This window comes from Myotis nattereri (genome assembly GCF_964212035.1).
Source record: "Myotis nattereri genome assembly, chromosome: 3".
Classification (NCBI taxonomy): Eukaryota; Metazoa; Chordata; class Mammalia; order Chiroptera; family Vespertilionidae; genus Myotis; species Myotis nattereri.
The window spans coordinates 196,947,271-197,018,366 of NC_138077.1; the positions used below are offsets into that span (position 1 = coordinate 196,947,271).

The 71,096-nt window shown below is 51.0% G+C and overlaps 1 protein-coding gene across 1 annotated transcript; it reads left to right on the top strand.

Moving 5' to 3' along the window:
* Positions 1-11,193: 11,193 nt before the first annotated feature.
* Positions 11,194-50,038, top strand: NKAIN1 (sodium/potassium transporting ATPase interacting 1; the record flags this gene model as incomplete). Its single annotated transcript, XM_081086099.1, has 7 exons — positions 11,194-11,247; positions 44,077-44,214; positions 45,833-45,913; positions 47,545-47,742; positions 48,149-48,209; positions 48,642-48,745; positions 49,913-50,038. 7 exons carry the CDS (start codon positions 11,194-11,196, stop codon positions 50,036-50,038), a joined length of 762 nt encoding a protein of 253 aa, XP_080942225.1.
* Between the last annotated feature and the right edge of the window lie 21,058 nt (positions 50,039-71,096).

Genomic DNA, 71,096 nt, shown 5'->3' on the forward strand with positions numbered 1-71,096 from the left:
CAGTGATTCTCAAGGTGTGGTCTCTGGAACAGCAGCATCAGCATCACCTGGGAACTTGATAGAAATGCAAATTTTAGAGGCCCAGCTGAGACCTGCTGAATCAGAAACTTTGGGGAAAGGAAGTATTCAGCCATCTTTTAACAAGTCCCGCAGGTGATTTTGATGCAAGTTTGAGAACCACTGCTCTTAAAACTCAAATTTTTTTTTTTAAATATTTGTTTATTGATTTCAGAGAGGAAGGGAGAAGGAGAGAGGGATAGAAACATCAATGATAAGAGAGAATCATTGATTGGCTGCCTCCTGCACGCCCCCCACTGGGGAACAAGCCCTCAACCCAGGCATGTGCCCTTGGCCAGAATCGAACCCGGGACCCTTCAGTCCGCTGGCCGACGCTCTATCCACTAAGCCAAGCCGGCTAGGGCTCAAAATTTTTTTATCTTTCCTAGGAGAGCCACAGAGGCTTCTCATGTTTACTCATTAATAGTTGTCCTTGCCCAACCAGCATGGGTCAGGGGTTGAGTGTCGACCTATGAACCAAGAGGTCACTGTTCGATTCCCGTCAGGGCACATGCCCACGTTGTAAGCTTGATCCCCAGTGGGGGCATGCAAGAGGCAGCCGTTCAATGATTCTCTCTCATCATTGATGTTTCTATCTCTCCCTCCCTCTCTCTTCCTCTCTGAAATCAATAAAAATACATATTTTTTTAAATAGTTGTCCTTAACTATTTAGCTGTTCTTTCTGGCTCCATGTTTTATGCATTATCTCACTTGATTGTCACATACGGGTCAACAGGTTCAAAGAGAAGTGACACCCCAACCAACTTGGAAATGGCAAAGCCAGGAAGTAAATCCAACTAGAGCTCTTACCCCATCATCATGATGTTGGCCTTAAAATGCACATAGAATCACCTATGTAGCCTTTAAAAATCCAGATGCTTAGATCATTCCCCAGGCCCATTAAATCAGAGTCCCTGGGGTGAAAATCAGTATATTTTATTTTATTTTTTTAAATATATTTTATTGATTTTTTTACAGAGAGGAAGGGAGAGGGATAGAGAGTTAGAAACATCCATGAGAGGGAAACATCGATCAGCTGCCTCTTGCACACCCCCTACTGGGGATGTGCCCACAACCAAGATACATCCCCTTGACCAGAATCGAACCTGGGACCTTTCAGTCCGCAGGCCGACACTCTATCCACTAAGCCAAACCGGTCAGGGCGAAAATCAGTATATTTTAAAGCTTCCTTAAGTGATTGCAATGTGTAGTCAAGGTTGAGGACACTGGTGTTAGCCAATGCTATGACTACAGCCAAGAGGGCAGCATAAAGCTCAGTTAACTTCCCCTGCCACCCTCTGGCTCTCAGGGAAAACACTATCACATGTCCTATGGATTTTAAGAACATTTCTCTCAAAGCCCACGGCTCAGCTGAAACGTAGGAGCTTGACCAGAGAGCAGAGGCCAGTTCACTGTGATCCTCTCTGCCTGGTGAGACTGGGGGGTTTTGTGTAGAAAAGGCCACTGACCTGCCTTCGAAGCCCCGAGTATAGCATCCAAGGTGCCGGGCTGGGAAGGACCTTAGGTCGTCCAGTCCAACCTCTTTTATGGAAGGGGAGCCTGAGCATACATACAGTTTCCCAAGGTTAGTGGTTTTGCCTATTCAGGGAGCATTTATTCAACATTCCTCTGCCTGGCTTTGAGAATACAGAAATGACAGTCCTCCCCTCTTTGGGGCAGAATGGGGCAGAACGGTGGGAGAAAAGCAAAAATTGGGGCTTCTCAAGCTTCTCCATGAAGTGTTCTTACTGACCAGAGAGAATGAACTGGAGCAGAAAGAGGGACTCCTGAAATTATTTTTGAAATTGTAGCATGAGTTTGTAAAATGTATGATTTACTCCAACTTTTTATTTTGAAAATTTTCAAACGTAACTATACAGTTGTAGACAGTGCCTGGGAAGGCACATGAGCATTTCTTTAATTATTATCAGCTGAATCCAGTGGCATTGGCAGAGCCACATCCTGGAAACACGCCTTGCCAGAGGCAGGAGTGTTGTCGGCTTGACCTTCAGCCCAGGTGCCAGGGGGTGGATTTCGTTACCTAAATCCAGCCAAGCATCAGGAATGAATACAACTCGGGCCCACCCAATAATGCACATAATCTCCTTTGTCTTGACCTTTAGTAAAACTTCCTGGTTTTTGTTGTATAAAATAAAAATGCTGTATTGGCTCTGGGTCTCTGTCTCCATCAGAGGACAGTGGTCCCACCCGGTCCCAGCTTTTTCCTTCCATCTCTGTGTCTGTCTCTTCCTTCCATTTTCTCAATCCCCAGCAGCCCCTACTCAAGAACGGGGCCGCTCTCTAGCCGTGCTGGACGCTGAAAAGAGAGAAATATTTACAGACAGTCCCTGACATATAATGGTTTGACCTAACATTTTCCACTTTACAAGGGTACAAAAGCAATACACATTCAATAGAAACTATGCTTCAGATTTTGAATTCTGATCTTTTCCTGGGCTAGCGATATGCAGAAGGATACTGTCTGGTGACGCTGGGCAGTGGCAGCGAGCCGCAGCTCCCAGATAGCCGAGAGATCACGAAGGTAAACAACTGATGTTCCACAGTGCCGTTATTAAATGCATTTTTACTTATGATATTTTCCTCTTACAATGGGCTGTCACCCCATCAAAGGTTGAGCATCTGTACGTTCCACCTAGATTCAACAATCTCTTGTCTCACATGCATATATATACATCATTTTTAATGATTGTTGAAGGTAAGATGGTGACATAATTCTTTATTCCCAAATATTTCTAAATACTCCAGCAGGTATCTCCTAAGGACATTCTCTTTTATAACCACAATACCATTACCACACCTAGCAAATTAACAGCGATTCCATTGTACCATCTAACGATCATATTAAAATGTCCTCAGTATCAAAAATGTCCTCATAGCTTTCCATCTGGAATCAACCAAGTCATGCATTTGGCTATTCTATCTCTCCAGTGTCTCTTAATCTGAAGTAGTCCCCCCTACCTTTTTTTCCCAGTGAAACAGACTATTTAAATGTATGTGGTTTCATGTGCTGCTTCATAAAAATAGTTGTGCTTGTTTTACATTAATAAATGTTTTAAATCACGGAGCACCAAGTAGAATGACACTCCAGAAAAATGTTGCCACATTTATTTGTGCTTTGTGTCTTGTCATGTACATGCGTTAGTAACAAATAAATAAGCAACTCAAATGCAATCTAATACAAACTGTCGGAGATCCCTACAAAGTAGGAGGCAGTGCCTAAGGAGCAATTAGAGAAAACTTTACTAAGGAAATGACACTTAAAGTGAATCCCACAGGAAGATCGGATATTGGGGAGAAGGGAGGGAACTGAGAGGGGACAAGTACAGTCTCAGAGTGGAAAAAGCATGGATGAGAAACATGGACGAGCACAGATGAAATCTGGTGTATTCAAACCTGACCCAGCATGCAGTGCTGACCGCATGTTGGAAGCGACAGGTGAGCAGGAACCTTGAAAAGTTAAAAGGAGCCTGAGTACAAAGTGTCTTGAAAGCCAGGTTGGCAGCCGCGGGTTTTGTCTTATGGAAAGGGAGCCAGCAGAGTTCCTTGGTTGTGGTCGGAGGGCCACACCTGAGCACACTTTGGTTCCGGGTGCTCAGTGAAAAGGTCATGGCGGGGAGCAGTTGTGGGAACTAGGGACGATCAATGAGATCACGGTCTTCAAACATCAAAAGGCTACATTGGAAAAGCAAACACTCATTCTGGGAGGCCTCAGAGTGCAGAGCCGGGACAGAGTGTGAGAAGGCAGATGTACACTCAGCAGAGAAAGCCACTCAACCGGCGCCGTCCACACAGAACGGCCCGCGTCCCTCCGCGCGGGTGTGCAGGCAGAGCTGGGTGCCCACTGACAGGAAAGCTTGAGCTGTATTGAGTGAGGGCTGGAGCTGCTCATCATATCCCTGAGGAGTATATTTTTTAAAATCCCCATAATCAGGTCCCACCTCTAGAGACTTTGCTGGAGTCGGGCTGGTGTGGGGCCCTGATGCAGAGGCAGGTCTGTACACTAACATTTGGGAGCCACGCAACTAGAGGGCCTCTGTGGCCTTTTCCAGACCCTAAGATGGTAATTTTAGGATTCGGTGAATTGTTTGGCTGTGAGGGGACGCCTGGGTGAGGACTTAGGGAACACGATAAGGGGTGGGGAGCCAGCAGGGAGCTGAGAATCCCGTGAGGGCATTTGGAACCTGCTGGAGGGACCGGGCCTGAGCTGCCTTCCTATCCCCAGCTGGCCCTTGGCCACGCCCAGCGCTGCCTAATAAAGGCCCAGCGGAGTGTGGGGCCAGTTGGAGAGGACCGCTTGCCGTCTCTCAATATCCCCAGCTCAGCTGGCCTGGGGGCAGACTTTATTTGAAAGCCAAGAACTAGTGCAAAGGGAGATTTGTTTTGGTGTCAGAAGGTTCTGTGCTAGGGATTCTGGACTCCACAAGCCCAGAGAAGGGGAGTCAACATTCTACAAGCTTTACTGCCATCAAAGCTGTTCTGATCTGCCCGGCTGGGTGGCTCAGTGGTTGAGCATTGACCTATGAACCAGGAGGTCACAGTTCGATTCCAGGTAGAGGCACATGTCTGGGTGGTGGGCTCCATCCCAGTGTGGAGTGGGCAGAAGGCGGCCGATCAATGATTTTCTCTCATCATTGATGTTCCTGTCTCTCTCCCTCTCTCTTCCTCTCTGAAATCAATTAAAAAAAATTAAATAAAAAAATAAAAAAGCTGTTCTGATCTGGACCCTGCCCTTTCATATACACCCTGTTCTGTCTTCCTTTATTTCTCCACCATCCATTCTTATCAGAGATTTGTTTTTTCTTTTAAGATTTGCTCTGGAACTGAGATTTTAAAGAAAGTTGATTGAAGAGGGGCGTTGGCGACAAGGAGGCAATAGGAAGGAAAAAGTATGTACAGAAGTTAAACTAAAGGGGTCCCAGTCCCTGAAATGCACCTTGCGGTTAGGTATTTTTTGTGTCTGCACTTGTTTTTCTGTCTGGCAACCTGTATATCAGGCATCACCTTTTCCCTAAAGTTTTCCATCACTACCTATTCCCAAGCAAAGCTATCCATTCTGGTTCTGTACCTCAGAGAAGCTATGCCATTCTCAGTATTGCTTGTAACTGTCTGTTTATCTATTCTTCCTCTCCCACAGACTCAAGAGTCACAAACTCTGATGCCATCAGGGGTGAGAGGAAAGGCAAATGCGTGAAACTGCCGTGTTTAAGAATAGAAGCAGTGGACAATGTCACGCTGGTGGCCAGGGCATAGCCCCCAGGCCTTTATCCCAAGGATTCTCAGGGGAGCTTATTCGATTCATCTCTGCTTGCAAAGCTCCTAGCTCAGTGCCAGGCAGTCCTGGAACTCACCTGGAGAACTTGGGATCCAGCTCTGCCCTGAACGTGCTGTGTGACTTTACAGAACCCACCGAACCTCTCTGCCCTCCGTTTGCCCTCTCTTTGTCTCTCCCCTCTTCCAAACAGGGGGCTTGGAGAGCATGGAGGCCAGGGGTTTTCCCACTTTTTCCCTAGAGACCTTGGATTGCGGTGCCGACTTGGGGGCCTTCACAGGTGAGTGCAGACTGAGAGCAGGGTGCCAGTCCCTCCCCACACAACCTCAGCATTCTACTAATTTCTTTTTTTTTGGGGGGGGGGGTGTTGTTTGTTTGTTTGTTTGTTTGTTTGCTTTTTGATTTCAGAGAGGAAGGGGGAGGGAGAGAGAGATAGAAACATCAATGATGAGAGGGAATCATTGATCGGCTGCCTCCTGCCTGCCCCCCACTGGGGACCGAGCCGCAAGCCAGGCATGTGTCCTTGTTCCGAATTGAACCCGGGACCGTCAGTCTGCAGGCCAATGCTCTATCCACTGAGCCAAACTGGCTAGGGCTCATTCTACTATTAGCAGTTTTAGAAATTATTATTTCTTTTGAAGAAAGGGGTCTGATGCTAAGAAAAAGTTTGGACTCTGTAAAGAATGGAATAGGAGTTGTAAAAAACTGTCGTTTGCCTAGGTTCAAATCCTGATCCTGCCACTTCCTTCTGGTGTGACCGTGGACAAGGGAGCTAGCCTCTCCCAGCCTCAGTTTCCTCATCTAGAAAATGGGGGTGGGGATAATACCTTCCTCAAAGGGTTGCTGTGAGGGTTAATGAATTAATGCGTTGAAATTGCTCAGAACAGTGCCTGGCACAGAATGCTTAATAGGTGTTTGTGATTGTGACATAATACAAAAGGCAAAGGATTTATGCCATCCGGGGAGAAACCAGAATATGTGTGATATAATACAAAAATATATTTGGTCTTTATCTCCGTTCCTGGCCCAGAGTTCCTAAAACTCTTGGCGTGTCCTCAGTGATAGGAGTGTCCCTTGTCCCTCGGGAGTCCCTTTTGATAATCCCTTCCTCAAAGGGTTGCCGTGAGGGGACCCCCAGGATAGACTCAGGATGCTGCTGATCACCGGGAAGACCAAGTGATTGGAGAGTGGAAACTGTCAGCCTGGAGACCGAGCTCTATGAAAACTCCTGAACAGTGAGAGCCAGAGCAGCTTCTGGGTTGGTGAGCCCTCTAGGAGGGTGGCGCGTCCCAACTCCACAGGGACAGAAGCACCCAGGACCCTTTCAGACATTGCCCTATGTATCTCTTCATCTGGCCGCTAATTTGTAGCTTTAAATATATATATATATATATATATATATATATATATATATATATATATATACATATATATATTATTGATTTCAGAGAGGAAGGGAGAGGGAGAGAGAAACATTAATGCTGAGAGAGATCGTTGATCAGCTGTCTCCTGCACGCCCCACACTAGGAATGGAGCCTGCAACCAGGGCATATGGCCTGACCAGGAATGGAACGTGACCTCCTGGTTCATAGATCCACGCTCAGCCACTGAGCCACGCCAGCTGGCCCATTTGTAGCTTTTATAATAAACAGTAAAGGTAAGTAAAATAACTTCCTGAGTTCTGCGAATTTGTGTACAAGCAAATTATGGAACCTGAGGAGGTGGTGGTGGGAACCCTCGGTTTCTGGCTGGCTGATCAGAAGTAGGGGTGGCCAGGGCCCAGCATGGGAAGAGGAGGCAGTCTGTGGCACTGAACCCTGACGCTGCGGCCCTATCCTAACTCCAGGCAGTTAGTGCCAGAACTGAATTAAATTGTTGGACAACCAGCTGGTGTTGGAGAATTCGTTGATAGCAGAAAACACCCCCAGAAACTATACTTAGTGAGCACGTTCAGTCCTCTTACCTGGACGAAGGAGATATAGGTTTGACATTTTGGCTATCTGATGAGGGAACTTTCTCAGAAGCTTTCAGTGTTTTAAGCCCCGGAGGGACTAAGATTCAACCACTGCCTCGCCCTAGCTTAAGCCAAGGGAGGCACTTTTACCTCCCCAGGAATCTCAGCGCTTCAGCAGCTCCTACTGGGCCTCTTCCTGTATGACTAAATTCTTCATTTTCCCCACAAACTTTCCCTAGTTGAGGGGTTAGTCATCCTCTGTGTCGACTACTCCAAGCACCTCCTGACGTTATCCCCAGCTCTGAACCCCCTCCAACTTCTTGCCTGAGACAATTCCATCTGTTCCCATAATGAGATCACCCTCCCCCTTAGAACCCTGCACTCTCCAGTGGTAAAGAGGGCACAAGTTACACTAGGGCCTGAGGCTGGGAAGACCATCCGTTCTCCACATATTTGCTGACTGCTGATATCATCAGAGCCCTATGGGATACAGAGGTAATTTATAACAGTCACTGTCCTCGTACAGCTCACAGTCTATTGGGGAACGAAACAAAATCAGGCAAGTACAGAAAATCTCAGTAAAAGCTGTAAGAAAGGTATCACAGACTACCTGTGAGCCCAAAGGAAGGGCCCTTCCCCCAAATCGCAGCGTTAAGGAAGGCCTCCAGGAGGAAGTTGAGATTTGAAATTTAAATATAAATTCTTCAGGCAAGAATTTGTATGGGAGATGCAGTCTGGACAGAAAGAACATAATGCAGAGCCCGGAAGTGAGAGATGGCATGGTGTGTGCGTGGTTCACCCGGATAAGACTTGTAATAGGTGGGAATAACCCGGAGGCGGAGGCTAGCTCTGCTGAGCTTGGTCAGGCCATCCCTGTTCCCACAAGACAGGCTTAAGAGTGAGTCAGCTAGCCTGGCTGATGCGGCTCAGCGGTTGAGTATTGACCTATGAACCAGGAGGTCACGGTTCGATTTCCGGTCAGGGCACATGCCCAGGTTGTGGGCTCTGTCCCCAGTAGGGGCTATGCAGGAGGCAGCGGATCAATGATTCTCTTTCATCATTGATGTTTCTACCTCTCTCCCTTCCTCTCTGAAATCAGTAAAAATAAAACATAAAAAAAGAGGGAGTCAGCCAGGCCTTGGAACAGGTGTCACAGGCAGGATAGAGCCAAAAACTTTGCAAGGGCTGGTCACAGCCCCAGTGGAGTCTATAAGGATTAAATGAGATAATCTATGTCAAGTGCCTGGCTTAGAGAGAGGACCCAATAAATGGCAGCTATTATTGTTATTATTATTGAATTGCATTGATAGCATCACAGAAGCAACTGGCAGAGACTGGGGTCTGGAAGGGACCTCAAAGAGGACCTGGTAGAGAACTGTTACAGCTGAGCTGATCCTTCGCGGGCTGATTTGTTATTCTTTTGTGGGAAATGAACTCTTTGGGGAATCTGATGAAAGCTGTGGACCCTGTTCCCAGAGAAAAAGCACATCTGCTCATGCGAGGCTTTGCATATTGTTTCAGGGACTTCACAGACTCCGGGAAGGCTGTCTAGTCATGGAACCTGGCGGGACCCAGCTGTTACTCCCCCGAGCAGGGCTGAGAAAAGTTCCCACTATTATCTCAGCTTGTTATGCCAAGTGAAAACCTCAGCACATGTTGTTGCAATTCTACGAGTATCCTGTGTACTTTAAAATACCAGGTGGCACGCGAAGGAATGAGTGGAGGAGGGAGACCAGTGAAGAGACCCTTTCAATTGTCCAGGGGGAAGAGGGCTGGCTTTAGTCATGCAAGGCCCTCCCTGGGCTTGGTTTCATGCTCTGCTGTGTCATCATTCTTAATTCGTTAACAAGGAGCCTTGCATTTGCATTTTGCACTGGACCCACAAACCACGTAGCCAGTCCTAGGAGTAGATAAGTGTGCATTTGAGTGCTCACTATGTAAGCAGCTTCCAAGTGGCAGTGCTGGGCCTGGAGCCCAGGCTGTTCAGGTCCAAACCATGGTCTGAATCTATGTCATACTGCCTTCTGAGTCAAGAGGGCTGGTGAGAGAGGAGAGGAAGGGCAAGAATAAGGAACGTTCTGCCAGAGCTTCTTGTTTTAATGACATTTCCTCACTAGACTGTTCTCGCAGTGAGTGCGGAGGCTGGTGCACCGCCTTCTCCCCAGTGGAGAGCCTGGCACATAGTAGGTATTTCATAGATACTAGCTGGAAGGTACAGTGCACAGGCCAGAAGGGATAGAGAAGCCTGGAGGGAGGATGAGGGATCCTACCTGAGTGATGCTAATCATCAAGATGACTATGAGAAGTTAGGTGTGGCCCTGGCCTTCCATACTCCAAAAGGTTGTGGGTTCGATTCCTGGTCAGGGGACATACCTAGGTTGCAGGATTGGGGTGCATAAATAGGCAACCAATTGATGTCTCTCCCTCTATCTCTAAAATTAAATATATATATATATCTCCTCAGGTGAGGATTTAAAAAACAAACAAACTTAGCTGTGGGGCAGGGATGGTTAAATGGATTTGGGATGTGTTTCGGAGTTGAGAGCTTTTGGGGGGTGTCTTGGAGAAGGCAGTCTCCTAGGGCAAGCCCTTTCCCATTCCTTTCCCCACTGCCCCCTAGGCCAGCCCTGGGCAAACTATGGCCCGCGGGCTGGATCCGGCCCGTTTGAAATGAATAAAACTAAAAAAAAAAAAGACCATACCCTTTTATGTAATGATGTTTACTTTGAATTTATATTAGTTCACACAAACACTCCATCCATGCTTTTGTTCCGGCCCTCTGGTCCAGTTTAAGAACCCATTGTGGCCCTTGAGTTAAAAAGTTTGCCCACCCCTGCCCTAGGCACAGCTGCCCCTGAGAGCCTGACTGGGATACCCGATCAGTGGGTTCTGGAACAGCAGGGCTCATTTCTGGATCCCAGGGCTGCCGGGGATGTGTATGCAGTCAGGGCTCAATAAATGCCAGTAGAAAAAAAGAGGGAAGGAAGGAAATGTGACGAGGCATTCAGGAGGAAAGCTGGGATGAGGAGCAGATCTGGGAACTGGAGTGAAAGATGGAGGGCCAAAGTTTGAACCCCAAGACCCTAAAAACAGGCTGGACAGAGGGGTGTCCAGGCCCTCGGGAGGCCAGGCACAGGGCTAAGAGCTTTGTTCACATAAATACATTTCATCTTCATGGCAACACTGAAGCGACATTATTATTCCTACTTTGTTTAAGAAAACTGAGACCCAGGGAGGTGATGTGATTTGCCCAAGGTCACACAGAGAGTGAGCAAGCCCTGAAGTCCGGGTCTGACCGAGGGCTGTCAGCCCCCAAGCCTGCGCTTTTCCCACTTCACTCCCCGCCTCTCTCCCCCAACTCTCCACTGCCCTACCCCTTCCCACCTCCTCTCGCCTCCCGCGGCCGCCCCGCCCCACCTCTCTCCTTCCTCCCTCCCTCCCTCCCACCCTCTCGGTGGTGGCGGCGGCAACGGCGGAGCCACGTGGTGGGGCCGGGAAGCCGTGGCCGCGGAGCGCCCGGGCGGCTGCCCCAGCTGGGCAGTGCTGCTCCGCGCCGCGCCGCGCCGCCTTCGGTGTCTGCGCTCCCCGCTCCGCGCTCCCCGCTCCCCGCCGGCCGCCCCGGGGCAGGAGGCGCGCCGGGCGCCCGGCCGGTCAGACAAAGGAGGCGCGGCGCGGCGGAGCCAGCGCGCGGGTGGACGGACCATGGACTCCGAGCGCAGGCGGCCCGCCCCGGCCCTGAGGACCCCGCGCTCCTGGCCCCGGCCCTAAGCGCCCGGCCCCGCCGCCCGGGGCGCCCAGCGGCAAGAACGCGGAGACGGCCCGGGGCGGAGGAAGCGACGGCCGCCGAGCTAGAGGGGCGCCGCGGCGGACGGCCTGCGCGGCCCCTGGAGCCATGGGCAAGTGCAGCGGGCGCTGCACGCTCGTCGCCTTCTGCTGCCTGCAGCTGGTGAGCGCCTCGCTCCCGGGCGGCCGGAGCAGGGTGGGGCGCGGCGGGGCGGGGTCCCTGGGCGTGCGGGTGGGTGCTGTGGCTGTGTGTGTGTCTGCTGAGAGTGCCCGGGTGGGGGGTGGTCTGGAGTCACGGAGCGGACGGGCGGAGCCAGCTCCCGCTGGCCGTGCTGTCTCTTTGTGTGCGCTTCTCGCCCGGCGCTCCCCAGTCCGGGAGTGCGCCCTGCGCGCGAGTCCCCGGCCCGCCCCGCGCCTGGGGCTCCACGCGTCGGGCCTCCTGTTGCGGGGTGCGCTGTGGGACTGTGGCTGGCGAGGTGACCCGGGCTGGTTTGTGGATCCGTTGTTATCCCTGCCGTGTGTTTTCCTAGATCGCTCGTTTGTTTGCATGGGTCTCCCTGCCTCTGGGCTTCTGCCTCTGGTCTCCGCCCCGTGAATGTTTCTCACAAAGTCTCAGCTCCTGTGCGTGTCTCTCTGGGTTTCTCTTTGGCAGATCTCTAGATCTGTGACCATTCTGGTCCATGTTCATCCGTGTGAGTGACGATCCTGTTGGGATCTTAGACTCCAAGACCCGCTCGCTCCTTTGTGTTGTTTCTGCCTCCCTTCACCCCCCTGACTGAGCAGGCCTGGGAATGGAGAACCACCTCCCTGGAAAGGGTCACACGGAGGTGCCAGGTACTGGCCAGTCTGACTAACCAGGTGCTGAACCGCCCTCCCTGCTTTGACTGTGGCCACTGTGGCATGGGTGTCCACCAGCCATCAGCTCCACCGGGGCATCAGGGGTGAGGACAGGCAGAGCAGTTCTCTCTCAGGGCTGGCACTGATGGAGTTGGGCATTCGGGGGTGCTCTGGGAGGATGGGAGCATTGAGGACACTGCCCAACCCCAGCTTAGGGAACTCGGGTTCTTGTCTCTGGGAGGCTAGTGGAGTGAATGCAGGAGCTGAAGGGAACTGACTGCCCTTCAGTTCAGGCTCTGGCAGGTGGATTTGGGAAGGTGCTTAATTAAGGAGAGGCCAGGGTCTTCTGCCTACCCTAGAGCTGAGGCCCCACAACAAGGGATTGTTGAAACTGTGCTGCTCCTCTGGGTAGAGACGCATGGGAACCTCCATGGACAAAACTCAAGTCTGAATGTGAGTTATGCCTGCCTCCGTCACCTGGTCTCCACTTTGGCCTGTGCTATGGCCCCTTCTGCACCATAGGTGTGCACAGTAATACAGAGTGAAGCTTTGAGCCTGGATGGGCAGACCTCATTCATCTTGTTTCTCACCTCTTGGGGGCACCAGCCCCAAACTTGCCATCCATGGACCTGCCCTCTTGGGCAGTGGTAGAAACAGCCTAGCTAGAAGACTGTAGCCCTGCTCCCAGCTGTGGGACGCAGGCAAGTGACTTCCCCTCACTCGGCCGTCTTGGTCTGCCGATCTGTAATTGCTCATCCTTGAGGGTTGCAGAGGAGATTAATTAAGATCAGGTAGAATGGAAACTCCAGAAGGGCAGACGCGATTGGTGTTGTTTCCTGCTAAATCCCCAGCAGCTGCAACAGTGCGTGGCATTCCATTAATATTCGTTAAACAAATGAATGAATCCGTTATTTTGGCAACTCCTGGCGCACAGTAGAAACACCCTTCTTTATCTGCTCTGAGGAACATAAAATGCCAACAAGTGCTAAAACTTTTCAGAAGATTCTTTTCTCTGTACTTGTTCGTGTTTAAATTTTAAACTAGAGCTTTTAGCAAGGTAATACACACATATTGTAAAAATGAATAAATCAATAAGTAATCAAACAGAGTAGAAGATAAAGGTAAGTTTCCTTGTATGTCCAGTTTCACACCCCAAAGATAAGTACTATTAATAGTTTGTCCCAGGCTCATTCTGTTGATGATAATAACAATAGTTAGCTTTGCCCTAGCCAGTTTGGCCCAGCGGGCGGATAGAGCATCGGCATGCGGACCAAAGGGTCCCAGGTTCGATTCCAGTCAAGGGCACACACCTTGGCTGCAGCCTCCTCCCAGGCCCAGGCCCTAGTTGGAGCACGTGCAGGATCTAACCAATAGATTGATGTTTCTGTCTTTCCCTCTCTCTTCTACTCTCTCCAAAAGATCAACGGAAAAATATCCTTAGGTGAGGATTAACAAAAATAAATAAATACAAAATAAAAGATGAGGGTTGCAATGATAAATTATTTTTAAAAAATAACAATAGTTAGCTTTAGGGAGCGCTTACTAGGTGTTTGTAAGCACTTTCCCACCCCTTAACTCATTAAATCCTCATAATGACCCTATAAAGTAACTTGCCCAAAGTTCTATAGGTAGGAGCCAGGCTTTGCAGCCAGGCAGCTGACCAGCATCCGCTGTTGCCTTCTTACTTATAAAATACTAGTAAGTAGTTCTGGCCCTGATTAAGTCGGGGGTCCCTTGGGAAGTGCTTACTACTCTCTAGAGCAGTGGTTCTCAACCTGTGGGTCGCGACCCTTTTGGCGGTCAAACGACCCTTTCACAGGGGTCGCCTAAGACCATCCTGCATATCAGATATTTGCATTACAATTCATAACAGTAGCAACATTACAGTTATGAAGTAGCAACGAAAATAATTTTATGGTTGGGTCACAACATGAGGAACTGTATTTAAAGGGCCAGAAGGTTGAGAACCACTGCTCTAGAGAGATGAGGTGGTGAAGGAAGGTAATCTCCCTGCCTCCCACTCACCTGCTTCCATAGCTCTCTCGAGCTAAGCTAAGTCCCACTCTTCCACATAGAGGGCTCACCAGCTCGAGGTGGATCTGGAGTTAGACAGGACTTGGCTGGGATTCTGAATCTCCTGTGTCTTGGCTGGGCAGCCTGTGAGGGTTACATGAGATAATTTGGGGAGGTGCTCAGAAGAGGGACTTGAAAATTGGTCTCTTGGCTCTGTTGCTCTGTCTGAGCGGATTGCAGAGTGAGTCCCTTCAGTTGTCACCCCCAGGAGCCTCTGCTCCCTGGCAGCTTCCGTAAAATGCTCCCAGATGCTGGCATTCACCAGCCTGACATTATCCTAGGACCCAGGGAGAAGGGAGTCTGTTTTCTCACCCAATGGAAAGGGTCAAAGAAGGAAGAGGCTGTTTGTTTCTCAGCTGAAAACTTTACAAGATGAACTGTAGGAGAAGCAGGTAGGGGCTATAACATTCAGGTGGACTCTATAGAGGCAAGGCCTTGGAGTTTGATAGGTCAGACCTGGGTTTGAGTCCTGACTGTCTCTTTCTAGCTGTGATCTCAGGCAAGTTGCTTACCCTCGCTGAGCCACAGTTTTGTCATCTGTTAAGTAGGGTTGTTGCCAGGATTAAGTGCTCATAATGAATTTAGCACTGTGCCAAGCACAGAACGAACCTTAGCTTTTTATTGCTATTATCTTAATGATGTATATACCATGGAATGCTCTCCTGGAGTTGTGGCCCAAGCATCCAGGTGCCCCCCTGCACTCTTCCTTTGTGAGAATCAGCAGGTTTTGGGCTTTGAGCTGAGAGGTAGGAGGCCTGATTCAAGCCCAACTCTGTCACTGACATCCTGTGAACTTGGGCAAGTCTTTTCCCCACTGCAAGCCTCGGTTTTTCCATTTGTAAAAGGGGAAGAACCATTAGCCCCTGTCTCTAGGGTCCCACCAGTTCTGCCCATCAGGGACTCTGGGATGAGGTCTGGGCTGGCCTGGAGGTTTCGATGCATCACAATCTGGTTCCATTCTGTAGAATATCTTTTTTTTAAAAAAATATTGTTATTGATTTCTGAGAAGAAGGGAGAGGAAGAGAGAGATAGAAACATTAATGATGAGAGGGAATCATTGATTGGCTGCCTCCTGCACGTTGGACCGAGCCCGCAACCCAGGCATTTGCCCTTGACTGGAATCGAACCTGGGACCCTTTGGTCCGCAGGCCGACGCTCTATTCACTGAGCCAAACCAGCGAGGGCTAGCATATCTTTTTTAAAAAAACATTATTTTATTGATTTTAGAGAGGAAGGAAAAGGAAGAGAGAGATAGAAACATCCATGATGAGAATCATTGATCGGCCGCCTCCTGCACACCCCATACTAGGGGTCGAGCCCACAGACTGGGCATGTGCCCTGACTGGGAATCGAACCATGACCTCCTGGTTCATAGTTCAATGCTCAACCACTGAGCCACACCAGCCAGACATCTGTAGAATATCTTGGGTCCCTTGGTTTCCTGGCTCCTACTTGATGTATCATCTTGACATTATTAATGCCATTCACTCCCTAATTTTAACGTCTATCCCTTTTCCTTCCCCATCCAGACCCTGCCTTTCTTTCCACCCCCTTCCTGAAACCTTACAGGCCACTGTTCTTCCCGTAAGAGGATGAACCGAGGGGATTTGCCCAAGGGAGTCATCATCAATTTCTTCATCATCGCCATTATTACTCCCATTTCTGGAATCCTGTGCTAAGCACTTTATACGCATTACCTCATTTAACCAAATGAGCTTACATATGTAAAGTGCTTGGCAAAATGCCTGGTACATGTTAGATGGCTGATAAAAGTTAGCTATTTTACTGTTTTTATCCTTCTTACTGTTATTACATGATGGGAGAGATGTTCTTATCCCCTTTTTCAGAGGAGGGAATTGAGGCTCAGAGAGGCGATGAGGTGTGCCTGCGATCACTACGCTAGTCAGTGACGGAACCAGGATCGAGCACTCTTCTGCCTGAGCAGAGAGCCACCCTCTCCGCCCTGTGCCCCGCTGCGGCTCACGTTTAAGCAGTGTGCGACCTCAGACAGGTCTGTTCACTGCTTCAAGCCTCCGCTTCCTCATCTGAAAAGTGAAAACGATAGTATCTCAATAGGATCGCGCGCATGCCTGGCAGCGTGAGCCTGTGAGTGCTCAGTCATCCATCACTGCGGTGGCTGCTCTTGTCCCAGCTCTGTGTGACCTTGGACACATGCATTCACTCCTCTGGAGCCATTTTCTTCCTGTCACGGAGAGTCGTCGCTACCTCTCAGAGCTGTAAAAAGGGCTTAGCCAGTGCCGTATACATAATAGGTACTCAGAAAAGTGGCAGTTTCATTCTCTTCCCTTCTGGAATGTACTTTGCTTTCTGGAAGGTGGTGGGTGAGGGGGGAAATGTGTAGCTTCCTGCTGAGCTGCGAGTAATGGTGTGAAACGTGGTCAACCTGATTGATGTGGTTATTAGGAGAGTGATGGGGAAGACTGGAGGGAGATGGCTCCTGCGGGGGGCCTGCACCCTGAAGCAGCTGCTACGGCAAGCTCATGGCTTCCTGGGGAGCCTCTGGCTCTGCTCTGGGTGCTTCAGGTCCTTGAGCCACGCCTGGGAGTCAGGAGCATGAAACTGTCCAGGCCACTGACCCCTTTAGACAGCTGGGGGCTGGGGGATCAGCTCCCTTTTGCAGATGAACTGAGGACAGACAGTTCTCCAGACCCTTATGATGTCGGCAGAGCAGGGTGGAATGGAGAAGGGGGCCTCTGTGGGACTGGGGGTGGCCCTGGTTCTGTTCCTTTGCAGGGGTGGGTGGGTGATTATTTCAGATAAGCCCCCCATAAATGGCAGCCACTCCAAAATCTGGCACAGAGCCCAGCTGGTGTGGCTCAGTGGTTGAGCGTCAACCTATGAACCAGGAGATCACGGTTCAATTCCCAGTCATGTGCCCGGTTGTGGGCTCGACCCCCCAGCAGGGGGCGTGCAGGAGGCAACAACCGATCCATGATTCTCTCTCATCATTGATGTTTCTACCTCTCCCTTCCTCTCTGAAATCAATAAAAATGAAATAGAATCTGGCCCAGAGCTTGTCAGTCTGCTGCCTTGCTTTGTGACTTCCAGAAAGCCTCTCTTACCCTCTCTGAGCCTTGGCCTCTCTCCTAGAAAGTAGTCAGAACAGCAGCTCCTACCCCATGGCAGTTTGGGGCATTCCATGAGACAGTGCCCGAATAGCACAGTGCCTGGCCGAGGGGATGTGCTCCCGGTGGCTAGCTCTTATTTGCCTTGAGGCTTGGACTAGTCACTTCCGCCCCCCTCTCTGCCTGCATTAGAGATTTAGGGGTCAGAGTCATGCCCATAAACTCTTCAAGTCTTAATTTCTTTATATGGAAAGTGTATGGTTCAGCAGAAATAACAGTAACAATAATAACTACCTTTTTGTTTGGTGTCTGCTATGAGCCAGGCACGGGCTCCTTGTATACCTATCCCTTGTTACTCTCTGGCTTATTCATGGCCACATAGACAGTAGGGACAGAGTGAGGATTCAAACCCAGGCCTAGGACTCCTAGCTTCTACCTTGCATGCCCATTGCTCCCCCTGTGAGATTGTGGGATGCTGGATGTGGAAGGCGATGGGGAAATCTAAATCCTTCCTCGATACACAATATTACTAGATACGCGATATTCTGAGCTACTTATTCAAATGCTCCACAAACCCCGATCCCCATCCCTATTTCTATTCATCCCAATGCTGGTGTTGGGTTTAAGGATACTATGATGCAGGTTGAGAAAAAGTTACCCAGGGAAGAAATTGACCTGTTTTGAAAACTTATCAGCCTTCATAACAACTCTATAAGGTAGATATTGTTTTTATACCCATTTACTGATGAGTATACTGAGGCTCAAAAGAAAGAAGTGACTCGTTGCCAAGGAAACAAGATACAGTCTAGGCTTCAGATGAGTGATCAAGGGAAAGGATGTGAAGACAGTTGTAACATCTGAACCAAACTCTAATCATTGAAGTCTCCTTTCAGGGAGGGGTGGGTGCTAGCAGAGCAGGCTTAGACCAGAGATGTGTTTTTTCAAAGCCAGTTCCAGGCCACAGGGAGTGGAGCTGCCTTTGGTCCTGGGAATCCCAGTCCCAGTGCCCTTGGCCTCCCTCCTTGATCAGGAAGGAGAGGGATGGTGATTCGGAGACAGGGAGAGTCTCAGGCAGCAAAGCAAGTCTCCCTGAGACATACTTCTGCCAGCAAGCACCAGGGTGTTAGAAGAGCTGTATCTGCAGTTGCAGGTGTTAATGGGTTTTCCTGGCCTCCTGACCCCTGCCTCTCAAAGCAGCTGGAGAATCCGGGGGCAGGGAGGTTGGGAAGAGCTTGGGCTTTGGGGTCAGGCTGGGGTTTGAGTTTTACCTCTGCTTCTTTGTAGCTGGGTGACCTTGGGTAAGACACTTAACCGCTCTGAGCTTCCTCCTGCATTTCTCTAAATCAGGATAGTAATCATCTTTTTTTAATTGTTATTGATTTGAGAGAGAGAGAAACATTGATTTGTTGTTCCACTTGTTTATGCATTCGTTGGTTGCTTCTTGTATGTGTCCTGATCGGAGATCAAACCCGCAACCTTGGCGTATCAGGACATCGCTCTAACCAACTGAGCCACCTGCCAGGCAGGATAGTAATAACCTGCCTCAAAGAGTTGACAGAGGCTCCTTTGAGGTAGGATATGCCAAGTAGGAGCTCACGAGGGGTTCACACTGTTGAATGCCCTGGAAATGAGAAAGCAGACTCCATGAACCAATACTGTGGGGTAGGAAATGGGACAGATCCCCTTTTCAGCCAGTAGAAGGCCCAAGTTGGAGCAGAGGTTCTGCTGAATCTTGTGGCCGTGGCTTTGACTGTCCCTTGGTTTTCTATTCTGTAATATGGGGACTGTAGTAAGGGTGACCTGAGATACTGCAGGCAGAGAGCTGGGCACAGAGTCCGGCACTCACTCAGAGGGAGTCAGAAAGGTTTGACCTTCTGTAAAGGGAGAAGGTTGGACTCCAGCTCTGAGTCATCAGTGAGTTCGTCCTTTCCCAGGTGGAGATCTGAGCTGCTGCCACAGCGCCCACCTTGCTGCAGGCAGCAGTGACTGACCGGTGGGGGAGGGTAGGAGGGTGGATGTCAGGCTCTGGAGACAGGAGGAGACTCCTGCCTTTGGTGGCCTGCTCCAGGCTTTACACCTGATGTCAGATTGTCAGGGACCCAGGGGACATCTTTTTTCCTTTTTCTGTTGGAATGAGTGTTTATACTGTCCCCATCCCAAATGCCCACATGGTATGTTTGGTTGTAAAATGAAGCCTCAGACCACAGAGGTTCAGGGCAAGAGGTTCTGACCCATCACTAACCCCTGGTCACCACCAGTGAGCTTCCTGAACTCCAGAAAAACTAAATAGCTGTTGGGTCAGAGAATAAGAATTGCCACTCCCTAACCCTACCCAGAGTTGCATTCAGCAAATATGTCTGAAGACCCCACAAAGTGCTGGGCACAATCCTAAGTGCTGATTCACCTTAGGTACCTACAAAGTATGCCCTCAGCCCGGCTGGTGTGGCTCAGTGGTTGAGCGTCAACCCATGAACCAGGAGGTCACAGTTCTATTCCCAATCTGGGCACATGCCTGGGTTTCAGGCTCCATCTCCAATAGGGGGCATGCAGGAGGCAGCTGAGAAATGATTCTCTCTCATCATTAATGTTTCTATCTCTCTCTCCCTCTTCCCTCCTCTCTCTGAAATCAGTAAAAACATATCTTTAAAAAAATGCCCTCAGCTACAAGCCAGAATCCCACAGTTCTTGTACTCACTTGCTGTGCAACTTGAAGCTGGCCCTGACTCGCTCTGAGCCTCATTTTCTCCACTCTGTGACCCTGGGGATGGGGGAGAGAGTATTGCAGTGGCAGACTGACAATCAGGTGGTGAGTTCCCTGTCCCTGGCAGTGATTAAGAATTTATATGTAAGTGGATGACCACTTGGATGAATAATGGAGCTAATGATGACCCAGGTCCCTTGGAGCCACCAGATGTGGTCTGGGTCCTGAGAGGACAATGGCAATAGTACAAAATGGTAGCTAGTACAAATAATTAAAATTGTGAGCGTTTTTTTGCTCTTCCCATGTGCCTTTGCCTTAAGCATGCTCCACCTCCTCCCACCCCAAATCTCAGAACCTGGCACAGGAAATAGGGGAAATGGGAGTCTAGAGGCACTTTTCTCCTGAGACTATTCTGGGTACCACTTTCTCTAGAAGGGGAGGCCGCCATAGGGTTTTCCGGGTAGGGGTGGTTCCTAAGCCTCTTCTTTTTGGAGGGGGGGGTGTAAGTTCTGCAGCCCCAGCCTGATCCAGAGATGTGGGTTTTCAATTACACAATTAAATGCACAATTAGGCATAATTACCAGTGCTCAGAGCCTGAGACTGCTCATAATAGGCGTGTAATCTACTGCAGCCTCTGTTTATACTACTCAGCGCGCTCCCTAATGATGCCAGGATGCCTTCACACTGTACTGTTGCCATGGAGATGAGCCCGTCACCACCATGCAGGGCTGACAAATGGTGTTCCAGTCCGGGTCCCTGGATTGTTTCTGAGGCCTCTGCAGCCAGCCTGGGAGTGGAGGGGCCAGCCAGGTGGGCCAGGAAGGTGGGTCAGTCCTCCCTGCCCTCTGACACACCCTGCTGGTTTAAGCCAGCCTTAGAGCCGCCAGGGAGGACAGGAGAGGGGAGCTCCCCCCACCCCCCCACCCCCCCACCCCCGCCTCCTAGAGTCTTCAAGCCTTGAGTAGGATGGCCCAGGTCTGTGAAAGGTCTGTGGTCATCTGTGCAAGCTGAGGTCTGGACGCCCGGGGCCCTGCATACAGCAGGTTCCCACACAGGCCTGGGTCTGCCGTGGATTGGCTCTGGGACCTTGGACAAGTCCTCACACCTCTTTGGGGCTCTGTTTCCCCAGGTGTGAAATGAACTCGGGCTCTCTGCATGGAGCGTAGTCTAATAGAGATTTATTGAGCACTTACGCACACTGCCTACTGTTGTAACGGTTTCACCTGTAGTGGCTCATTCACCCTCACTCCACCCTTCTTTAGTGACAGTTGTACAGAAGCAGAACCTGAGGCTGCAGGCAGTGCCAGTGCTGGGGTGCAAACCCGGGCAGTCTGGCTCTAGGCCCCACCCCTAACCTAACAGACAGCCTTGCACACGTCATCTCATAGCTCCTCCGCAGCAGCCCAGAGGTGGGCCGTTGCTATCCCCATTCCCTAGATGCGGCTCTGAGGCTCAGGGAACCGAAGTCATTTGCCAAAAGTCACACAGGAGGCAGTGGCCGAGAGGTTCTGGCGAATGCCAAAGCCCGGATTTCTGACTTTGGCTTCTTAGTGGAAGTCAGGAAGGGGTAAAAGATTTCCTTCCAGCCCTAACCAGTTTGGCTCAGTGGATAGAGCGTCGGCCTACGGACTGATGGGTCCCAGGTTCGATTCCGGTCAAGGGCATGTACCTTGGTTGCGGGCACATCCCCAGTAGGGAGTGTGCAGGAGGCAGCTGATCGATGTTTCTCTCTCATCGATGTTTCTAACTCTCTTCCTCTTCCTTCCTCTCTGTAAAAAATCAATAAAAAAAATATTAAAAAAAAAAAAGATTTCCTTCCACAAGCACATACCAAGGATCCCCATATCCCACCTGGCTGGGCCCCTGCCGCTGAGAAAGCAGAACCAGCACTTTGCTTTGACTTTGAAGGAAATCTGGCCTCATTCCTACCCCATAAACCCACCCTTACCTTGGTCATTAGAAACAGAGCCTGTTATACTAATTTTTTTCTACATTTCTCTGCCACTTGGCACGTTATTATGGACACCTACTATGTGCCAGCTCCTAGGGATGGGTTAGACACAGTGGAGAAATAAGACTGGGCTACAGAGGTTTCCGGGTCAGATGGGCTTGGGTTCAAATCCTACCACTTCATAATGATTTGGGTCAGCTGCTTGACCCATCCTTTGTTGCTTCATCTGTAACAAAGTCACCAATCTGTACCTGGCAGGGTTGTTAACAATATTAGCAATCATATCTACCTACCACTTGCCAAATGCTTCCTATATGCCAGGCACTCGGCTAAGGCCATTATGTGCCCTGGGTGAACCTTCACAACATAGCTTGTCATTCCCATTTAACAGATGAAGCAACTGAGGCTCAAGAAACTTAAGGGCCTTGCCCAGGGCCTCACAGCGGGTGAGTGGTTGAGCAAACATCAACATCCAGAGCCCCTGCTCTTCCCCACCAAGCGTCCTGCCTGCATGGAGGTGTGGGTGTTCCTCCCGCCACTTCCCTGGGGCCCCCAGCTGCCTGGCCAGTTCTCAGAGAAGGAGGCATCTGGGCGAAAGGGCAACCTGAGGGTGAGGGTGACAGTGCCCACCTGGCCCGGCTCCGGGTTCTGTCTAACTGGATGATTCCCACTGACATCCTGAAATCTGGGTTTTCTGAGAGGGGCTGTCAGACATTACCTTTCCCCTACTCTCTACAGCCCGGAAAGCTAGGATTTGCCCGAGACCACGGTGCAAGTCAGTGGCAGAGTTGGAACTGGGACCCCAAGCCAGTTTAGGACACTTCTTGTAACCTTCGTTTTAACTCCCAGCAGTCCTTGGGAGAGAGGGCTTGGGGGCTGTGGTGTGTGTGTTCTTTCAGTGTATGTATTCAGAACAGCTCCCTGCCTAAGCGTTTGTGGGGCAGACACTGGCAGTAGAGATTTGTGGATCAATAAACATCCCTCCCCGCTTCCTCCCTCTTCATTTATTCATGAACTCTGAACTCCTTGGCTCCAGAGAAACTGCCTGGAAGAAAGCAATTAGAGCATAATTAGAACCACTCCTATTATCAGCTCCCAGCGGGAGGGGTGGGGAGGGAGGCTGCTAAGGCTTGGGGATGGCCCTGGGAGTTCCCTGCAGCCCCAACTCCAGCAGCTGCCTGTTAGCTTCTGCTCACTCCGTGGAGCTCAGCCTCCCCGGAGTCCTGGGCACCGTCCACCTTCTGTCCACCGTCCGCAGGGACTAGGACCTCATCCCCAGAGGCATTCGAGCGCTTGATGGGGCTAGGAAGGAGGGTTTCCCCTTGCATACTAAGTGAGAGGAGATGATTTCCAAGTCCTCTCCATGCTGCGCACCCTGGGTGCTCCTTGGCAGGGAGCCTGGGCTGGGCATTGCAGGAAAACCAAGACGCTCATGGCTCCTGCTTTCTAGAAAACATCCCTGTGTCAGCTTGTAGTGAATGAAGACTACACTGGGAAGTGTAAATTACCTCGGGGGTGGGGGCAGAAGAAATCAGGGCTCCATTCGTGGCCCGCTGATTCGTAGTAACAATCACAGTCCCGGCAGTCAGGGTTCACGGAGTGTGTCTGACCCCAGAGCCAGGGCTCTCCCCGCCAGATGTCCCACCAGCAGAGAGAGGTCATCGGAGGCCTTTGCTCCCTTCTCCCTGAGAAAGAGGGAGAGGAAGACTCAGGGAGGCATCAGAAGCAGCTAGAGAGCTTAGTAAAATGCACATTTGTGGACGTTGCCCTGAGTTTCTGATTTAGTAGGTCTGAGACATTTGCGTTTCTAACAAGTTTCTCACTTCAGATGGGAACCCTAGGAGGCGGGTACGCATGTCATCTCTGATGTCCGGTGAGGAGGCCAAGGCTCAGGAAGTGACGGAGCCTGCCCAAGGTGACAGTGCTGGTGCTGGACTCAAACCCAGGCCTCTGGGCCTCCAGGACCTTCATGCTTTGTGCTCTAGCAGGTCTGAGAGCTCCGTTTGCTCTCTTTTGAGCTTCAATTTGGACCTGAGTTGTTCTGAGTTTTCCTGATGCGCTGTGTAGTGTGCCCTCTGCGTCCGTCACATGTCGAATCGTCTTGTTCCTCTTTTTGTCACTGCGCAGCCGAAGAGAGAGTGGGAGAGCCCTGCCACCGATCTGGGTCACTGCCCCAGACAGGAGTACTGGCCCCAAAACCAGCCTTGGCAGCGAAAGGGAAGGCCTGGTAGGTGAGGGCCTCAGGCCTCTTGAGAGAGGCTCCCCGTGGATACAGGAGCCCCTGCTGTGACCAGGGAGGCAGCCCCTCCGCCCTTAGGCTTTGACAAGGAGGGTGTGGCTTCATGAAAGGAAACTGTCGCCTGGAGCCCAAATGCACAGAGGAGGGGATGAAGGGCTCGATACAGTCAGAGGGGGACTGGGGTGCGTGGGGCTCCCTCCTGGGATGGGGATGGGGTACCTGGGAACAAGCAGGCGTCCTTCTTCCCTTGCCCTGTCCCGTCCGAGGGCAAGTTGCCCTAATAACCAGTCCCCCGTCCCTGACCCTCGGTAAGGAGCTGTCCCCTTTCTCCCAGTGACAGGAGGTTACCCTGGCAACAGCCCCTTTGCCCAGCAGGGTCTCTGACTTCCCAGCGGCCCCTTCCCTCACATGTGAAGATAGATTGTTCTGCCACACACAGCATCTCTGTCCACTTGGAGGTGGAAGTCCATGTGGGGCCAAGTTTCAGTTGTGGGCCTTTGACCAGCCCCTCACCAGACTGCCCAGTGATTGCAATCAGGTGCCATTCTGATGTTCTGATCCGCCCCCCCCCACCAACTGCCCGTTTACCACCTATCAATGGCTCCTCCGTGCCTCCAGGAGGAAGTCTAACTAGGGGTGGAGTTGGGGGTCTCAAACCGGTATGCATCAGAAGCAGCTAGAGAGCTTAGTAAAATGCACATTTGTGGACGTTGCCCTGAGTTTCTGATTTAGTAGGTCTGAGACATTTGCATTTCTAACAAGTTCCAAGGTTCCACTGATGATGCTGGTCTGGGGACCACATATTTGAGGACCAGTAGTCTAATCAGTGGGCACTGGGCTGTCCGGCTGGCCCACCAACCCTAGCACGCACCACCTCCAGTCCCTGAGCTCCGGCCACATTGATGGGATTTGGCGTTGGAATCCCGGTAAGCACGCCAGCTTCACCTCACACCCAGTGCCTTTGCATATGCCGTCCTGGCCTCTGGAAGCCCTGCCCCCTCTCTTTAAGGCCAGCTAACCCATTCTTTCCTCTCTGAGCTTCTCTGTACTCCTGCAGCCCCACCACACATCGCTGATTTCATTCGGGCTCTGGCCACACCTTGCCCCCACCTCCTCCATTACTGCAGGCACCACACTGTCGGGATCTGTTCCTGTTTCCACGTGGACGCTCTCCCTAGATGGAGCTCTGTGAGGCTTGGAGAGGTGTCTGAGCATCTGGACCTCAGGCCCGGCCCTCAGAAGGCCCTCAGTGAATGTGTGATATACTTGAATGAACCCTGTGAGCAGACGGAAAGCTGGGTGAATAGTCACAGAGCTTCATGTACTCAGCCAGTCAGGTAGTCATTGTTGCTTACTCTGGGCCAGGCACTGTGCTAGATGCCGGGGTTCAGCGGTGTGGGAGCCACAGCCCCTGCCCCTGTGGGGCTCAGGTGCTCTCAGATCGAGCCGGGTTTGGCCAGTGCTATCCAGGAGAAGATGTTGAGGATCTGGGTGGTACAGAGGGGGCTTCTTAGAGACGCTGGTCAGCGTGGAGTTGAACAGTCTGCAAACAAAGCACAAACCCTCGCGCGGATCTTACGGCATTTACTCCTCCCTGCAGCCCTGCCAGGCAGGAACTGTCATCCCTGTTCCCCGGGTGAGCAAATGGGCCCCGGAGGGGAATTCACTGGGCCACAGTCACAGCAGGCACGTCGCGGTTTGCCGGGATTCCAACGCCAAATCCCAAGCTCTCTCTATTCTCTCTCCTCTGCCCCCCTCCCCCCCGCCCCCCCTCGTGCTGCCTCCAGAGCCCAGGCACCAGGGTGGCCTGAGACTCTGCTTTGGGAACATGTCTCCAGTGAGGATTGACCGGTTTACTCCTGGCAGACCCCAGGCCCCCTGTCCAGTCAGCCCCAAGCCCACTTTCAGGGCCCACTGGGCTTCTCCAGCAGACAGCCCGTGTGGCTGGTGTGTGCACCCCCAGACCCAGGGACAAAAGCTGACTGTGTTGGGAAGAAGGGCAGGTGTGGATGTTGCCTACGCATGTGTCCAGACCTGTGCATGAGGCCCAGAAGGAAGGCAGAGGTGGGAGAGCCGGCTGAAGCTGGAGGATGCTGCTGTCTTCTAGACCAGGGGTAGGCAAACTTTTTGACTCGAGGGCCACAATGGGTTCTTAAACTGGACCGGAGGGCCGGAACAAAAGCATGGATGGAGTGTTTGTGTGAACTAATATAAATTCAAAGTAAACATCATTACATAAAAGGGTACGGTCTTTTTTTTTTTTTTTTTAGTTTTATTCATTTCAAACGGGCTGGATCCGGCCCGCGGGCCGTAGTTTGCCCACGGCTGGTCTAGACAGAGCTTTAAGGAGGCAGAGAAGTTGAAATTCACAGCCTGGCTGTCCAGACCTTATTTAAGAGTTTGTTAGCTTGGTTTATAACTTACTTAGACACTCTTGTCTCGGTCCTGAAGACCCCCAATGTTAGAGAGAAGGGTCTGGGCTTGGTGTGGGGGGCAGGTGCCTGATCTGCTTCGGGCAATTCCAGCTGCTCCAGCCTGTCACCGCCTGTCTGCTCTCAGCGGCCCCCAGTGCCATCTGCGTAGGCTGCTGTCCCCAAGCTGCTACGAGCTGTCATCCCCAAGATAGGCCACCAGGGACACAGGGATTCCCCCAACAAAGTGAGAGGCTTTCTGGGGCCCATCCTGGGCATCATGCCATGGTTGTCAGCTGTGACAGGCTGGGCGGGTTGGCCCCCTGAGGCCTGATGGGACAGGATGAGGTAGGAGGGAGGGGGGCATGGTTTAATCAAGGCCTGCACCAGGTGATGTTGAGACATCCCATTTCTGCTACTCCTCAGGGGTGTGAGCACAGTCAAGTTGCTCAGCCTCTCTGAGCTGAGTTTTTGCATCTGTAAAATGCCTCTTAAGGCTGCTGAGCAAACTCAGTGAGAGAATCCATGAGAAGCACGCAGCACAGCACTGGCACTGAGCCAAGGCGTAGGACGCGGTAGCTGCGGTAATTACGGCTAGCAGGGATCACGGTCAGGCTCCTGGAGGCGGTGCATGTGGGAGGCAGGGCTGTGCTGAGTGGGAAGCTCCCGGGCAGAGGATCCTGGACTTTGGGAGCCAGGAGGGTCCCAGAGAACATCCTTCAACCCTTTGTTTGAACAGACAGGTCCGCAGAGGCCCGGGGAGGCAGTGGGGCATGCTGGGTCCCTTCCGATGCCTGGCATCAGGGTCCTTCATGGACTGTTCCAGGACGCGGGCTGATGCCATCGCTGGAAAGGATCACAGTTGGGTGTGTGATTCCAGACAAAAATACCCTGAACAAAAATGCTCCCCTGCTCGGTTCTGGGCAGCCCTGGGCAAGCGTCTGCAGCTGGAGCCGCTCCCCATGGCCTCCGTGTTTCCAGGCAGAGCTGGTGCGGAAGCAGTGCCAAAGGGGCCCATCAATCCAGGAGGTGCCACTAGATAAGCCATAATGCCACACATGTTCCCAGAAGATGGGGCTCCAACCCCACTCTGACACCTGGTGGCCTCAAGAAAGGGCCTCACTCTCCCCCTCTGGGACACCACTCCCCCTAGCAGGACAGTACGTCTGTTCCTCGTGGACACTGGCGCCAGAAGACCTGGTTCGAACCGCTACCTGCTGTGTGATCTTGGGCAGTTCTCTTCCTTACGCTTCAGTTTCCCATGTGGGAAGCCAGGATGATCTGTCTCTACCTGGCATGCTTTCTGTGAGGATTAAATGAATCAAAGCCTGCTAAGCAAGCAAGAGATACTTGGATATAATAAGCATTAGCTATCATCTTAGTGTCTTTCTGGGGATAAAATGAAACGCCACCTGTAAAGTGCTGTGCTCAGCATATGCACATAGTAGGCACTTACAAACCATTTCTTCCTTTTCCTGTGAAGCCCAGGCCTGCAGATCAGGCAGGGGCCATCCTTAGGAGGGGCCCCCCTCCACCCTTGCTTCCACAGCACACCTCTCCCTCCAGCAGGCTCTGGCCCAGGGCCAGGAGTCAGGAGGCAGCTCCACTCCCCCTTCTCAGCTCCTCTGCCAGCCCTTTAGTCTTCAGCCAGCCTGGGGCTGGAGGCTGGGGTGGGTAGGGGGGCGGGGGGGGGGGGAGGGGAGGCAGATGAGGAGAAGAGAAGTCTCCTGGGGACTGTAGTACCTCTTAGGAGCCTGGGCTCTAGGGCCTGACCCACCTGGTTCATCACAGCTCTGCCCCCTCCAGCTCTGAGATCTCAGCTGCACACCCCCCTCTAGGACAGGGGCAGTGACCCATCCCTCACTCATGGTTGAGGGCAAATGAGAAGGTTCAGGCAAAGTGCTTGGCACAAAGCCTGACAGTAAGTGCACGCAAAATATTAGCCACCATTTTTTGATACTAGTGTTAAAGTTCAGAGCCAGGCATTTTGAAGGGAAACATTTCAGCCCAGTCTCCTGGGGGGGACCCCCTCCCCTGCCAAGCAGGGCTGGACCCTGCACAGGGCTTCTCCACCCTTCTTACTGCTCTGGCTCTCAGGCCCCAAATGACCCCTCCCTTTCCCCTCTTTGGAGCTGGACCAGCACAGAGCACCCCCAGGCCCAGAACTGCTGGGTTACCAGGGAAAGAAGGGGACAGGATGGAGGGATGACACTCCTCCCACTCATTTATTCCTTTTGTCACAGATGAGTCAGAGCAGGAGACCTGCACAGATAAGCAGACCTTTACCACCCTGGAGAGCAAAGGGAAGGGCACCAGGCTGGCAGCACCCCCTTCTCCTCTCTGAGCCTCAGTGTCTGTATCTGTCCAATGGGGCTAATCCCACATTACAGTGGTGACATCAGTCACAGACTGAGCTGTGAAGGCCTGTTTCCGTGTGGGTAGCTGCTGTGGTTCTCTGCTGGAAGGAGAAGCAGGGAGGCTGGGATGGGAGCCAAGGCCGGGACGATAATGGAAGGGGAATCCGGAAGCCCCTGGGAGGGGGCTCTTGACGCCCACCACTGTTGCTAGGCAGACTTCCCCATCTGGCCTTTAGTCTGGCGGGAAGTCAGAAGGGGTTGCTGTTGCCATAGCAGTGAGGCTGGTTTTCATCAGTATTTTCTTCACGGGAGTTTTGGTACAGGAGGTATCACTAAGTCAGGGAACTGGATGTTTTCCTTGCTTTCAGGTCACATCAAGAGGGGCTCAGCCCAGCCCTGGCTGGTGTGCAAAGTGGTTATAGCCCCCGCCTGAGCCCCAAAGGATCATGGGTTCAATTCCCAGTCAAGGACACATACCTGGGTTGTAGGTTCAATCCCTGGTCCCAGTTGGGGCCCATGTAGGAGTCAACCAATCCAGGTCTCTCTCACACCAATGTCTCGCTCTCTCTCTCTGCCCCCCTTCCCTAGCTTCCTTCCACTCTCTCTAAAAATCAATGGAAAAAATATCCTCAGGTGAGGATTAACAAACAAAAAAAGAAGAGGCTTAGCCCAGAGAAATGACCTCCAGCTCTTTTCCAGATATTGACTGGGAGCACTTAACCTGATACCCCCAGTGATGTTTGACCCGAGGCACTCATAGGGTTTGGTGGCCCCCCTCCAGCTGTCAGCTGTTGTCCTGCTCAGCCGCTGCCCCTGCCACATTGGCATCTGGCCATAGGACACAGAAGCCCTGCCAGCCCTTCCCTCTGTTGCCCTGCTCCCTCTCCTTTCCTCTGTCCGAGCCACGGGGATCTTTTCTGGGTCCTTCTGACCGAACTCCCTCCCGCCCCAGGAGTCTCCTCCTCCTCAGCCTTCTTTCCTCGCCAGCCACTCTTCAGATCACTTCCTCTAGAAAGTCTCCCTTGACTATTTCCATCATAGCTCTCATTCTTGGAACCCCTCCTTCAGCGCCCCCCCCCCCCCCCCCACTGAATATAAGCTCCATGAGGACAAGAGCTGTGTCTGGGGTTTTTCCTCCTCCTCCTCTTCCTTCTCCTTCTCCTCTTCCTCCTCCTCTTCCTCTTCTTCCTTCTTCTTGATTGAAGTGTGATTCTCGTACCATAAAATTTACTACTTTAAAGTGTAAAAGCCAGTGTTTTCTAGTATGTTCACAGAGTACCGGTATGTGCAGCATTCACCACTCTCTAACTCCAGAACATTTTCATCCCTCAAAAAACAACAACAACAAAAACACACACACCTCAAACCCACTAGCAGTCACTCCCCATGTTCCCTCCTGCCAGCCCTTGGCTACCATTAATCTACGTTCTGTCTCTCTGGATTTGCCTATTCCTGACATTTTATATAGACGGAATCATACAATGTGTGGTCCTTTGTGACTAGCTTCTTTCACTGAGCATAAAGTCTTCAAGATTCATCCGTGTTGGGCATGTATCAGGATTATTTTGGCTATTCTGGGTCTCTTGCATTTCTATATGAATTTTAGGACCAGCTTATTCATTTCTGGAAAAAAAAAAAAAGGTAGTTGGAATTTTGACAGAGATTGTATTAAATCTGTAAGATCAATTTGGGAGTATTGCCATCTTACCAACATTAAGTCTTCCAACCCGTGAACACTGGATGCCTTTCCATTTAATTTTTTAACAATATTTTATAGTTTTCAGGGTATGAATCTTTCACCTTCTTGGTTGGTTAAATTTATCCTAAGTACTTTATTCTTTTTGCTGCTGTTGTAAATGGAATTTTCTTAATTCAATTTTGGATTGTTCATTGCTGGTGTATAGAAATACAACTGATTTCTGTATATTGATATTGGATCTTGCAACATTGCTGATCTAACTTAGTAGCCCTGAGTTTTGTTTGTGTTTTTTTAATTGATTTCAGAGAGGAAGGGAGAAGGAGACAAAGAAAGAAATATCAGTGATGAGAGAGAATCATTGATTGGCTGCCTCCTGCACGTTCCCCCACTGGGGATCAAGCTGCAACCCGGGCATTTGCCCTTGACCGGAATCGAACCCGGGACTCTTCAGTCTGCAGGCTGATGCTCTATCCACTGAGCCAAACCAGCTAGGGCTGTTTCTTCCTTTCCAATCCAGATGCCTTTGATTGATTTCTTTTTCTTGCCTAATTGGCTAGAATCTTCAGTGCAGTGCTGAATAGAAGTGAGGAGAGCGGACATTCTTGCCTTGTTCCTGAGTTGAGGGGGAACGCTTTCAGACTTTCACCTTTAAGTACGATGTTAGCTGTGGGTTTTTCATACCCTTCACCAGATTGAAAAAGTTCCCTTTTGTTCCAGTTTTGTTGAGTGTTTATGTCATGAAAGGGGCTGTGTCTGTTTGTGCTTTTGCTTGCCACTGTATCTTCAGTGTCTAGTATTGTGGCTGACACTCAATAAATGAGGTGAGAATAAAGGTCTAATGGTGGGCGACAGGGCCAGTCTTCTCACAGTCTTCCTGCAGCGACTCCAGCTGTCCATGGCCCTGACCTCAGGCTTGGATCCTTTCTCCTCACCCACTCCTCTCAGCCTTACCCTGGCCTTGGCCCACAGACTTACGTTCCGGTATGAATGATTCCCATTTCAGATGAGAACACAGCCTCAGCCATGCCGAGTGGCTTACTAGCCGTGTGGCCTGTAAGTGGTGGAGACAGGATTGATACCCAACCTGATAGCATCTCAGGCCGCAGTTCCTGTACCTGCCAGGTTGGGAGGAGGAGAACATTAAGCCACAGGATGCAGATACCGTGCATCCGTGCAGAGCACTGATTCTACCCTGATTTCCGGGGAAGTGAACTAAAGAGGAGGCTCTGTTTAGAGGAGAATGCTGGGTGCATATTCTTTTAAGATAACACAGACTCGCAGAAGAGTCCTCTCTTGCAGCTGTTGGGGATGCTTAGGTGGGAAGGAGGTGGAGCGTGAATGTTGCTGTACTGCTTTTTTTTTTTTTTTAAGATTTTTAAAAAAATTGATTTCAGAAAGAGGAAGGGAGAGGGAGACAGAAACATATGATGAGGGATCATCAATTGGCTGCCTCCTGCACACCCCCTACTGGGGATCAAGCCCACACCCTGGGCATGTGCCCTGACTGGGAATTGAACCGTGACCTCCTGGTTCATAGGTCCACGCTCAACCACTGAGCAACACCAGTCAGGCAGGTGTGTTACTCTTGACCCCACTGGAACAGGAAGCTTGAGCCCTGGGTGTCTCCCCTGTGAGGGGAGAGTTTGATGGTTCCTTGATCTCAGTTATTCTGTTGGATCCACCTTTAACCCAAGAAGCAAGAAGGGTAGGGGTTACGATTCCCGTTTTATAGATGAGGAAATGGAGGCCCTGAACGGGCATGCGATTTGCCCAAGGTCTGAGCAACATAATTCTGAGACCGGCTGTCCCAGAGCCACACCAGAGCCCGGTACAGAAAAGCCAGAGCTGGGAGGAGGCCCAGAAAGGCAGGACTGTTTGGTACGGCAGCATCTTGTCTGGTATCTGACGTGTCTCTACTGCAGGCCAGGAGGGACGGCCACTGTCAGTGCTGGCCTGGCGTGAGGGAGCCCAGGTCAGCTTCGAGGGCGCTTTCTGTGGGAGCCCTGGGGCCCAGCGAACTGAGCCGACATGAGAGGTTTCCAGCTGCTGTGAGGCAGGCAGGCCTCCTGCCCGAGGAGATGGCAGAAGGGCTGCAGGAGGACTCTGTTTTGTCTCATTAGCAAGAAGAAAGGCCTCCGAAAAAAAATGAAAGAAACCTTCCCCAAAGGAAGGCAGCGGGGAATGAGAAAGCTTCCGCGGAGGCTGAGCTAGGTCAGAGCACAAGCCTCCAGAGGCACGGGGCGGAGAGGGGGATGGGGCCCTGGGAGGACTGCGCTCAGACTTGATGAAAGAATGGCATTTGTCAGGTGCCCCTCCTGTGCCAAGTGCCATATTTTGCATCCTTTAAGGTCACCTCTGAAAGGTAGGTTTTAATCTTTTCCTTGTGATAGTGGAGGAAACGGGCTTAGGGGGTGTTACACGCTTGCTGGAGGTCACATGGCTAGCAAATGATGGATTTGAACAGAACACATCTCAGCACCATCAGTGTCACTAGCAGATTCGTTGGGAGGGGTGCCAGTTTCAGCAGAAGGGAGTCAGGCCTCAGTGGGGACACTGCGGGGGGCCCAGCAGCCGTTTGTAGAGCGGAAGAGCTCATGGGGAAGGTGGGGTGGTGGTGGGCAGGCTTCAGAGCCTGCAGGCCTGCGTTGGAATCCTGCCCCTGCCTGCTCTGCGACCTGGAGTCTATTACTTTGCTCCCTGGGCTTCTGTTTCCACATATGGAAATAGCGCCGCTCAAAAGCTGAAAGGAATTGCCCTGGTTGGGTGGCTCAGTTGGTTGGAGTGTCCTCCCGTGCGCCAAAAGGTTGTGAGTTTGATTCCTAGTCGGGGCACATACCGGAGGCAACAGATCGATGTTGCTCTCTCACATCAATGTTTCTCTCATGCTCCCTTCTCTCTCTCTGAAAAACAAACAAAACAAAACCATATCCTCAGGTGAGGATTAAGGGGGGTGGGGGAAGAGTTGAGAGGATTAAATGAAGTGGACATAAGGCAGCCTGTACAGGGCAGGCTCAGTGCCAGCCCCGAAGGGAAGTCCTTGCTCTCTGGGCTTGTGCGGCACTGACACTTGAAGTCCATCGTCTGTGCCCCCAGCACAGGGTGGGGGCGGGGGTGGGGGTGTGTGTGCCATGAATGCTTGGCACGTGAATAAGGAGAGAAAGGGCAGAGCAAGGGGCCAGCTCGGGGTGGAGGGAGCCCTACCTGGCCTCAAAGAGGCCTGCACACCAGGACAACTGTGGTCTCCTCTGAGAGGTCTCAGGCCCTGGATCTTCACTGTGGGCAACATCATCACAGCTAACATGGCTTCTTACCCATGGCTCCAGGCCAGGCGGTATTCTGAGCATTTTACACACATTCCCTCATTTAGGCCTCACAACTACCCCACAAGATGGTACCATTGTCATTATCCCCATTCTATGGATGAAGACGTTAAAGCACAGAGAGGTTAAGTGACTTGCTGAAGGGTACATAGCTAATGTGTTAAAGGCAGCATTCAAGCCCAGATGGTCTGACTCCTAGGCCACACTTTTAACCACTACAGTGTACAGTTTCTCAGGGAACAAGCAGCAAGAATCTGACCTTAGTATGAAGCCAAGGACTTAATAATTATCCTAATAATGTGGGCATAGTACTTTATAGTTTAGAAAGCACATTAGATTATATAAATTGCTTTCATGGTTATGATCTTATTTGATCTCTAATTTCTCTGTGAAGAAGGCAGGACATTATTGTCCTGTTTTTGCCAGTAAGAAATTAAGATCCAGAAGGGAATGTAGCTTGTTCAATGAAGGATAATTTACTGAGCACTTACTATATGCAGAGTCCTTGACTCACATTGCCTCGCTGAATCCTCACACCCCTCAGGTATTTAGTGATAATATTCCCATTGTATAGATGAGGAAACTGACTTTCCCAGATCCCAAAGCTTGTAAGTGAGAGCTGGGAATCCATCCCAGGTCTGCCTGACTCCCAGAGCCTGAGATTTTTAAACTACTGAGCTCAGGCCTCCGTCCCATGCTGGGCAGATGTTAACAACCAATTGTTTTTGTCTACCTTCCAGTTTTTCCCACTCCAACTCCATCCTTATAGCCACTCCTGAAACTTTCAATGCCTCCTTAATTAATTCTCCCTGCTTAAGTGCCTGCTCCATTTAGATGCTTTCTGCCATGAGTTTTTGGCTTAATTATATGATGTCATTCATGGTACTTAATGGGGGGATCTGATTAATCATCTTTATATTTATTCAAATGTCCATTTGTCTGTAGCCGGCGTCTCCTGGGAGAGCCTGGTTTTTGCTGGTTTTCTCCGCCCGGATTGCCTTCCCCTCCATCCCCTTCTGGAATGCTCCTCTAGGAGGGCGCTCTCTTCCCAAGCCTTCACTGTCCACGCCAGAGCCTGCTGGAGTCTCGGCCTCTGGGGCCTGGGACTGAGGATGCCCCAACAGTTTGGACATGGGGGTAGGGGCAGAGATAGAGTGGGCATCACCAAGAAGGTGGGAGTCCTGGGAGAATGGGGCCCCAGCAAGGAAAGCCTCAGCGTCTCCACCAGGCGTCCCACCTCCAGCCCGTCCTCCACCCCCACTGCCCCAGCCAGAGAAGCACCCGGCTTCCACAGCCCTCTGCCCTAACCTTCCCTGGCTCCTGGGGGCCAGTGGGATAAAGCTCTGGGACTGAGGCCCAGCCAGGTCTTCCCCACCCTGTCACCCCTCACACCATTCATTCAAGAGCCACCCCAGGTCCCCGAGTTGTCCATACCCTCCCACATCTGGGGGTGACCAACTCGTCCCAGTTTGCCCAGGACTTTTGGATTTTATCTTTTAAAGTGATGCACTCCAAGAAACCCCATAGTGCCAGGGAAACTAGGACGATTGATCACCTCGCTCACACCTCAGGGTTTTGTCCATGTTCATTTTTCCCCTAGTAATTTCTTCTTTATTTTGTTTTCTTATAAAAGTATTATCCCTCAATGTAAAACCTTACAGAAATTTCTCTGGTTGGCTCTCTAAGATCACCCCCAAATCCCACTCTCCAGAGTAAACAGTGTGATGACTCCTTTTCTTTTTTCTGCTCAAAAATAAGTTCGTACTCCCGCGGCTCTGCGGCCTTTTCACTCCGCCCAGCGTGGCCCTCCTTCCACGCTCGTTGTGATAGCTGTGCTGTGTGTGTTCCATCCTGTGGCGGTGCCATAATTTATTGTGGGTCCTTCGGACGGACATTCAGAATGTTTCCAGTGTTTCATTTTTTTTTTTTAATATTTTATTGATTTTTTACAGAGAGGAAGGGAGAGAGATAGAGAGTTAGAAACATCGATGAGAGAGAAACATCGATCAGCTGCCTCCTGCACATCTCCCACTGGGGATGTGCCCGCAACCCAGGTACATGCCCTTGACCGGAATCAAACCTGGGACCCTTCAGTCTGCAGGCCGATGCTCTATCCACTGAGCCAAACCGGTCCCGGCCAGTGTTTCATTATTATCGTCCGTTCAAGGCCACGTTAAATAGCAAACTAACTCCTCTGCTCTAGCTGGTTTGGCTCAGTGGATAGAGCGTCGGCCTGTGGACTGGAGGGTCCCAGGTTTGATTCCGGCCAAGGGCACATGCCTGGGTTGCAGGCTTGATCCCCAGTAGGGGGCGTGCAGGAGGCAGCCAATCAATGATTCTCATCATTGATGTTTCTATCTCTCTCTCCCTCTCCCTTCCTCTCTAAAATCAATAACTATTTTTTTTATTTTTTAAAAATATATTTTGTTGATTTTTTTACAGAGAGAAAGGGTGAAGGATAGAGAGTTAGAAACATCAATGAGAGAGAAACATTGATTAGCTGCCTCCTGCACACTCCCTATTGGGTATGTGCCCACAACCAAGGTACATGCCCTTGACTAGGATTGAACCTGGGACCCTTGAGTCCGCAGGCCAATGCTCTATCCAGTGAGCCAAATTGGTTAGGGCTATAAAAATATATTTTAAAAAATGGTTTAAAAACAATACTTCTCATTTCTAAAAAAAAAAAAGAAAAAAAAAAAAGAATATCATCTCCTCTGTAACCCCTTCCTTGATCTTCCAGGTGGTCTCAGGTTTTTTTCTTATTACTGTCATTACTGTAATAATAGTTAACATTTATAGAGTGCTTACTATGTCAGGCACTTGACCTATATTATCTCATTTAATTTTCACGCCAACTCCACGAATTGTGGAGACTGTTATCCACATTTTACAGACGGGGAGACAGGCTCATCTGGATGATAAACCCAAGCAGTCTGGCTCCAGAGCGCCCCCACTGCCCCGTTACCCTAAACTGCCTCATAGTTTTCCAAAGGGTGCATGGAGTGGGTGGTGAGGTCAGAGGCCCCCTGCTCCCTGGCTGTACGTCTGCAGGAGGGCAAAGCCCAGCGGTGTGATGAAAGGTCAAAGCTGGTGGCCTCCAGCTTCCAATCCACTTTCTGCCAGAACCCAGAAACTAGTGGGGGGAAGGGCCTGGTAGGAGGAGGGTGGCAGAGTAGCCCCAGATCCAAGGTGCAGGCTCTGCTGGGCTCCTGCTGGCTTCTGGGCCTGTTAGAGGGGTGGGTCTGCCCACAGGCAGAAAGCAAGGAGCTCCAGGAGTGGAGACTGGGAGTTAGTGGGGCCAGGGCAGGGCCTGGGCGTGGGATGATGGAGAAGATCCCTCAGTCCTCTCAACACCTAGGTGAAGTAGGCATCCTGTCCCCATTCTACAGAGGAGGAGACTGAGTCACAGAGAGTCACTGGCCCTTCCCTGCACGGCCCACACCACCTCCCACTATGCTGCCTGTGGGCCTGGACCAGATGGTACATGAGGAGACAAGCCTATGAGATGGAGGGACGCTTTGATTCTTTTTAGACTGACCTTGGTATCACCCTGGGCTGCTAGGCCTAGGGTTTATGCAAATTAATGTAGATGTATGCTAATGAGACCACTACCAATCCCCTCTTTCTAATGGAGCTGCCAGCTCTGAGGTGCATTGGGATAGATCTGCCCAGAAGGGGCCCGAGGAGCCCCTAGCTGGGGATGGGTCAGCAGTCACTGGAGTGGGGTTGCCATGGAGACTGAGGCCAAGCCCCAGTGGCTACATTCTGACAGAACCAGGGCCGGTTAGATCAGCCCTCTGAGACAGTCCTGGGCCTCCCTAACAGCTCCACGCTGGTCTCCCAGGGCTAATTACCTGGAAGGTGGTGACCAGCTGCTCCCTGCTCCTCGGGCTCCACTGAGGTAGAGGGTTGGGCCACAGCGGGAGGGTGTGAGAAAGACAGATGGCAGTCTGGGGGCTCGAGGGAGTGGGGAGCTGTCCTGAGGAAGAGGGAGCAGGGCTGGAAGGGGTGAAATTCCCAAAAGCCACATCATGCAAACAGGCTCAGGGAGCCATGTGGTAGGGAAGAGCGGGGGCTTGGCCCCAAACTGATTGTTGGAGCCTCAGCTCTTCTGTGCGTCCTTGGGCAGGGCCCCTGCACTTCTCTCGGCCTTGTCTATCAGTGGGGGTAGGATTAAGAGACGTGATGTGAGTATGAGGGGTTATATACAGTAGGTGCTCAATAAATGATTCTGCAATTCTAAGACCCATTGAGAGAAGGTATTGATCTCCTTCGGGGAGAATTCGTTTTGTTTTCTAATGGAAAAGAACTTTCCCTCTTCTTGCCCCTCTGTGCTTCCCCTGCTGTCTGGGCTGGGGCTGGAGTCCTGGTGTCTGCACTGAGGCAGGACTGTCATCCATGAGGACAGGAGTGGGGTTGTCTCTGTTCACGCTGAGTTCTCTGAACTTAGCACACAGAAGACACTCGAGAACTGTTTGTAGAATGAATGAACGGACAGATGTGAAGTACTCAGAACAGTGTCTGGCACTAATTGGAGGTTAATAAATGTGAGCTGTTACAGCACTGCCCCCGGGAGGCTGCGCTGGGTGACTTATGAGAGGCCCTTGACCCAGAGCAGGCTCTGCCCCCTTCCCAAGCCCCTGCCTCTGGAGAGATGGCTGTTGGGTGGGAAGAGCAGTGGGTACGGAGACAAGGACTCAGATCGCGGCTCTGCCTCTTCCTGTCTGCGTGATTTCAGGAGACTCAGGTGGCTGCTCTCTGTGAAAAGGGAACCTTCTATCGAGGCAGCTCCACTAGGGCTGAGGGGAGAGGGCACCCTCGGCTGGCGGAACCTAGAGACGGGTGCTGATGGGTCCAGGTAGGGTGAGGCAGGGAAAGCAGGGCTGTGATGGCTCAGGGAAACCTGGAGCCAGGCTGTGCTAGGGGCCGGCAGAACCAGCTTCTGGGGGGGCGGGGGAAGAGCCATTCGGCTCTCAGCAGAGGTCACAGGACCCCAAGGCCAGTCCCCCCGCAGGCAGGCAGACTGCATACGGCACCACCAGGCCTAGATAGTGACCTGGAGCTACAGCGGCCCCCATGGCACAGTGAGAACACAGGCCAGAGGAGGAAACCGCCCAGGGCCCCGCACGCATTCTCATCCGAGGAGGAGACCGCCCAGGGCCCCGCACGCATTCTCATCGGAGGAGGAGGAGGCCTCAGATCCGCTGAGCCACTCTAGCACCGTTGTAACATGGGCTGAGCGATGAATCAACATTTTAAAACTTTTTTTTTCCCCAAAAAATATAACTTATAAAAAAGAATTTCAGAAATACGGAAGTGTGTATATTTGAAAGTAGAAGTCTCCCCATCTCCCCATTCACACTCCCTGGAGAGAACTTCTCATGATCATCTATTGTATTTCTGTGGCTCTTGACTGTGCATTTACAGTCACATTTCGTGTCTCTCTCTTTTTTTTTTTACACAAATGGAATCATATTGTTCTGCAGCTCGTTTTATTTCACTTAACAGTTATGGCCTTGGCCATTTTCCAGCAGGATCCAGGCTGGGACAGAGAGAAACAGAAGGGCTGCAGGAGCCCTGGAAAACAAGAGCTGTGTGTGTGTGTGTGTGTGTGTGTGTGTGTGTGTGTGTGTGTTGGGGACAGGAAGGAGGCCCAGGGTAGATGGGGAACCTGGCAGAGAAGCCCCCATCGCCAGCTCCCAGAGCACTGTGATATCTGGACTTGAGCTCTCCGAGGCAGGCGCCACACCAACTTGTCCACATACCCTGCTCAGGGCCCGGCACAGAGTAGGTGCTCCAGAAACATTTGTGCAATGAATTGAGTCACTGCCAAGCCCATCTTTCTTGTCCTGGCAAAGACTACCTGGCCTCCATGCCTGTACTCCTTTCAGTCTCTTGTTGGGTGTTTATTTTAACTCATGCTCAAATGGCATTGACCCCAAATGGACCCTGGAGATGGTGGCAGAGCTCAGGGAGAGGGAGAAGACCCTCCCCTTAGACAAGTCACTGTCCCTTTCTGCTGTCAGTTTGCTCACCTCCCTAATGAGGGGGCTGGACCAGCAGATCTCCAGGGGTCCTTCCAGCTCTGCTGTCTGTGGCTTCAATCCCACTCCCTCATTTCACGGATGAGGGGCTGCGTCGAGTTTAATTTTGTCAGCTGCCTCAGAAATCCATTGGGAAAAGGGAGGCTTGAGTTTGAGGATGCAGAAAAGGCTGTTGCCATATACCGAGCACCAACTGTGTGCCAGGGCCTGAGCTGAGAGCTGTCCGTAAAGTGCGCTGTCTGAATCCTTAGGACGTTTTCCTAGGCTCAGAGAGGGTGAGTAACTTGCCTAAGGTCACACCAGGACTGGGCTGGGGGCGGATCTCAGGTCTGCCTGATCCCAAATGGAGAACTCTTCCCAACTCGGTCCTCTGTGAACCAAAATCAATAAAAGAGATAGTATCCGGCTGGACCAAACCGTTCTCAGAAAACTTCAGGGGCCTCTCCCTCATTATTTCTCAGGCAGCCTGACTTCTGTGTCTAAGTCCTGGGGCTGCATGACTGGAATTTGGGCCAGGAAAGTAGTTGACTTGCAGGATTGGCTGGCGAGGGCTTGGATACAAGAGACTTCTGATGGATTTTTGTGGCCCCAAGCCCAAACCCCTCCCTGCCCTCTCCTCCTAGGGGCTGGGGTGGGCCCATCTCCCATCTCCTTTATTCATTCCTTGCCCCCCACTCCCCACTCCCCACCTGGTGTTGAACTCCTGGGGTTGGCGTCTAGACAGACAAGAGCATCCTACTGAGAACAGAAGCAGCCCTGACTGGGGCTGAAGGTTCCCATGGCAACTGCATCCCCTCAGCTGGCAGCTACCCGATAAATAAATAATTAGGGTGGGGGTGGGGAGCTAAGGGCAGGGGGAGGGGCAGCAGGGGAGCCTCTTGGAGGTTTCACTCAGGAAAGAAGGGGGTAGGTTAGAAGTGGGGTGTGTGTGTGTGGGGGGGCGCGGCATTGCAAAGGCCAGGTGAGAGCAGACAGTGGAGGGAGAAAGGTGACCAGCTGTGTAAGAGATTCAGCAAGTCAGAGCCAGAACTTGACAGGCCTGGCATGGAGGTGAGGGAGAGCGGGGAGACCAGGACCTAAAGTTCCGTTTTCCAGCTCATGCAGCTGGACCCATCATGGGGCCCCAAGTCACTGGAAATGGACCAGGTTTGAGCGTATTAAGCTCATGATGAGCCATCCAGTGGACAGTTGGTTTATAAAGGGGCTGGAAGCTGAAACATGAGCAGGTAGTCACTGAAGCTTGGGTAGGCATGCGTTTGCTGGGACAAGTGGAGCATGAAAAAGGGCCAAATATAGCCCTGAGGTTCTTGGATATTTAAGGGTCTGAGTGCATGGGAGGATGAGCTGCGCTGGACTCAGGAGCGGCCAGACAGGGTGGAGAATGAGGTTACCTTTAGCACCTGCAGTGTGCCAGGCTGGGCCCTCACCACTAACACAGCAGCGGACATCTCAGGCAGAAACCCCACTCTCATGGAGTTTGCCCTCTAATGCAGGAGATAGACAGTACATAGAAGGTGGGTAGATAAATGCCATGGAAAAAATAAAACCAGTGGGGAGGCAGGGAGTCCTGTGGTGGAGAATAATTTTATTTGATAAATATTTTTATTGATTTTTAGAGAGAGAGGAAGGGAGAGGGAGAAACATCGATGTAAGAGCAAAGCATTGATCAGCTACTTCCTGCCTCCTGCACCCCCGCTACCGGGGATTGAGCCCTAAACCCGGGCATGTGTCCTGACCAGGAATCGAACCTGCTACCTTTCAGTGCACGGGACAATGCCCAAGAACAGAGCCACAGCCCTCTGTCCTCTGATGACAGCCTCCTTGCCAGGACCAGGTGCCAGCTGAGTTGAGAGCTTCAAGCTGGATCCCAAACCACCACGTTTCCTAAAGCCTAGCAGAGTGTGGGTGGAAGGGAGAACAAAAATGAGGCAGAGCCCTGGCCAGTTTGGTTCAGTGGATAGCGCATCGGTCTGCAGACTAAAGGGTCCTGGGTTCGGTTTCGGTCATAGGGCACATGCCCAGGTTTCGGGCTTGATCCCCAGTATGGGGCGTGCAGGAGGCAGCCGTTCAACGAGTCCCTCTCTTATCATTGATGTTTCCATCTCTCTCGCCCTCTCCCTTCCTCTTTGAAATCAATAAAAATATATTTTTTTTAAAAAGAGAGAGAATAAACCTCATTTAAAAAAAAAAGTGAGGCAGGGCCTTTTGGCAGGGGGAGCAGCCTGGGGAGTTTCTCTCCCAAGGTCGGCAGATCATTGACGTCAAAACCACAAGGACCCTGAGAGGTCATGTGGTCCAGCAGCCTCTGTATGCAAGAGGAGCCCAAGGCCCAGCAGGAAGGTGGCCTACCCAAGGTCACCCATGGTCAGTACCAGACTCTCAACCGGAACCATGCCTCTTAACACCCAGGCCACTGCCAACTGGGAGAGGTTGTGTGTTGGGGCCAAGGTGAGACAGGTGGCAGAGAAAGGCAGAATGGTTGCCTGGCTCTGCCACCAACCAGCTGTGTGACCTTAGGCCAGTCACTTCCCCTCTCTGAGCCTCAATGTCTCTTTCTCCAAAATGAGATCATGATCTCAGTTCTGCCTTTCTGCCAAGGGGTATGGAGGGAGAGATGAACTTGGAACGCTCTTTACAATCCGCAGAGCCCTGCGAGGGGAGTCACCAAGAAGAGGCAGGCTGGTGCCAGGTGGGTGGGTGCCAGGGTTGAGCCCGCAGCTTCCTGGGTCTCTGCCCAGCCCTGCCATCTGTGTGGTAGCATCAGGTCCACCTTCTCCTGCCTCCCTCCCAGGAAAAAAGCTTCTGGGACCTTTCACTTGATCAGAATCTTCCCTTTCCCTCCCAAGCCAGACCCGCTTCTCTCCCCTTCTTCTATCTCAGTCAGGACTCTTGGTTGCAAGGGACAGAAATCGCAGGTACAGGGAGGGGCAGTTCGTTTCAGGCATGTCTGGGTCCTCAGACCTACAATGATGTCACCGGGGACACTGTCCCTGCTTGTTCATCTTCCTTCCTCACTCTCTCCCTGTTCCTTAGCTTTGGTGACTCTCGGGAGCAGGGCACACAGTGAGTGCCCATCCCTGAGTGGATCGCTGTGTGGGTTATTGGTTAGGCATAGGCCACCAGCCGCTATGGAAGTTAGAAGTCGGATCAGCCCCACCAAGCCACATGAACTGAGTGTCTGGGTGGCAGCTTCCAAAACCAGAAGAAGGAATGTTGGTCAGTCAATACCAATAGGTACCCTTGGCACCTTTGTTCCTGATTGTATCAGCTGAAAGATTGAAGTAGGGGCTGCTGGAAAGGCAGTGTTGATTGTGTCCTGTATCAGTTAGCTTTTGCTGTGTAACAAATCACCCCAAAATGTAGTAGTTTAAACGAATCATTTTATTCAGCTCATGATTCTGTGTCGGCTGGGAGATCCTTCTGACTCTGGGCTGTGTGTCTGTGGCCAGCTGGTGGGTTGGCTAGCATCTGAATGAGCTAGAACGGCCTCACTCTGATGGCTGACTGGCTGGCAGCTGGGGCGCCTGCCGTTCAGCAGGTCAGCTCGGACTCCTTCACAAGGTGTTCTCTGTGTTACAAGTGTAGCAAGTGAGCAAGCTCCAGTGCACAAGCATTTTTCACGTCTTCACTTGCTTCACATTTGCTTAAGCCCCATTGGGCAAAGCAAGTCACATGACCAAGTACGGAGCTAGTGTGGGCAGGCACTGCCAAAGAGCATGGAAATAGGAAGAAGAATTTGAGGCCAGTTTTGCAATCTACTGCAGCTCCCTCGGGGAGGGGGAGAAAATAAAATCCCTTTCTCTGTGGCCCATGGATCCCATAGGCCAGGGTAACCTCCCGAGGGGGGGGCCTGGGAAGAGATGACTCAGACCCGAGGCATCCCTGGGGCCTCCAGGGCCAGGGCTCAGCCCTAGGGCAGGGCCGGGGAGGAGCCTGGATCCTGACTCCACCAACTGAGAGACCCACGTAAGGAAGGAGCAAGTGGGGAGGGCCTCTTGGCAGGGAGGTAGGTGTTCTGAACCCTGGCTCCCATCTCCCTTCAGCCCACCCCAAAGTCATGATCAGGGCTCAGTCCTCCACCCCAACAGACTTGTCCCACCTCCCAGCAGCCCTTTGGTACCATGGGGCTGGGATGGCTCCAAGATTTCTGCACAATCCATCATGGTGCCTCATCACCACAATAACTGATGTCACCTCCTCCACAAGGTCAAGGAGTCCCTGCCCTTCCCTTTTAGGGCGTGCACACGGCCTCAGTGTGTTCTTTCCCACAGGTGGCTGCGCTGGAGCGGCAGATCTTTGACTTCCTGGGCTACCAATGGGCTCCTATCCTAGCCAACTTCCTGCACATCATGGCGGTCATCCTGGGCATCTTTGGCACGGTGCAGTACCGCTCCCGGTACCTCATTCTGGTATGGCTCATTGACCCCTCCCAAGCCAACCTCTTCCCCTCACCCCTATCCATCTCCCCCACTCCTCCAACCAAAACTGCCCCCCACCACAGGCACGCAGACCCCTGCCCTGTCTTGCCTCTAGCCCTGTTGATGTGAATGCCCAAATCCCAATGCTTCTTTATTCAGCGGAGGCAGGTTGGTGTTTTTCCTAAAGAATTTCCGAGGGAAAAATCCAACTATTAACATGATACATCATTTAATGCAGTGGTTCTCCACCTTGGCTGCACATTAGAATCACCTGGGAATCTTTTTAAAACCTGATTTCTGGGCCTCATCCTCTGGAAATTCTGTTTCTTTGTTACTAATGTTGTGGCCCCACCCCATAACAAAGAAACAGAATTTCCGGAGGATGAGGCCCAGAAATCGCGATTTTAAAACAGGTAATTCCAATGTGCAGCCAAGGTTGAGAACCACTGATATAATGAGTGCCTACCTTGTGTTGGACACTCTGCTAAGATGTCACTTGCTTTGTTGGATCTTTACGCAGCTCTGCGAGGTATATCGCACCATCTCCATTTTCTCGATGAGGAAATGAGTCTCAGAAAGGTTGCCGCCCTTCCTAAGGTCACACAGCTAGAGGGTGGCAGAGCCAGGACTAGAGCCTCAGATCCAGAGTGGAGGCTCCTGCCACCTCACCACGCCGCCTCAGGAAGCCAGTGCGAGGACGGAGCCTGGTCTAGCTTAGTTCCTCAGGTTGCGTCGGGAAAGCTTGGCGCTTGTCCCTTGGTGTTCATCAAGAATACAGTCGAGAGTGGCTCTGAGGCCCATCCCCAGAGTGGACTGTGTCCCTGGCTCCTTCCTCCTGCTCCCTTTTTCTAAGTCCTGGTTGGTCCTGGATGGTCTCTGTCAAACTCCCGTTTTCAGTTCACCTGTGTCCCCTGCTCTTCCTCCGTGACCCATTCACATTCCTCTCTTGAGGGAAAAGGCTTTTCGGTAGATTTACTACAGAAACGCTTGACACCTGCAATAACAGTGACACGCAGTGTCCTGCTACCACCAGAGCCCACTAGCCCCCATTCTAGGGCCTGTCCCCACCGCCCAGAGGCCAGGAGAACGTGGCCCTTCCAGGGTTTTCTCTCATCTGAGTGAGATATGAGAACCCTTCTCTCCAGTTCTCAGGACGGCCCAGGCACCAGTGTAAAATGCTGTGTCTGCTGGTGGCCGCCACTGGAATTGTAGGCATAGGGTTTGGGTGGAAATAGCCAGCTCCTCTCCAGCTCTTGGCCATGTCCGGTGGCTGTTGTTTTCTGCCGAATGGATAGGATTAGCTACCCCAGGACTTGGGTTTGAGTTCCAGCCCTACCTCTTTCTAGCTGTGTGATCTTGGAAAAAATGACTCTCTCTAGGCCTTAAATTAGTTATCTCTGAAGCGAGGACAATGCCTTCCCTGCAGGGCTGTTATAAAGACTGGTTTGGTATAAAAATGATTTGTTAACTATTCTCAGTGCTCTATGAGCAAGGTATTGCCGTAAGGTCCCCTGCAAAAGTCTTCTCAGTCCATTAACTCTGTGTCCATGGACGTACCCCAAGCCCCCTCCCCCAAGCCCCACCGTGACCCCACCTCTGCTTTCCCCAGTATGCAGCCTGGCTGGTGCTCTGGGTTGGCTGGAATGCATTTATCATCTGCTTCTACCTGGAGGTTGGACAGCTGTCCCAGGTAAGCCTCAGGCCTGGCAGTGCCAGAGGGCAGAGCCTGACCTTTCCCCTCCCACCCTAAAGGCTCCCACGGTGATATGGGTCTGGGCCATCATCTCTTTTGTGGATTTTTTTTGGGGGGGGGGGCGGAATTATTCCTTGAAGAAACTTCCCTCCACACACCCAAATAATCTATCCCCATCCCCCACCCCACATTTTTGTTTCTGGCCCCCTCTGCACTTGTCAGACACAAATGATGATGGAGCAGATAAGGGTGAAGATCCGTCTATGTGAAGATGGGCTGGGGTCCCGGTTGATAACAAGCTTTGTAGAAACTAACAGTATATGGGGGCCCACAAAGCTGCTCTTAGGCCTCACCTGTGCTCAGTGCAAGGGAGGTGAAAATCCCATGCACTTTGTACTGTTTAGACCGCAGAGATTCGAGTTCAGTGCTGATCAATATTTTTCAGAAGAACAAGAGGTTAGGTAGAGTTTGTTCGGGAAAAATTGAACAGACCATGTCACATAGAAAAATATCGAAGAAAGTAGGAATATTTAGCTTTGAGTAGAGTAAACCCAGAGGGTTTAACTTCCATTTTTATTATTATTATTTTTTAATTCTAACCCAAGGATATATTTTTTTTTCATTGATATCTAGAGAGAGTGAAAGGGAGGGAGGGAGAGAAAGAGAGAAACATCAACATGAGAGAGACACACATTGATTGGTTGCCTCCTGCATGGGCCCCTATGAGAGCTGGGGAACCTGCAACGAAGGTACATGCGTGCCCTTGACCAGGAATCGAACCCTCGACCTTCGGTCCACAGGCCAACACCCCAGCCACTGAGCCAAACCATCGAGAGCACAACTTTCATTCTTAGATATTAAGAAGGCAGCATACATGAATGAGAGCAATGGGCTTGGTAGTTTGACCACCTTCTAGGTTCAAATCCAGCTCTAATGTTTTCTAGCTGTCTGACCTTGGGCAAGTGTCTTACTCTCTCTGAACTTCAGTTCCTCATTTAGTAAGTTCAGATAAGCAACCCCAACTTCCTTTGATTGCTGAGGGGATAAAACAAGATCACACACCTCACTGCTCTGCACCTGGTCAGCATGCAGTGAATATTCATTAGCAGACTGTATGCGTGAATGGACTAATGAACACAGGGATGCACATCATGGATAACAACTTCTGACCTAGGTCAGCCACTTCGCCATTTCAAATGGAGAGACTGAGGCCCAAGAGGGAAAAGGTTTGCCCAGGGTCACACATAGGGAGCACATTGGAGAGGCTGAATGGGCCGTGAAAGGGCCTGTATTGAAGATTTCACCAATAGCTGGAAAATTATATCTGGTCACTGTTAATGTTCTTTCCAGCCCTGGAATCCTGGGGTTCTGTGGGTCAGTACCAGCCCCTTCTGTTGCGGATGGAATAGGGAGGCTTGCATGGTCATCCCGTGCCACCTACTGGCCAAGTGTGGATCTGCAGATACATACTCTTCATGCCCCCTCACCCCCATGCCCGCCTCAAAGCAAGTTATGGGAGTAGGCTGCTATAAGGGTGCATATGTGAAATAGGCTTTATATATAGTCTCCTGGGAGCTGGGGAGGATTCCCCCACCCCAGCTCAGTATCCTAGGCCCCTCTACCCCCAGGACCGGGACTTCATCATGACCTTCAACACATCCCTGCACCGCTCCTGGTGGATGGAGAACGGGCCAGGCTGCCTGGTGACACCTGTCCTGAACTCCCGCCTGGCCCTGGAAGACCACCATGTCATCTCTGTCACTGGCTGCCTGCTCGACTATCCCTACATTGAAGCCCTCAGCAGCGCCCTGCAGATCTTCCTGGCTGTGAGTCCTCCTGTCCCCACCTCACAACACTCCCAGAAGTGGAGTCTGAAAACCCCTTTGCTTAGCCCTAGTTAAGAAGGGTTGACTCTGGCTCTTCCCGCCTGCCTGGGGACGATCTCCCCACCCCTCATAATCCTCTTTCCTCTTAGCAAGCCAGTAAGGTATTGCCCAGATCCAACTGGGGAAACTGAGGCTCAAAGAGGTAAAATAATTACCTGTCCGAAGTCACAGTCCCAGGACAGAGACTGCAACCAGGAATGTTTGACTTTAAGGCCCAGTCATTAACTTGGAAGTTGTTAGGGGTTTGCCTTCACGTGAGCACACCCTGTTCCTCCAGCCGGGGTAGGCAGGGCCAGGCAGCGGGTGGAGGGAGAGCTTCCCTCTCCTCATCCTCTTCCTCCCTCAGCTGTTCGGCTTTGTGTTCGCCTGCTACGTGAGCAAAGTGTTCCTGGAGGAAGAGGACAGCTGTAAGTATGTGGCGCCCCTAGGCAGCGGAAACGCCTGGCCGCGGGCCACCCCGCGTCTTCAGCACCCTGGACAGGGGCCCGCATGGCCTCGGTGGGAGGGAACCCTGGGTCGGCCCCTCTACGAGTGGGGAGGAGCGGAGCCAGGGGTGGGTGGGATTTATATAGTCAGCCCATTCTGGACTGAGGTCCGGATGTCCAGGTGCCCAGTCCATGGTGCCCAGCACCACCACCCTACCCGCCCCTCTCAGGCCCTGCCCCTTGGAGAGGCTCCACAAGGCTGGTCCCTATCTGGCACCTCTCATTCCAAGCGTTTTCCCCCAAACCCCGTCTCCTCCCCTTAAGTGGCTCAAGCCCTGCCCCCAAGAACCTTCTCCCTTAGGGACGCCCCGCCCCCAGCCCGTTTCTAACTGTATGCCACCTCCCCTTCTGCAGTTGACTTCATCGGTGGTTTTGACTCCTACGGATACCAGGCGCCCCAGAAGACGTCGCATTTACAGCTGCAGCCTCTGTACACGTGGGTCATGGCGCCGAGCAGGGTGGGATGGGGGACCCGGGCGTTAGTGTCGGTAAAAAGGAGAGGAGGGGTGGGAAGAGCAGTCGGATCTCTCTGCTCCCCCATTTTCGGGGTCCACTTTCCTAACCTGCCTTTGTTTCCTGCAGGTCGGGGTAGCTTCAGCCCCACGCCCACCCGGTGCCGTGCCGAGTGCTTTGTGCTAAACTGACAGCCGCTGCCACGAGCTCGGGCCAAGATGGCAGGCGCGCCCCCTGGCGGCTGGCGGGCTGACTGCAGCTTGCGCGGCTCGATCTGGTCTGCCTCGGACTTGGACTTGGCCCTTTGCAGCCTGGACTTCAGGGATGGGGCGGGCGGGGTGGGGTGAGGGAGGGGAATCTCGGGGTTTGTATTTTTTTTAATATCAGCCTTGGCGTGCGCTGGGGCCTCCCTCCCTTTTCCAGCCTCTCTCTCTCAACCTTCACTCAGCATCCTGTTCACTGTCCAGAGAGTAGAGGCAGGATGGACAGACTCACCCCACCTCCCCATGCTCACTCGCACCGTGAGCTAGGAGCAGGAGTCCTGGGTTCGAATCGCGGCTCCATCACTGACTCTCTGTGTGACATCTGGCAAAGCCCTTGCCCTCTGGTCCTCAGTTTCCCCACCTCGAATAATTAAAATAATCCCTTAGCAGACGGAGCTCGTTCTAGCCTTCGCTCTCAGTTGACACTCAGTTCCCTGGGTTAGGCTGGTATTGTAATCCCCATTTTGCAGATAAGGAAACTGAGTCCCAGAGGTGTAGAGGCCACACAACTAGGCTTTTGGTGGAGGCAGGCCTTGAACACAGTGTACTTTCTGTAGTTTCAACCTCCAAAACCCAGTGCCTGGTCTCCGCATTCCATTTTCAAACAAACCCCTTTCCAGCCTGGACACTCTAGAACCCATGGGATCCACACCACACTTCCACATCACCGCCACCACTTGCCAGCGCCTCTCTTAAAGCAATATACCCGTTCTCTCGTTGGGAACTAGACATATGGAGCCCAGAGCCCTGAATTCAGCCTGGCCCACAGGGAAGCCTTCCTAGATTTGGCTTCTGTTCACCCTTGGCAACCCTTTCAAGCTCTCTCCAGGAAAGGGGACTCACAGTCAGTCATCACCCCCCTTTCCAGGTGCCTAAAGCTGCTGCACCTATGGTCCCCTATGCTCTCAGCAACTCCACCTGACCGGTTGGAAGACCTGTGATTTAAGAGTGGAAAAGGGCTGGTCCGCTCTAGCTGGTCACCAGTGCTCACAGATCACTAGCGCTTACGACTACTCCAATGTCCTGGAGTTCTGAAGAGGTAGAGTGGGGGTGTGGGGTCAGGAGGCCTAGCACACTTCCTTGAGAGCAAGTAGAGATGAGAGCTCATTCAATTCCCCACCTCCCCCCACAGGCATCCCAGAGCAGCCTGCATCCTGTGCCCTGGGTGGTGAGTCCCAGGGCAGGAGGATCGGGCCTCAGCCTCGCAGCCTGTGAAACTGGAGTGGCCCTGGGTAAGGAAGGGTGGGAGGCCTCAGGGAGCTGGAGGGAAGTGCAGACAGTTTGCACACCTGAGCCCGTCCATGGTGACCACTTTGTTCTATGCTCTTCCCTCTCCAGTCTAGTATTTCCTACTGTCTAAAGCCAAAATATCCTGAGCTAAAACCCCCTCCAAGTGCAGTTCTGTGCCAAGGAACCAGCCCCAGGAGTTCCTCTGGTCACCACGGGCACCGAGGTCCCAGATGGTCAGCCCCATTAGCTGGTGGGTACAGCTCAAGATGGGGACAGTTCCCTTGAGGCCTGACTGCTGCCCCACCACTTGGCTAACTCCTGCCTCCAGTCCTCCCTTCTCGCCCCTGCCCCCCCCCCCCCCCAGCCAATTGTCATCTCCCCTCCCCTCCCCCACCCCCTTTCTACTCAAGGGGTTTAGCCACTGGTGCTTTGAAGCCTTTTGTTTTTATAAGACAGTTTTTGCAAGGGGACCAAGTTCTCACTGGGACCTTGCAAGGCAGGGCACGTTCCCCTGGTTTCTGTGCAGGTGGGTTGATTAAAGATGGTGTTTTCTTCTCTATCTTCCTGTCCTCTTGCCTCGTGAGTCCGCAGGGCCCCTGCATGAGGGTGGGCAGGGGCTGGAATCAGTGTCCTTGTCACGATCATTCCTGGGGCACTGGCCTGGGCCTCTGACTGGCTGTGTCGCTGTGGGCAGGTTGCTCTCCCTCTCTTTCCTGGCCCATAAAATGCAGAGGCGGGACTGAGTCAGTGGGTTTCTAGGGCTTCCCAGTCCCTTGGAGAGCTTCCTATTTATTTGTCTGATGAAGTGCATTTCCAGTTTGTGCTTTCAAGGATCCCTTGCTTCTTGGCCCTGCCCTCTTCCTGACAATTCAGTTCCTGACTTGGAATGAGCTGGCGGACATTCCTGTGCCCCACCTGGGGCATTCTGGGTCCTTTCTGGAGATACACCAGAATCAGTATTTTGAGTTTTTAAAATTTTACTTACTTTTGTGAACAGTTAATATGTATATATGATACAGAATTTAGAAAGTGACCAGGAGTTATGTTCTCTTGTTTTTTATATCTTTCCAAAGAGAGTTGATTCTTTAAACATTTGTTACAAATATTTGTTTTTTCCATTTTTTTCACACAAGTGGCAACATATCCTACTTTTCAACTCCCTGCTGTTTTTCCACTTTCTGACTCTTGGGAATCTTCCCCCAATAATACATGCGTAGCCGCCGCCCGCCCTTCCACCGTGATTTGGTAGAATTGGGGTTTTTGTAGGGATCCCGGGTGTCCTGATGCAGCTGGGGACTAACAACCAGGGGTTCTACATAAGTGCCCCAGGTCCATTGTGCAGGCCTCTGTGGACCACCTCTGGTCATGGAGTTGGAGGAAAATAAATCACAGACACGGCCTGTAAGGAGCTCATAGTCTAGAGGGGAGCCCGCGGGAGGGGCAGGCTGAAGGGTGAATGCTGCTGGCAGGGGTCAATGCCGAGGACAGTGTAGAGGGAAAGGCAGTTGTTAACAGGAGCGCAGGAGAGATGATCTGAGTGTCCTGGACAGGCAGCAGCAGGAGCAAAGGTGTGAGGGAGGACACATGGTACCTGGAGTCAGACTAGCAGGGACTAACTGGTTGGAGGAAGCTTCTATGGGGACTGTATTCGTTTCCTATTGCTGTCATAAATCACCACGGCTTCAGTGTCTTAAAACAATACAAATGTATTATCTGACGGAAGTTCAACGTGGTGTCACGGGGTAAAGTCAAGATTTCTTTCTGGACGCTCTAGGGCAGAATCCATTTCCTTGCCTTTTGTAGATTCTAGAGGCTGCTTTTTTTTTTTTTTTTTTTACATATATTTTTATTGATTTCAAAGAGGGAGAGAGTGCTAGAAAGATCAGTGATGAGAGAATCATCGATCAGCTGCCTCCTGCACACCCCCCACTGGGGATTGAGCCCACAACCCAGGCATGACCTGGTTCATAGATCGACGTTCAACCACAGAACCACGCCGGTCGGTTGAGGCTGCCTGATTTCTTGGCTCTCGGCCACTCTTCCTCCAGCTTCAAAGCCAGCAGGGGGGTATCTCTCTGACCCTTCCTTCTTCCATCACCTCTAACCACAGCCAGAAAAGGCCCTCCACTTTTAAAAGGTTTTTTTTAATATTATTTTATTGATTTCAGAGAGGAAGGGAATGAGAGAAAGAATCATCAATGATGAGGGAGAATCATTGATTGGCTGCCTCCTGCAAGCCCCTACTGGGGAGCGAGCCCGCAACCCAGGCATGTGCCCTGACCTGGAATGGAACTGTGACCTCCTGGTTCACAGGTTGCCGCTCAACCATTGAGCCACACGGGCTGGGCAAAGCTCTCCACTTTTAAAGTCTTGAATCGTTAGATTGGGCCCACCCACATAGTCCAGGAAAATCTCCCCTTTTCAAAGCCCTTAATCACATCTGCAAAAGTCCTTCTTTAGAAAAATAAACATTTTGATTGTGTTTTTTTTTTTGGGGGGGGGCATCAATCTGCCACTCCTCCCATTTATGCATTCATTGGTTGATTCCTGTTTGTGCCCTGACTGGGGATTGAACCTGCAGCCTTGGTGCATCAGGACAATGCTCCAGCCAACTGAGCCACCTGGCCAGGCCTGCAAAAATCCCTTTGCCATGCAGCACATTCACAGGCTCCAGGGATTAGAATGTGGACAGCTTTGGGAGCCATTATTCTGCCTTCCACAGGGCAGTTGTGTCCAGGTTATAGCCCTGAATGCCAAACCAGGTGCATCAGATGTGGTGGCTTCTGCAGGATTTAGAGCTGTCCTGCAGAGAGAGCCCGTGGGGCTGGAGAGGTGGGTTGGAGGAGGAGAGTAGGAAACAGTGTTCTCTTGGGAAGAGGCTTAGGGTTTCTCACTTCCCTGTGTCACTGGGGATATGTGTGTGACCATGAACTCTGTGCAACCTTGGGGGGCTAGTATAGCAACGAAGAGCATAAAATGCAGAAGTCAGGCTACCTGGGTCCAAATGTATCACTCTGGCCCTAGCTGGTTTGGCTCAGTGGATAGAGCATCGGCCTGCAGACTGAAGGGTCCTGGGGTCGATTCCAGTCAAGGGCACATGCCCAGATTTTGGGCTCGGTTCCTGCATGCCAATCAATGATTCTCTCTCATCATTGATGTTTCTAACTCTCCCTCTCCCTTCCTCTCTGAAATCAATTAAAAAAATACATTTTTTTAAAGTGTCACTCTCGCCCTAGCTGGTTTGGCACAGTGAATAGAGTATCGGCCTGCAGACTGAAGGGTCCCAAGTTCTATTCCGGTCAATGGCACATGCCCGGGTTGTGGGTTGGATCCCCAGTAGGGGGTGTGCAGGAGGCAGCCGATCGATGATTCTCTTTCATCATTGATGTCTCTATCCCTTCCCCTCTGAAATCAGTAAAAAAATATATTTTTAAAACAGTATGACTCTGGAAACCACCAAGCCGGTCTTCCCACCAAACCCAGTGAAGCTCGCCCCCCCCCCCGCCCCCCCCGCCCTGCTGACACCCTGGGGCCATCTCCCAGCAACCTCTGCCCATCAGCATAATCCAGATAAGACAGACCATCTTCAACAACTGCTGGGTCATGGGTGCCCAAGGCATTCTGTGAAGCAACAGAATATAAATTCTCAAAGGTGGGTTTGACAAGCACAATAGTCACTGAGATTTACAGACATACTAGAGTTTTCTTCAACATGTTGGGATTGGGTCTTGGTGTTTCCAAACAGATGAGATGTGAGGGAGGGCCTGATGCCAAGGCCTGGTTGCTCTACATGATTCATCACTGCCCAGGCTACTGGCCCAGGCAGTGTTTCTCAAACTTGCATATATAAGAGTCCCTTAAAATCCAAATTTCTGCGCTTGATCCAAGACACTGAACCCAACATCTGGGCAATAATAGGAATCTGTTTTGTTTGTTTTTGTTTTTACAAATGTCCCCAGGTGATGCAGGTTTGGGAAATCCTAGGCCCAGGTAGAGAGGCATGCAAACATTTTTTAATCTTCCTTGAAGCCAGTGTCATGGAGGCCGCACCAAATTATGCCAGTCAGCTCCTTCAGATCAGAGCTAGATTTTAGTTATTTCCCCAAAGCCCACTTTCAGTTGTTATAACTTTTTTTTAATGGGTTAAGCATTTCAAAGGCTGTGATCAACTCTTGAACTTAAGCATTGACATAACTTCACCATAAGTTAGTTTGGGCAAAAGCAGGACCATGCTCTGCCTTTCCCTCTCAGCCTCAGTCATTTGGAGGAGGTGAGTGCAGCTCCAATTTGCCCCAGGCCACCTGAGCTGGGGGCCAGGCCTCGCCCTAAGCCTGGGTTCCAGTGACTCAGCAGTTCCCCTCTCAGCAGGCCCTGGAATCAGATGGGCAGGTCCAGGCAGACTGGAGCTGTAGAGCGCCCAGTGCTGGTTGTCCAGTACCTAAATTCTACTTCCTCTGCCCCAGCCACCTGGGACCTGGTTAACTCCTCCCACCTCTGGCCTTGGTGCCTTCAGTGGTGAGATCAGAGGGCTGAACTTTGCATGATGACTTCTTTCCCACTGACATTTTGAGAAAAGGCCTCTCAACCCTAATGTTCTGGGGTGTCTTTGAAATACAGATTCCTGGGCCTCACTCACATACCAGGTTCTCATTCATTGGGACCCAAACACCCGAATTAATCCTTCAGATATTTATTAAGCACCTACTGTGCACCGAGAATTGGGGATACAACAGTGAACAAGACAGAAAGTAATCCCTGCTCTCGGGAGGGTAGCTATTGGAAGGAAACGAATAAACCAGCAAAATCTATGATATATCAAGCTAAGTGTCAGAGAGCAAAACGGGGCAGGGAAGGGAGTGAAGGATAAGAATTTATTCCAGTTTTCGATTGGACTTCAGGTCAGGAAGGTCTCCTGGAGAAGAATTTTTGATAAAAGACCTAAAGAAGGTTAGACAGAGAGCACATGAAACAGCAGGTGCACGGGCCCTGGGGTGGGCGCGCGCCAGTGTGGAAAGGACAGAATGTAGGAGACAAAGTCAGAGATGGGGCATAGGGAGGCATGTCAGACACTGCATTGGCCTTAAGAGACATCATTAGGGCTTTAGCTTTTAATCTGGAAGACTAAAAGGAGGCCTAGAACCCAGCGCTGGGGAAACCCCTTCGGATACTGTGTGGCGGACAGACTGTAGGAAGTCAGGGCTGACAGAGGGAGAGAGACCAGGCTGGATGCCACCAAGAAATCCAGATGGGAGATGCTGGTGGTTCAGGCAGGTGGCAGCAGTGGAGGACGTGGGAAACAGGGAGATTCCAGTCTATTTGATGGGTGGGGCCGACGGGCTTTTCTGGCAGATTGGATGTGGGATGTGAGTGAAAGGAAAGAACCAAAGAGAACCCCCCCCCCCAGCCCCAGCCCCAAGTTTTCTGGCCTGAGAGCATAGAAGGGTGGAGCTGCCCGCAAAGTTGGGATGACAACAGTAGGAGCCACAAAAGCTGGGAGAGGTTGTCATGTATGCCAAGTTACACAGCTGGTAAGCAAAAGTCAACCCAGCCACTCTGACCCCGGGCTCATTCTCCAGCCACTGGACAACCGCCTCCTGGAACTGTCTACGCCCAGCCAAGACTGAGAACCACGGCTCTAGGACCTAGGCGACTCTATTCGTTTTCTTGCCACATAACGAACTACCATAAAACTTAGCCTCTGAAACAAAATCAACAAATATTGTCTCCGTTTCTGTGGGTCAGACATTTGGGAACAGGCTTAGCTGGGTGGTGCTGGCCAGGGTCTCTCATGAGCTTGCAGATAGATGGAGGCGTGGCTGGGCTGGAGATGCCACATCCTGCTGGGGTCCAACCCCAGCGGGTCCAGGGGTCCCCATCGTTGTGGACAGAGTCGGCGAAGAAGGAATGACACGGAGACAGCGTTCAGTTGATCAGCAGCCCAGCCAGGATCTCTAGCCAGGATCTCCAGCCAAGTTCTGGTCTGGATCTCCAGCGAAGTTCTGGTTAGGATCTCCAGCCAGGTTCTGTGTCCATGTTCTCTTGCTAGGTTCTCCAGGTTCTCCAGCCAGGTTCTGTAGCCATGTTCCCTCACTAGGTTCTCCAGCCAGGTTCTGTCCAGGTTCTCCAGCCAGGTTCAGTCACCAGGTTCTAGTCAGGTTCTCTTGCCATGTTCTATCCAGGTTCTGTAGCCAGGTTCTGTCTCTAGGTTCTTCAGCCAGGTTCTTTCGCTAGGTTCTGTCTCTAGGTTCTGTGGCCAGTTTCTGTCCAGGATGTTTTGCCATGTTCTCTCCAGCGAAGTTCTTCTGTCTCTAGGTTCTGTGTAGGTTCTGTCTTCTAAGTTCTGTCTTCTAAGTTCTGTCTTGTTACATCTGTATTTATACCAGTTGATTCCAATCCTATCAATCTCTATTCCAAAGGTTAGGGCGTTTCTTATCTCCATTCCAGGGAGTAAAGATTATGTAGCTTAAGCATGATTGTTCGTAGTTAAAGTGATTAATTACCCACCTGGCACGTAGTTAAGAGGTTTTATTCCCTCCCTAACTTCAGGGGAAAATCCCTACCTGGGGAAGCAACCTTTCTCAGAGACCTTGGTTAAAACACATAGTGCCAAGAAGGTGAGCAAACATATTAAGAACAGTATGCCATATATGCCAGGTTCCTTGAAACAGCAAGCATGGACCGGCTCCCGGCAACATCCCAGATTGCCTCATCAAGTGGCTGCTGAAAGCCTGAGGTCCTTTTTGCAGATCTTCCCATTGGGGTGCTGGACTAGACTCATAACATGGTAGCCAGCCTGCCCCAGACCAACTGAGAGAGAGTGAGGGAGAGGAAGACTAGAAAGACTGTCTCAGAAGCCACATACCGCACTCCCACCACATGCTGTTGGTTAGGAGTGAGTCACTAAGTCCAATCCACGCGAAAGGGTTAGCAATGCATCTCTCACTATTAAAGGGAGGATTGTCAAAGAATTTGTGGACACACTTTAAAACCCCTATGGGGACTCTGATCGTTGTTCTAATACTCATGTTATTTTAAAGAAACCAAACAGGTTCTCAGAAGAAATGCCAGTTTCCTTCCCTCCACTCTTCCTTATGACCTTCTGGATTCAAAGGCTCAAAACTTGGAACACCGGGGAAAAGCAGATCTGATACTGTTCGTTGGCAGAGAGTGCAGTGCCTGGGACATGGTAGACACTTGATAAGTATTTGTGGAAGAAGCCCGCTGGAGAGCTTCATATGCTCAGACCCAGAGTTCATTCCATGGATGTTTATTGCTGCTTCCACATGTCTGTGTTCTGGTGCTGGGGTGCAAAGATAGATCTGACCCAGGGGGGTAGGGTGGAGGGGGAGGGAGGACTCAGACTGCATAGGGAAGAAATTTAATACAAAAGTTTTTTTCTTAAGATATTTTTATTGATTTTAGAAAGGAAGGGAGAGATAGAAACATCAATGATGAGAGAGAATCATTGATTGGCTGCTTCCTGCACACACCCCACTCGGGATCAAGCCTGCGACCCGGGCATGTGCTCTTGGCCGGAATCGAACTCGGGACCCTTTAGTCTGCAGGCCGACGCTCTATTCACTGAGCCAAACCAGCTAGGGCTAACACAAAAGTTTTTAATGATGGAATAGATACTGTAATGGCAGTATGATCCCAGGATAAGGTGGAGAATCATGGTGGAAGCAGAAAAGAAGAGGGCAATCAAGGGAGGCTTCATAGAAGAGGGGGCACATGAACTGAGACCTGAAGAATAAAGAGTGTATTTGGAGACATGTGCAGAGAGAACAGCATTCTAAGCAAGAAAAAAATAAAATAAAAACAACAACAGAAAACAGCTTGTTCAAGAGCATAGAAGTATGACAGAGACTAACATGTTTGTGGGATTTCATGTTTAGAAGGAACCTTGCTATTATTTAATGGAAACTGCATTGCTGCTTGCATCGCCTAATAACAATAATGGCCAACTTTCTCAGGATGCCTGCCACCTGCCAGGCACTGTGCTAAGCAATATAGATGGATTGTCAGATTGTCCGCGTGCACAAGTGACAATGAGCATACCACCTCTCTGGCAGGAACAAAGCTGTGGGTTCTGTCACACACACTCCAGACCTGAAGGAGCCACCAGTGTCATTAAAGCAAGGCGTCAGTAGACAGATAGGCACGACCTTGTGTTTCAAGTCAACAAGCGCTGAGTGAATATCAATCCAATACCATTTGCCCAAACCGCTCTGGGTAGCGGCAGCTCATCAGTGATCAGTAACCTGTTAGGACAGATGGTGGCTGTAGGAGCCACCAGGAGGAGCACCTCTCCCAGGTGGGGCCTCAGGGCAGGCCTCCTGGAGTGGCCCAGAGGGCAGGCATGGAGCTCTCTGGAACAGAGTTTCTCCCACAGCATTATTCCGTTTTGCATTAGATAATTCCTTGCAGGCGGGGGGCGGGGGGTGGGGGGTGGGGGGAGCTGTCCTGTGCACTGCACGATGTTTAGCAGCATCCCCGGGCTCTACCCACAAGATGTGCCCCACCTCCAGGAGTGACAACCAAAAATGTCTCCAGGCATGGCCAAATGTCCCTGAGGAGCAACCTCACCCCCAGTGAGTCACTGTTCTACACAGAGGCAGCTACGTAAGTAAAGTCATCAAGGGGGACAGGGAGACCATGGGGAAAGCATTTCTCATCTGTGAAATGGCATAACATTTCAAGGCGTTAGTGAGATCATTAATGAGAATTCCTGTAAAGCGCCTGACACATAGGAGGCCCCAATAACTGTTAGCTCCTTTACGAAGAAATACAAGAATGACAGCCCCTGCCCCCAGTCTCACCAAAGCATGGGCCACTTCCAAGACCCAAGACAGTGATCTTGTGGCTCCAAACTCGGGCCCCCGTGTCCTCTGCCCATCAGATGGCATTGGGGTGAAGAGAGGGATCAAACTAGATCGGTGGCCCACAACTTTTAAGATTACCACCCCCATCCAGGTTCCATTTTAGAAAACAGCACTGATTAATTATTAATTTGTTTCCCATTTGCCAAGATAGCTGTCCCAGCTGCCTGGGGCAGGACTCGCCACGTGACCTTCTGGAGAGCTGGCAATCCCAGCCCAGAACAGAGACTCTTCTGTCAGCTTGAGCAACTGCTCCCCGCTTACACATGGGATGGTCCTCTGGCTTTCAGAAATATCACAGCAGCACAAGGACCTCATTCTGCCATCAGAAACTCCCAAATACCAGATTAAGAACCACAAACAGTCCTAGCCAGTTTGGCTCAGTGGATAGAGTGTCGACCCGTGGACTGAAGGACCCCAGGTTCGATTTTGGTCAAGGGTATGGTATGTACCTTGGTTGCAGGTGCCCGGGCCCTGGTCGGGGTGCGTGCAAAAGGCAGCCAATCGATGTGTCCCTCTCACATCAATGTTTCTCTCTCCCTCTCCCACTCTCTAAAAATCAATGGAAAAATATCTTTGGGTGAGGATTAACACACACACACACACACACACACACACACACACAGAACCACAAGCTGTGGGTGATTTATGAGAGAGCAGGGACTCCCAAGCCCTCAACACCAGCACCACAAGTCCTGTGGCTCCGGTGCTAGACACTGGGCTAGGGGTTTCCCATAAGCCACTGGCTCATTCACGGGTATAGTCACTGTTTCACAGACAAGGAAACTGAGTTTCAAACAACGACGTCACCTACCAAGAACGCTGACTTCTTAACTCTCTCAGGTGAACACCCCTGTATGTGGCTGTTTCCAACTCCTCGGTATTCTGGCCTATATGCCCAGGGAGGGGCCTAGGTGCGACCGGGGTCTGGGAGAATGATGGGAAGTAAGGCCTGGGGGCCCAGCAGGACCAGTTGCTGCTGACGGGGGAAAAGAATCAGCATTAAATACTCATGAGTCCTTACAACGTGGCAGACTTACGTAGCTCTCCTAGTCCCCACGGTGACCCTGGAAAGCAGCCGCCGTGTTCCTATTTTACAGATGAGGAAACTGAGGCATAGAGAAGTGAGGATTCTGATAGTTGAGCGCCTGGCTGGACCCTTTTCATCAGTGACATCGTTCACCCTCCCCACCATATCTAGCAGAGATGCAGCCGCTGTTTTCACAATATTAGTCTTGCTTGAGTATCTCCCTCAGCTCTTTCCATCAGAACAGATAACGTGGCTGTCACAGCGACACCTGCTGGCTGGCGCTGCATCTGCGAGCCCTCCAGACATCTAGACTGGGAGACCACCCCTCCCTGCCAGGCAGCCAGACTCCTTGCCCAGGCAACTCCCTGTCCTCCTGAATGCTTGGCCATCCCGTTGCCCAGCCAGCGCCTTCCCTCTCCCTTCCCTTTCTTGGGCTCAGTCTCTGGAGTTAGGCCAGGGTTTGTGTCCTGGCTCTACCACTTGGCCAAGTCTTATAATTCTTCAGACGCTCAGTAGCTTCATTTGTAACACGTCTCACATGGCAGGGTTCTATGAGAATCACAGGTGGCAGTAAATGTAAAATGTGAAGCGTGAGTTCCTTTCCCCCAGCCTCCAGCTGTTGGTGTGAGGGAGTGGGAGGGCTGGAGGAGGAGGAATATTTGGACACGGCACTGTGTCCTCTCTGCCTGACCAGCGCCAGAGTGTGATACAGAATGATTAGACTCCAAGCTCTGAGCCTCCTTCTCCTTCCCTGGCACCTCACCCCCCACCCCCCCTGAAAGATGACAGCTCCTGGATCACCATGGACAGGACAGGGAGTTTCAGGGTCCCAAGAAGAGGGTAGATGGGGACCTGGGGTTGGGAGAAGTTCAACGGGGAGATGGGAGAAGTGGGGAAGAGATGGAACAATGGGAGTGACCGGGAAGGTGTTTAATGAGTCGCTTTAGGCTGTTAGCCTGCTGCTCTGAGCCTTGATATTCCAGTCTGTAAAATGACCTTAATATTATGTGTATCTTTGGGCCATAGAGGTTAAGAGTAAGGGCTTTGGAAGTTGTAGAAGCTGTACACAGGGGAAGAACTCATTATATTTTGCATAGCCTGAGGCCTCCTTGCCAGACCACACCCTGGAGCAGTCTGGAAGGAGTCTCAGCTCAGATCCCCAGAAGAGAACTACAGTATAGAGGCCTCCCCGACCAGGGGCAGCTCTAGGAGCCACTTAGACTCTCCTGACAGTCCTGCTTCCTGCAGCCTCGGCCTGCCCCCCTGGGATGGCAATGGGCAAAGGGCCTGTCCACTGTCACAGAACTTGACCCTGAGAACCATCCACCACCTCCTGCCTTCTCTCCACCCTACAGCCCACCTCTCTGCAGCCTCTGCCCAGAGGCCCAGGAAGTCTCTCCAAGCATTCCCGTTGCCCAGAGTTGAAAACGGAGCCCCTAGAAAGGAAAGGAATTGCTCCAGGTCCGGCACGATCATTTCCCCCTCCCCTGTGGCCTGCAAGGACTGACCAGGGGTCTGGACCTTATTGGCCCACTATTGCTGGGTATCCAGCCTCGCCCTGTTGGTGCTCAATGTGTGTTTGCTGAGTAAGTGAATGAGCGGATGACTTGATGAGGGAATGAAGACTAGCAGAGTAGGTACTCAGGGCTCTGAAACCTATTTTCAGTTGAGGATATTGAGGCATAATGAGGCAAAGTGCCTGTTCCCTCCCCAGGTCACATCAGTGACTGGACTCTAAAGTCCTTGTTCTCCCACCTGTGGAGATTCTGCTTCTTCAGCTTCTTTCCCTGGGTCCTGCAGTATTTCATGCCCTCCATGGGCATAGCCAGAACATTGGCTAATTCCCTGGGTTTTAGGGGACCTGGACTCCCCACATCTTCCCACCCTCTTCTTCCTGGGAAAGGTATACAAGACCTCCTCCTGGCAGGGAGCACCTACGCCCCTCCCCCAGGGCTAATCACAGGTGCTGGTGACCACCCACTCAGCCCCAGGGGGTCGCCACCACCAAGTCGTCCGGGCCTCTAACGCTCTGACTTGGCCAAGCCACGCTTCTATAGCTGGAGCTTTGTCTGCCTCAAGGGCAGATCACTTTCTCTCTCTAAATCTCAGTTTTATCTATTTAACATGCAGGCCCGTTACCCGTGTGTGTGTTGCACAGGGATTTTAAAATATATTTTTATCGATTTCAGAGAGGAAGGGAGAGGGAGAGAGAGAGAGAAACATCAGTGATGAGAAAGAATCATTGATGGGCTGAGAATCAGCCTCCTCCGCGCTCCCCACTGGTGATCGAGTCCGCAACCCAGGCATGTGCCCTTGACTGAAATCAGACCTGGGACCCTTCAGTCCGCAGGCCGACGCTCTATCCACTGAGCCAAACCAGCCAGAGCTGCACAGGAATTTTAAAGAGCCATGTATCACTGAGCTCAACTTCTGTGTGCCCTTTCTGCCCCAGGTCATCTGTGTGAGGTAAGTCAACCCCTTCTCTGGAGGTCTACGCCATGGACCACCAAAGGCCAGCCAGGGAGAGGCGGGGACTGCCTGTCCCTCCAGCCACAGCCCTGCCAGGTGCAAACAAGGCTCTCACTGTTTTCCTTTTCCCACCAGAGCACCGCTCAGCCGAGTCCTGGTGGTTGCCCAGCATCCTGAGTCTGGCTCCCCCAGGGACTTGTTCCCTCTGTCCCCGTTGTCTATCGCTGCAATAGATAACTCAGTAGGTTAAAGCGTTTCAATACATCTCACAGTTTTTGTGGGTCAGGATTTCAGGCAGGGCTCAGCTGGGGCGTTCTGCTCCCTATGGCGGCAATGGGGGTCTCTTGGCCATGTTAGCGGATGGCTAGTCTGGGGGAGAGTCCAAGACATCCATGAGGTTTCACTCACATGCCTGGTGCCGTGGTAGCATCAACAATAAGACTGAGCTCCGCAGGGCCCCTGATTCAGATTTAAGTGCTTCTGACGCGTACTAGCTTGTGAAGAAAACGTTCTCCAAAAACTCTTCTAGGCCCCAGTTTCCTCAGCTGTGCCATGGGGATGGTAACGACCTATTTTCATGGGTTATTTTGTGGAATAAACGGAAATGTGTGTATGAAGTGTTAGTGCTGCTACAAAGACAGTTCTTCCTGGCTGCTAACCTTGGCGAACCTTTTGAGCTCGGCGTGTCAGCATTTTGAAAAACCCTAACTTAACTCTGGTGCCGTGCCACATATAGATATTTTTTGATATGTGCAACCATAGTAAAACCAAGACTTATATTTTTGATATTTATTTTATATATTTAAATGCCATTTAACAAAAAAAATCAACCAAAAAAATGAGTTCGCGTGTCAGAGGTATCATAGGTTCGCCGTCACAGTACAAAATACATACGGGCATGACGAGTCTTCCTCGCCATTTCCATTCTCAGCCCACTCTCCTGGACCCTGCGATTCCAGACCCGCCATCATGATTCCACACGACAGGAAACAGGACCCGAGCAGGGGAAAGACTTGCTCCGGGACTAGCGGGCCGGCAGGCGGGGCTGCGGAGCGAGCTGGGAACTGCAGCCGCCGGGAACCAACCCCTCCCGCGGCACCCCTCCCGCGGCACCCCTCCCGCGGCACCCCTCCCGCGGCACCCCTCCCGCGGCACCCCTCCCGCGGCACCCCTCCCGCGGCACCCCTCCCGCTCACTCCCCGCCCCGTCCCCCAACTCGGCCCCTCCAGCCTCTCTGCTTCCCCCAATAGAATCCCTCCCGAACCCGCCGCTCCCGCCCTCCTCTCCAGGAACTCAGGCCCGCCTTCACCCCCACCCCTTCCCGTTCTCTCCCCGGCTTAGGGGGGATTCCCCTTCCCGGCTTCACTGTGTCCTGGGGATCCGGCCCCGTCCCCTCGCCCTGGGCCCCTTCGCTCCCCTCCCCCTCTCCCGGCCTGAGCCCCGCCCCGACACCCTCCCCACCCCCACCCGATCGGACCCCGCCCCCCAACCCCACGGACTCTTTGTTCTAGGGCCGACCTGCCGGGAACCTGGGAGCCGCTGACTCAGCCCAGCGGAGCCAGACCTTGGCGCCCTCCCCCACCCCGTTCTCTCGGGAGGCCGGTGGGAGGTGCGAGCTCACCAGCCCAGCCCTTCTTTTGTTCCGAAACATTCCTGTGCTCCACGCTCCCACCCTGGAGAGGCTGCCGGGCGGTTTCAGGTTATGTGTCGGGAAAACGACACCAGATAGGTAGCCTGTCACCTGGCTCCTGCCAGGCCCCAGTCGTTGGTCTTAAGCAAGTCCTCTGACCTCCCTGAATCTCCGTCTCCTCACTTGTAAAATGGGAGCCAAAATGCTGCTATTGTGACACTAAGTGCAGAAACACGAATAAAAGCTGCAGGGTGATGAACGTTAGCTCACCCTCCTCCATCATCCCATAAAGACCGAACCCTCACCCTCTCCTCCCTGGTCTCTACGGCACACCCACGCCCTGGTGGAGGTATCCTGCCGCACAGTTACATGCAGTCATTTTCCCTGTTCAAACACTTAAAAAAAACCCCCAAAAACTTAAGGTATAATTTTCATTCAACGAAATGCACAGACAGAACTTGAACGTGCAGTTCCGTGAGTTTTGACAAATGAAAACACCCCTGTAACTCACACCTCTACCAGACTTAGAACATTTCCAGGGCACAGAAAGTTCACCGAGTTCCTTCTCCGTGAATCCCGCTCCCCGCTCCTCCCCACCCCAGGCAACCACTGTTCCCATTTCTGTTGCCTGTTCTAGAAGTTAATATAAAGTAAAGCATACAATACTTTTATTTTTTAAGTCTGGCTTCCTTCATTCGGCATAATCGTCTTGAGATTCATCCACATTGTTGTGTGTATTAGCAATTTTTAAAAAATTGAGTAGTATTTCATTATATAATTATACTGTAGCTTGTTTATCCATTTTTCTGCTGATGGACATTTGAGTTGTTTTCAGTTTGGGGCAAGTATTAAGCTATGAATATCCTCACACAAATCTTTTGTGGACATGACTTTTTATTTCTCTTTGGTAAAGGAGTGGAATTGCTGGGCCATAGGGTAGTTCTTTGTTTAATCTATATATATAAAAGCCTAGCCCTAACCGGTTTGGCTCAGTGGATAGAGCATGGGCCTGCGGACTCAAGGGTCCCATGTTCAATTCCAGTCAAGGGCATGTACCTTGGTTGTGGGCACATCCCCAGTAGGGGGTGTGCAGGAGGCAGCTGATTGATGTTTCTCTCTGATGGATGTTTCTTACTCTCTATCCCTCTCCCTTCCTCTCTGTAAAAAATCAATAAAATATATATATATAAAAAAAAAGGCCTAAGCGACCGTTCGACCGGTCGCTATGACACACACTGACTACCAGGAGGCAGAGACTCAACACAGGAGTTGCCCCCTGGAGGTCAGTGCACTCCCACAGCAGGAGTGCTGCTCAGTTTTTACGTTAGCCATTCTAATGGGTGTAGTGTATCTCCATATGGCATTACTTTTAAAATAATGAATCAATATTTTTCAAAAAATGATTAGTACTGGTATAAGTACACAAGTCTAAAGATACAAAAGATTATTCAATAAAAAAATGGCCCAGGCCACTCAAATTTTCTCCCTAGAAGGTATCAGCTTTTATGAGTGGCTTGTGTGTCCATATTCTCTCTTACTGTCATTTTTCTTCTATAATATAAGCCCCAGGAGGAGAAGGACCACCTATGTATGCACAGCTGTGGTCTGAGCTCCTTTCCAATGCTAATAAAAGCCCAATAAATATTGTTGAATGAATGCCAGGCACTGTTCTAGACACATCATATAACCTATTTATTACATTGTCACATTTCAATTCAAGAAAGTAACAGGGTCCCTATGGACAGAGCTTGGAATTGAATGATATTAATAAAAAGTTGTTAAATGAATGAATGTTGATAAAGGAGCTTCCCAGGGTGGTTCTTTCAGGCTACGCAAGCTGGGGTTGTTTTGAGTATTTTTGTCCCCAAACACTTCTTATGTCAGTCACTGTCCAAACAGAAAATAGACATTGTCATTTTTGCTGCCCAGCATTACTTCACCCTCTGGTACAGGATCTCAATCTTTCTCTGGGGAATTGATTTTCTCCACTCATTAGCTCCAGGTGAGCCCGTGACAAGAGTCTAACCAATCAGATCATCTCAGCCTCTTGGCAACAGTGATTGGTTCAGGGATGTACCCCAGTGCAATTTGGGGCAATGGAAGCCAGCCCTGGACTTGTGTCCAAACTCTTGGGCAAGAGAACTTTCTTTTTCCTACTGGACTTGGAATTGTGAGGGTGGGAACCTGGGAGAGATGAGATCAGGGGAACTGCGTTATAAATGAAGTTAGGGAGCAAGCCACAGAGGTGAGTTCCTGGCAAAGGGACCTCCTTCCCTCCTGTCCCCAACCCCCACCCCCCAAAATGGGATGAAGGCCAGTGAAGTAGAGTGGGAGAGGAAAGAAGCAGGAGATGAATTCAGGGGGTCAAGAAAGGCCACTTTTGAGGGGGTCTGCTGGGCCATAGAGAGGGATTTAGATTTTACTCCAAGAAACTAGTGGACGGTTTTGAGCAGAAGAGTCCTATGAGCTGAATCACAGTTTTAAAAGTTCACTCTCTTTGTAAGATGAGACTGGGAGGGAAGGGTAGAGGTGTAGAAAGAAGGGAGCCAGTTAGGAGGCTGTTACAGTCATGGTGGGAACGATGGTGCTTTGGACTAGGGCAGTAGCTGTGGTGAAACAGTGATTTATCATGGCTTGTTTGGGAATGGAGCCAGAACAAAAAACAGGCAGAGCCTAGAGCTGCTTTTGGTGACATCATTTGAGCTCCGAGATTCAGCTATACCTGAAGCTATTTCTCCTGGACTTTAAAAATTTTATTTTATTTTATTATTTTTATTGATTTCAGAGAGGAAGGGAGAGAGAAGGAGAGATAGAAACATCAATGATGAGAAGGAATCATTGATCGGCTGCCTCCTGCACGCACCACACTGGGGATCGAGCCTGAAACCCAGGCATGTGCCCTTGACCGGAATCGCCATGATTAGCTTAAATACAACACCTGGGTGTGGAATGGATATTCGAGGTGGGGACTAACCACACCACTGCAGACCAATTAGGTAACAGATGCCAAGGGCCTAGGGTGCTCAACTACTAATAGTTTCCTTCCTGCCCTGGCTGGTTTGGCTCAGTGGATAGAGCGTCGGCCTGCAGACTGAAGGGTCCTGGGTTTGATCCTGGTCAAGGGCAGATGTTTGGGTTGCAGGCTTGGTCCCCAGTGTGGGGCATGCAGGAGGCAGCCGATCAATGATTCTCTCTCATCATTGATGTTTCGATCTCTCTCTCCCTCTCCCTTCCTCTCTGAAATCAATAAAAATATATTATAAAGAAAATGGTTTCCTTCTTTTTCTGTCTTGGACTGATACTATGATTAGCTGATGTGCCTGAAGAAGTCAATGTCAGGTATCAGTCCCTCAGGGGATATCAAGGTTTTTGATAGAGACCCGGCGAAGGCTCTTTGGTTGGAAAAAAACACCAACAGCCTGAGCTCCATTCAACCTAGATCAAATGGAAGGGGGCTGTGGAAAGATTTGGGGAAAGTGCAGCAAGGAGCGCAGTCTTCACAGGCATCGCTCTACTCTTCAGTCGCTGACACTGACCACCATGTTTTCTTCCCGAGACCGCCTGTGCCCACCAGCCCAGCCCACCGTGCTCTCTGTGCCCACGCACACACTGCAGCTGCAGTGCTCTTATTTTTTTAAAAAACAAACATGTTATTTCACATGAATCATCTTATACCTAAAATTATTTTTTTCCTTTTCATAAACTATCATCTGCTTTTTTAAAAATAAGTTTTTGGCCCTAACCGGTTTGGCTCAGTGGATAGAGCGTCGGCCTGCAGACTGAAGGGTCCCAGGTTCGATTCCGGTCAAGGGCATGTACCTTGGTTTCGGGCACACCCCCAGTAGGAGGTGTGCAAGAGGCAGCTGATCAATGTTTCTCTCTTATCGATGTTTCAAAAACTCTATCTCTCTCCTTTCTTCTCTGTAAAAAATCAATAAAATATATTTAAAAAATAAAAATAAGTTTTTGGTGTTAATCCTAACCCAAAGATATTTTTTCCATTGATCTTTAGAGATAGAGGAAGGGAGGAAGGTTGTTTATGATAAAGAACCAACTAGAAATTAAGCATACACGGACTGAAATAACGAATACTATACAGACTCCCAACAGCAGACGAGAGGAGCGCAAGAATCAAGGCAAAGGTTTGAAATTCGAAGAAGCAAAAAACACCCAACCAGAAAAGCAAAATGAAAAAAGAATCCGAAAATACAAGCATGACTATATGTTTCCTACCTTCTTTTAAAAAAGGGGAAATGAAACAAATAGTAGCATATCATGCTTGTATGTGCACAGAAAATCTCTGGTAACAGTTCTAAGGCCAAGCAAAAATATACAGGGACAGACTATGCAATTTTGTCCTAAGTGCACGTATTCATTACTAAATTTGTTTGTTTGTTTGTTTTGTTAATCCTCACCTGAGGATATTCTCTCCTTTGACCTGTAGAGAAGATGGAAGGGAGGGGTTGAGACGGAGAGAAACATTGATGTGAGAGAGACGCACCCCGACCGGGTGTGCTGGGTAACATCCCATGTCATACTTTATAACACACTGCATAGAACACATTTTAAAATGTTGTAATTGCCGAAACCGGTTTGGCTCAGTGGATAGAGCGTCGGCCTGTGGACTGAAAGGTCCCAGGTTCGATTCCGGTCAAGGGCATGTACATGGGTTGCGGGCACATCCCCAGTAGGAGATGTGCAGGAGGCGGCTGATCGATGTTTCTCTCTCATCGATGTTTCTGACTCTCTATCTCTCTCCCTTCCTCTCTGTAAAAAATCAATAAAATATATTAAAAAAAAATAAAAAAAATAAAATAAAATGTTGTAATGGACATTGTTGTTGCTCAGTCCGGATTCTCTTGGACCCCTAGATCATTTCTGAGTGCCCGTCTCCTGGTTTCTGTGCCAGTGGTTTAGTTAGCGATGGCCCACCCCCAGAACCTCCTTCGGAAGACTGCACGCCGCTGCTGGCACTGTTTGGCCCTCCGGAGGGCTGGAAGTACCTGGAATTTAAGTTCCAGCTCTTGCCCGCACCCCACCCCCACCCTGTGGGCACGCATTAGCCAGTGACTGGTCAGAGTGGAATGGAAGCCTCAGACGTCATACAACTCAGGATTTCCACTCCGGAATTCAGGCCGTTGCTGCTCCCCTGTCAGGGTTTTATCTGAAATCATATTCTTGTTTGCCCTTTCCTGTCCTTCCCCCACTCCCTGACCAGTGTCTCCTGCGAGCCTTTCTTAATAAATCGCCTATACAAGAAGCTTCATCTTGAGGTGTGCTTCTGGAAAGACCAACCTATTTGTTTATTTGCTTTTTTTTTTTTTAATTGTTGACACTATTACAGCTGCCCCCATTTTACCCAGGCTCCCCCACCCCCACTTCCCTTTGGCCATTACCACATTGTTGTCTGTGTCTATGGGTGTTTAGTTTTATTGAACCAGGATTTATTTATTTGTTTGTTTGTTTGTTTGTTTATTTTTCTCACCCGAGGATATTATTTTCCATTGATTTAAAGAGGGAGTGCGAGAGAGGGGGGAGGGGAGAGAGAGAGAGAAACATAGACATGAGAGAGACACATTGATTGGTTGCCTCCTGCTGGTTCCCCAACTGGGGCCAGGGCTCAAACCTGCAATCAAGGTACGTGCCCTTGACCAGGAATTGAACCCAAGACCCTTCCGTTGGAGCAGTTGGAGCAGTTGATGCTCCAACCACTGAGCCAAACTGGCCAGGGCTATTGATTTATTTGGTCACTTGTTTAATTAAGCAAGCAATACATTCACTCTCCTATCACTGTAAAGTGAAAACAGACGCCAACTGAGCACAAAGCCGTGTTTAAATTCACCAATCCCAAGTCCGCTGCTCCCCAAGAGGGCAAACTATGCTATTAATTATATGGTCCCTTCCAGCCCTCCAACTACGCGCTCTTCACTCAGGCTTGTGTTTTGTTTGCCTGTTTTTTCGTAACTGAGATAGCTCTGTGTTTCACTTGGCAAGCTGCCTTTTTTCTTTAAGCCTCTGTTGAATGTTTTTCCGTGTCAGCACATCTAGCCCCGCCTCCAGGGTGACCTTTCTAAGCTGCCTGTGACATGCTGCTCCCCTGCTTAGGGCCCTTGCAGAAATGCTTCCCACTTTAAAAAATTAAAATAAAATCCAAGTCCCTAACCGCAGCTGCAGATACGGCCTGACTTGGCCCCACCCCCACTTCTGTCTCATCTCACATTCACCTCTTGCACAGCACACTCCAGCCACACTGGACTCCCCTTAGTCACTTGAATGTGCCACACTCTTAAATTGCCTCAGGCCCTTTGCATAACCCATTTCTTCTTGGTAGAATATTCTTCCCCCTGCCTCTTTGCCTAGCTAACTCCTACTTGCCTCTGAAGTCCCAGCCGAAAAGCCCTTTCCGAGGCCCCAGGCTGGGTGATGTCCATGTCATGCTTCTGTAGAGCACACTGCATTGGGGCACTTGTAAATAATGAATTCGTCTTGTGTAAGTATGCTTCTAGTTAGTAGATTAAGTCCCCATATGACTATCATTTCATGATTCTCTCTCCCACTGGATTGCAAGCTCCACAAGCAAAGTCCCTCTTCTGGCTTGTTCATCCACATCCCTAGTGACTAGCACGGAGGAGAGGCCCCGTAAATGGTTGCTGCCCAAGTGAAGGGAAGAACGGAAAGAAGCTGTCAGGCAGCTCCTCTCTCTCTATTTCCCTCTCTCCAAGGCAATCCATCTCTCTCTCTCTCTCTCTCTCTCTCTCTCTCTCTCTCTCTTACTCTCTCTCCCTCAAATGTATTTTTATTGGTTTCAGAGAGGAAGGGAGAGAGATAGAAACATCAGTGATGAGAGGGAACCAT